General features: G+C 45.7%; 1 protein-coding gene and 1 non-coding gene across 6 annotated transcripts; both read left to right on the top strand.

Moving 5' to 3' along the window:
* Positions 1 to 18,195: 18,195 nt before the first annotated feature.
* Positions 18,196 to 18,333, top strand: LOC114807055. Its single transcript, XR_003755108.1, has one exon. It is a non-coding gene; the product is annotated as a small nucleolar RNA SNORA7 (small nucleolar RNA).
* A 5,852-nt stretch (positions 18,334 to 24,185) lies between these two features.
* On the top strand, positions 24,186 to 50,349 carry TRNT1 (tRNA nucleotidyl transferase 1). Of its 5 annotated transcripts, none has more exons than XR_005659505.1 (9): positions 24,186 to 24,266; positions 30,405 to 30,552; positions 33,138 to 33,331; positions 34,632 to 34,770; positions 36,598 to 36,724; positions 37,990 to 38,183; positions 38,703 to 38,956; positions 41,898 to 41,974; positions 49,035 to 50,349. XR_005659505.1 is itself a non-coding variant. In XM_029051864.2 (8 exons), the coding sequence occupies exons 2-8, from the start codon at positions 30,405 to 30,407 to the stop codon at positions 39,576 to 39,578; spliced, it is 1,302 nt and encodes a 433-aa protein (XP_028907697.1). In that variant the 5' UTR covers positions 24,186 to 24,266; the 3' UTR covers positions 39,579 to 40,129. The 5 variants fall into 5 exon arrangements, 3 of the variants coding, with proteins under 3 accessions (XP_028907697.1, XP_028907698.1, XP_028907696.1); XR_005659504.1 differs by lacking the exon at positions 49,035 to 50,349 and adding an exon at positions 47,540 to 47,904; XM_029051864.2 differs by lacking the exons at positions 41,898 to 41,974; positions 49,035 to 50,349 and adding an exon at positions 39,333 to 40,129.
* Positions 50,350 to 51,230: the final 881 nt, after the last annotated feature.

Below are 51,230 nucleotides of genomic sequence, written 5' to 3'. Positions count from 1 at the left end.
TAACTTCTCTGTGCCTCAGTTACCTCATCTGTAAAATGGGGATTAAGACTGTGAGCCTCACGTGGGACAACCTGATTACCCTGTATCTACCCCAGCCCTTAGAACAGTGCTCTGCACATAATAAGCGCTTAACAAATACCAACATTATTATTATTATTATTATTATTAATCCCCATTTTCCAGAAGAGGGAACTGAGGCCCAGATAAGTGAAGTGACTTGCCAAAGGTCACACAGCAGACAAGCGGCAGAGCTGGGATTAGAACCCAGGTCCTTCTGTCTCCCAGGCCCAGGCTCTCTCCACGAGGCCACTCTGGCTCTTAAGAGGTCCACCTGTCCAGTCCCAAGGCAGTACCACCACCCAGTAAGAACCCCAGATGCAAACTGGAGTGGTATTCGGTGACAGTGACAGCAGCGTGGAGCCAGGGCCCAGACCTACCCTACCCCGAAGCAAAGACAACATCATGGGAGTTATAACATCACGGCTCCGGCCTTCGCCGAGAGCTCCAGCTGGCTTTGATTGTTAGATTTCCCACGATTGGCTCTCATTATTTAATGCCCGGCAAGTATATGGCACTGAAGTCCTCACTCGATTAGAAACATTAAGTAACATGAGGGAGTATTCTCATTGTCAAAGCACATTCCACTTACTCCAAATTAATGAATAAAGTTTGATTTGGCTTTCAGGAATGCACTCACTGGTCTATGAAGTTTAGAAATTTGCTGTGGCTTTCCCCAGTATTACCTGAGAAATGTCGAAGTTCCACCGAACTTCAAAATTATTAAAATAATAGAAAAAACAACCTTTTTGTAAACTAATTTTTCTGTTGGGGGAATTCTTTTTTAAACCAGTCCTGCTTTCTGAGCCATTCTGAGTCAGATGTGGTCACATCTGATTCCAAACTCAACCTCACTGAGCCATACGTACAATTGAAATTGAAAATCCGCTTGCAGGATCTATGCTCTAACGAGTCCTTCAACCTCCACTTAAATCAATAGAACTTCACAATTCTTAGAGGTAAACAGTTCATTGAGGAAGGATAACTTCCTCTTTTTCTGCATTTTTATGAGTATTAGCAAGAAGATACCATCTCTTTCAAAATAACAACTGAACAAAATTATAAAATGTAAAATAAGCATTTGATAAATAAACTGACACCACCTTCTCCTCCCCAGGTCTATATAAGTAATCAACAAAGAAATGTTTTCATCCTGTATTATATGGAAACACACGCCAAGTGCGTATATATCATCACTATCTTTGGACTTTTGGTTAATTTCCTAAAACTATCAAAAATGTAGCTAAAGCATATAAAATGTTACTTATGGGATAAAGAGCTCTTTGCCTCTCACCAATTTGAAACTCAGCCCAGATGCTGCCATTTCACAACTGTTTGGCAGATGGATTCTACAGATATACAAACGCTAGTCCCCCAACCCACCCGAACCAGTACTCAATGCTATATTTAAAATTTTTCCTTCAACACAATGCACTCTATGCCATGCTGATTGGCACTCCCTGCAGAGACTAAGAAATAAGAGCAGAGAAATAAATATTCTGTAAAACATTCTGAAGTTACTGTTTTAGGACAGAGGTGAAGCATTTTGGCAAGAGTAAAAGGATATTTCCTCTGCGCTGCTTATGCCCTTGAGTGATGTGGCTAGGATTTAAACCTAGAAATGTTCACGAGCAGTAATACACTTATTTTAAAGAGTTAGTCTACTCTGCTTCAGGAGTCATTAGGTTTTGAAACAGATACCTATAAACAGGACTACATTTTAAGTCTAGATGGAAGAGAGACTTCTTTATACTGAATTTTTTAAAAAAATATTGTTAGGAAAATTTAGATCAAGTTATTAAAAAAGGTAGTAATTTTGGATGTGTGTATATCTTTCTATTTATCCCCAAAAGCAAAGTCATTTTTAATGTGTTGACAAATTTCAGGTTCAGGGGGAACTGTTTGTGATATTCTGCTTTTTCATTTTCTTGGTTTCGTCCCTTTTCTTGTATTTGCATTTGGAGGATTTTTTTGGTCTTTGCTTTGGGTAAATAATTCATTAAACTAATTAACAGAAAAAAAAATAAGTGAGGCAGGTTCTTTTTCTTTTGTTTTGTTATCTATAAAAACAAAATAAACTTGGACAACAAAAATCCCAGGAGAAATCAAAGGTGCAATAAATCTTTGGGGATATGAAACTTAATCTTCTTCTATAATACTTTTTACAAGTCATAAGCACATTCTTATCTTAAGAATTTAAGTTTAATTTCTGCCTCCTACTAGGATTATTTCTTAATTAACTCTGTAATTGCCTAACCGAGACATTTCATTGTACCCCAACATCCCCTTTGCCAGCATAAGTTGTCCAAAAAAATCTTGATTGCCAGGGAAAGTCTACAGCTTTTTTAAAAATTTTAATCCAACAGAGCATTTAGGGACAATAATAAATAAAATGCTTTGAACAAGCATTAATACATATTAAAACTTTGCTGCATATTTGTAATCCGGCATATCTCCCCAGATGTGCTGAAATTACTGAAGCAGACGATAAAGAATTCTCAAACAAATACCACAGGAGCTAAACAAGTTGATCAAACAGATGAGGCAAATCAAGCAACTTAACCCTACTTACGGAGAAGTTCAGTTCAGAGGCGGAGACCAGAGGCAGCTAAGGCATTAAAGATGGACTTTATCTGTTGCCCTTTTTTACATAAAGGCGGTTCTTTATTGTTGCATCACAGCTGCAATAGTAAAGACTGTGAAAACATGTTTACTTATTTGGGAATACACCTCCTTCAGCAAATAGGGAGCAAAATTTTGACAGATTGATCAAAAGAGGTCTAGTGGAAAACATGTATGGCTTTCTTCCACGTTAACAGTTAGATTAAAGAATTTCTGTTAAGCTAATACAAGCCATCTGGCTTAACCTGAATACTCTAGATTTAGCAAAGTTCTTTACTCACGATTTTATATCATGGCTGCCCTTTCCATAGAATTTACCCATTTTTCAGATTGGGTTAAATGATATTTAGAATTTTACTGCTGTTCGAAAGTTGTCCGATATCCACCATGTGACCCTCAGACCTAGGAATATGAATGAAATCCACATTTTACCATAAATGCTCTGGCAGCAACCTGGAAAGGAATATACAGCAGCTGGGCTCCTACCAGCCCTGGGGGGAAAGGGAGAGCGTGAAAACAAAATCTCACTGCACTGCCTGGATGTGTGTGTGCATGTGTGTCTACACAAAGTAGTTGGAGCATATTTGCATCACTATGTGTGTTTTGTTGGTTCAGATTTTTCCATTTTCCATGAGCATATTCAGGCTTGGCAGACTAGGCTGAAGATGATGTGCTTTTGCTATATATAGCTATAGGTATGTAGCTATATATAGCTAGATCTATGATCTATTTTGACTTTTTGTTCACGAATTGATATAGTACCACCTCGGTTACAGAGAACGTCCAATTAAAGCCTATTTTCATAAATGATCACATATTGATAGGCCCAACGCTGATCCTTTGAGTTTCTAAAACAACTTTTATTCTACGATGCATCTGTCTACCTGCAGGATGCATGTCTGTAGTGTAGGTCATAGTCACAAGCGGATTCATTCAGGATCAGATGGTTCTTTTTTCAACACAGCATGCATAACAGGTGTTACATATTCTTTGGAGCTTGAAACGTCTTATCAGCCTGAGTACCCTCCTCTTAGGGATGAGTAAGCCACACTGAAGACCAGTTTATGGGCTGCCTAGAAGACCCATAAAAAAAAATAGCTTTTACAGTGGGCCAGTAAAGTATGAGTCAGTAAGCCATACCAGCCCTTCTATTAATATTCCCCACCTGCTCTGAATCCAGAGTTGCCAAAAAGACAGAGGTTGCTGGATTCCAATTCTAAATCTTTAGGGAAATCAGGGGAAGTTTCCTTCTAGCCCACCCTGGGATAGATATGAAACTCAGGCTTCCCCAGTTTTCCCCACAGTCCTGGATTCGTGGTAGATGGGAGACCAAAATAATCTCCTTCAAGTCTTACTTTGACCCTGCAATAAAATGCAAGGTGGGGAAAAATTCTGCACCAGCCCATGCCAAAGTCAGAAAGAGCAGCTAGGGGGAACAAGTTGAAAATATTCCCTTTTTGTCTGAAATCAGACACTGCAGTGGAGTCGGGGAGCACTTGAATCCCATTCTGACCCTGGTTTGGGATTCAGGAGGGTCCTTCTTAAAGCCCACCCAGAGTTTTAATGTTTAAATTGAACCTTTTTTTCCTGAAGAGAGAAGCCCCAAAATATCCCAGCACAAGGATGTTAGATTTTAGAAAAGTAAGCTATAATCAAGTGGACCCCTTTGTTGGGAAAAAAACTACATGGAATATTTCATGAGGCTATTACAAAAAAAACACAGCAGTAGAAGAGGTCCAGGTAAAATATGTGACACAGAACAAAGAAAAAAACAACAGCATAAACTCTGCATGGCTAATTTCCAAGATAAAAGATATCACTCTAAGCTCTTCGGGGCCAAGGACCATGTCAGTTACTCATAATGCCATAATGTATACTCCCATGTGCTTGGCTCAGTGTTCTCCGCACCACAAATTCTCAAGAAATACTGATGACTGGGTAAAAATCATCAGCGGGAAAGAGAGTGATTCTTCAAAGCATGGAAAGCTTACTCAAGAGAGGAGAACAGAAAAGCTCATTGAGAGAGGAAAGTAAGGTACAAGTAGGAAATTGGGCAGTCTAGAAAGGAATTTGACTAGTACCTTGAAGAGACAGCAAGGAAAATAATGAAAGTTTTGTCAGATGAATTGAAAGCTGTAAAACAGCTTAGGGAGTCCATGGGACCATTTGGTGATCAATGCATCAGAGGTGCGCTGAATGATGAAAAGAAGATAGCCTTGAACGTTCAAGACTTAACTGTCAGCCCCACGTGGGACAGGGACTATGTCCAACCTGATTAACTGGTTTCAACCCCAGAGTTTAGAGCAGTGCTTAACAAGTGCTTATTATTACTATTACTACTAATAAAATAATAGAGGCTAAGTGAATTATTTAGTTGGATCTCTACCCCCACCAACTCTGAAATGCCTCTCTCCAACCACAACCTCCTCAACTGCCTTCTCTCCTACCCCACCCTCCACAAATCCGTCCTGTTCCCCCTCAAAGACCTCCGATCTTTTGACCCTATCCAATTTTCTCAAGTCACCATGCCCCATTTAGTCTCCATACCTAAACTACCATTGTTATTATTATTATTAAGTGCCGTCGAGTCATTTCCGATACATAGCGACTCCATGGATATACTTTCTCCAGAATGTCCGTCCTCTGCCATAATCCGCAATTTAACAGTCCTTCTGTTATCGCGCTTATGGTCTCTATCCATCCAGCTGCCGGTCTGCCTCTTCCACATTTTCCCTGGACTCTTCCTAGTATTAGTGTCTTTTCCAGAGAATTAGTCCTCCTGATGATGTGTCCAGAATATGCTAATCTAAGTCGAGTCATTTGGCCTTCCAAAGACCACTTTGGCTTAATTTGCTCCAAAATCCATTTATTTGTCTTTCGGGCAGTCCATGGTATTTGCAAAAGCCTTCTCCAACACCACATTTCAAAAGAATCGATGTTCTTTCTATCCTGTTTTTTCACCGTCTAGCTTTCAGATCCATACGTTGTCACTGGAAACATGACGGAATTGACAATTTGTATTTTTGTGGCAAACCCACACTACCTTCCTTGATAACCAAACTGACGGCCTCAACACCACCCTCTCTACTGAACTCAACTCACGCACTCCCCTATTCCTTTGTCGATCTTGTACCACTAACTCACAGCCCTGGATCCCCGCCACAGTCTCTTCCCTTCACTCCTATGCATGAGCCACAGAGCACTGCTGGCAGATATCCAGATATCAGGCCAACCTTGTCTAAAACTCATCCTTGCCTGCTTTAGCTCTGCCCTCTCTTCTGTCCAGCAAAATTATATCTCCATCAATCAATCAGATTAACTGAGCACTTACTGTGTGCAGAACCCTGTACAAAGCACTTGGGAGAGTACAATATAATAGAGTAGACATGTTCCCTGCCCATGACAAGCTTATATTCTCTTTATTGATTCCTATGCCCATGGCCCTCAACAATTGTTTCAGACATTTAACTCTCCTCTTACCCCCTGTCCTCCCCCCACCAATCTCTTGCCTCTAATGACCTGGCCACATGCTTTATTGAGAAAATTGAGCCCATCAGGTATGATCGCTCTAAAATATCTCTGACTCCTCTCCAGTCCCTCCCTCCTCCTGCCCCTTGGTCTCTCCCATCTTGCTCAGTGGTATCTCAAGAGGAGATCTCCCACCTCCCTTCAAAATCCATACCCTCCACCTATGCCTCCAACCCCATCCCTTCTCACCTTATCAAAATGCTTGCCTCCTCCCTTCTTCCTTCTCTGACCTCCATCTTCAACTGTTCATTCTCGAATGGTTTCTTCCCCACTGCTTTCAAACATGTTCATATATCCCCTATCCAAAAAAACCCCTCTCTTGACCCCACAACTCCCTCGACTTATCGCCCATCGTCTCGTCATCTCATCATCTCTAGCCACTGCACAATCTCTACCCTCATCAACTCTGAAATCCCTCTATCTGACGATAACCTCCTCACTTGTCTTCTCTCCCACATACCTCCTCCTCATAAATCTGTACTGTTTCCCCTCAGAGACCTCCAATTATTTGACCCCCCTCCGATTTTCTCAACGCCCCATGCCCCATGTAGCCTCCATACCCAAACTACCTTCCCTTGATGACCGAATTGACACTCTCAACACCACCCTTTCTACTGAACTCAACTCACTCGCTCCCCTATCTCTTCATTGATCTTGTACCATTAACCCACTGCCCTGGATCAGCTCCACAGTCTGCCCCCTTCGCTCTCCTGCACGAGCCGCAGAGCCCTGCTGGTAGAAATCTAGATAGCAGGCTAACTTCCTTTACTTCAAGTATATCCTTGCGTGCTTTGACTCTGACCTCTCCTCTCCCTGGCACCCTTCTCCACCCTTATTGACACCCATGCCCATCTCCCTCGCCAGTTGTTCCAGACATTTAACACCCTCCTCAAACCCTCTGTCACCCCCACCTCCCTCATCCCTTGCCTGCAATGACCTAGCCATCTACTTTATTAAGAAAATGGACACTATCAGTTGTGATCTCCCTAAAATCTCTCCTGCCCATTCCCAGTCCCATTCTGCTCCTGCTCCAAGTAGCTACTTGGAGATCCTCCCGTCAACTCAAACTTAACTGTCCAAAACTGAGCTCCTTATCTTCCCACCCAAACCCTGTCCTCTCCCTGGCTTTCCCATCACCGTAGATGGCACCGCCATCTTTCCCGTCTCACAAGCCCATAACATTGGCATTATTCTTGACTCCTCTCTCTCATTCAACCCACATATTCAATCCATCACCAGATCCTGTCGATCCCACCTTCACCACATCGCTAAAATCCACCCTATCCTCTCCATTCAAACTGCTACCATGTTAATCCAATCACTCATCCTATCCCATCTAGATTACTGCATCAACCTCCTTGCTGACCTCCCAACCTCCTTTCTCTCCCCACTCCAGTCCATACTTAACTCTACTGCCCAGATTATCTTTCTACAAAAATGTTCAGGGCATGTCACCTCCCTCCTCAAAAATCTCCAATGGTTGCCCATCCACCTCCATATCAAACAAAAACTCCTCACCAATGGCTTTAAAGCACTCCATCACCTTGCTCCCTCCTACCTCACCTCGTTTCTCTCCTTCTACAACCCAGCCTTCACACTTCACTCCTCTGGTGATAACCTTCTCACTGTGCCTCGATCTAGCCTGTCTCGTCACCGACCCCTGGCCTCTGCCCTGGAATGCTTTCCCTCCTCAAATATGATGGACACTTACTCTCCCCCACTTCAAAGCCTTATTGAAGGCACATCTCCGCCAAGAGGCCTTCCCAGACTAAGCCCCACTTTTCCTCATCTCCTTCTCCCTTCTGCGTCACCCTGACTTGCACCCTTTGCTCTTCCCCCGGCCTCCCAGACCCACAGCACTTACGTATATATCTGTAATTCTATTTATTTGTATCGATGTCTGTTGCTTTTTTTGCATTCTCCCAGGTGCTTAGTAATAATTTCTAATTATTTTTTTAAATAATTATATTTGTTAAACCATTCCTATATGTCAAGCACTGTTCTTAGTGCTGGGAGAAATACAATTAATCAGGTTGGACACAGTCCCTGTCCCACATGGGGGTGCAGAGTCAAAGTAGGAAGAACAGGTACTGAATCCCCATTTTACAAGTGAGGTAACTGAGGGAGATGGAAGTGAAGTGACTTGCCCAAGGCCACTCATCAGGTAAGTGGCAGAGCTGGGATTAGAACCCAAGTCTTCTGACTCCCAGGCCTGTAATAGGCCACACTGCTCCTCAGTGTTCTATGCAGTAGAACAAAAGGGCTCTCGATAAATTGGAGACTTCACCGTGAAATCCCTCTGTTAGGTAATTTAAGAAGATGTTAAACAAAACTGGTGTTAGCGGAGACTCCAAGGAGACCTTCTCTATTTCAACTTCTTCAAGCAAAAAAGTCTTTGTTATCTATTTTTTGACAGATTTCTAAACATGACAGAGCACCCCACGAATAGTCAACCACATATTTAAAAAAATGGGAAATGGAAGGTAGGGATAAATGATCACCTTTTGGAATGGCAGGGGGCAAATAGTAGATGGAGTCCCTCAGTGACTGGTGCTCAGATCAATTTTATTTAACATCGTCATAGAAGATCTGGTAGAGGAATGGCATCGTGAAGCCTCCAAGTATGCAGATGACACTGAATGATGAAATGTTACTCAGGGATAAATCGAAGGAAGACCTCATAGAGCTAAGTGGACAGAAAAGTGGCATGTGAGCTTTAATGAGCAAGGCGATGTATCCAGGGAAAAATAATCCAAACTTACAATTGCATGATGTTGGGTTTGGAGCTATCTGTCAGAAAAGAGATCTTGAAGTTATTATTGATTGCTCTAAAGGAAAAGCCGCATGGCTTAGTGGAAAGAGCCCGGGCTTGGGAGTCAGAGGTCGTGGGTTCTAATCCCGGCTCCGCTACTTGTCAGCTGTGTGACTTTGGGCAAGTCACTTCACTTCTCTGGGCCTCAGTTACCTCATCTGTAAAATGGGGATTAAGACTGGGAGCCCCACACGGGAAACCTGATTACCTTGTATCTACCCCAGTGCTTAGAACAGTGCTCGGCACATAGTAGGTGCTTAACAAATACCATCATTATTATTATTATCACTATTAATATGAGGAAGCTGCCAGAAGGGCTGACAAAATGCTAGGCACCATCAAGAAAAGGACAGAAAACCAAAAGACAGAGATTTACCAATATTGCATTCAATTCTGGTCATTGCAGCTAAGAAAGGACAAAGCCTATCTTGTTGCCGACCCCTTTCCCACATCCTCCCTCTGGCCTGGAACTCCGAGACCACCACTCTCCCCACCTTCAAAGCCTTCCTAAAATCACATCTCCTCCAGGGAAGTCTTCTCTGACTTAACTCTCAATTCCCCTACTCCCTCTACTTCTGTATCATCTATGCACGTGGATCTGTACCCTTTAAGCACTTGATATTCTCCCCACAACACTTAAATACACTCTATCCTAATCCTCCTTGACCTCTCACCTGCCTTTGACACTGTAGACCATCCCCTTCTCCTCCACACCTTATCTCACCTTGGTTTCACGGACTCCGTCCTCTCCTGGTTCTCCTCTCATCTTTCTGGCCGTTCATTCTCGGTCTCCTTCGCGGGCTCCTCCTCCCCCTCCCATGCTCTAACTGTAGGAGTTCCTCAAGGGTCAGTTCTTGGCCCTCTTCTGTTCTCCATCTACACTCACTCCCTTGGTAAACTCATTCGCTCTCACGGCTTCAACTATCATCTCTATGCAGATGACACACAAATCTACATCTCTGCCCCTGTCCTCTCCCCCTCCCTTCAGGCTCGTATCTCCTCCTGCCTCCAGGACGTCTCTACCTGGATGTCTGCCCGCCACCTAAAACTCGATATGTCCAAAACTGAGCTCCTATCTTCCCTCTCAAGCCCTGTCCTCTTCCTGACTTCCCTATCACAGTGGATGGTACAACCATCCTTCCCATCTCTCAAGCCCGCAACCTAGGTGTCATCCTTGACTTAGCTCTCTCATTCACCCCACACATCCAATCCGTCCCCAAAACCTGCTGGTCTCACCTTTATAATATTGCCAAGATCCGCCCTTTCCTCTCCACCCAAAGGACTATCTTACTGGTACAGGCTCTCATAATATCCCAGCTGGATTATTGTGTCAGCGTTTCTCTGATCTCCCGTCCTCCTGTCTCTCCCCACTCCAGTCTATTCTTCATTCCGCTGCCTGGCTCATCTTCCTGCAGAAACGCTCTGGGCACGTCACTCCCCTTCTTAAAAACCTCCAGTGGTTGCTTATCAATCTCCACATGAAACAAAAACTTCTCACTCTAGGCTTCAAGGCTCTCCATCACCTTGCCCCCTCCTACCTCTCCTTCTTTCTCTCTTTCTACTGCCCACCCCGCACGCTCCGCTCCTCTGCCGCCCACCTCCTCACTGTCCCCCATTCTCGCCTATCCCGCCGTCGACCCCTGGCCCATGTCCTCCTGCTGTCCTGGAACGCCCTCCCTCCTCACCTCCGCCAAACTAATTCTCTTCCCCTCTTCAAAGCCATACTGAGAGCTCACCTCCTCCAAGAGGCCTTCCCAGACTGAGCTTCCCCTTTTCCCTCTGCTCCCTCTGCTGCCTCTCTGCACCCCCTTCACCTCCCCTCAGCTAAGCCCCCTTTCCCCCCCCTTTCCCTCTGCTCCTCCCCCTCTCCCTTCCCCTCCTCTCAGCACTGTGCTCGTCCCCTCATTTGTAAATATTTTTATTACCCTATTTATTTTTGTTAATGAGATGTACATCCCCTTGATTCTATTTATTGCTATTGTTTTTGTCTGTCTCCCCCGATTAGACTGTAAGCCCATCAATGGGTAGGGATTGTCTCTATCTGTTGTCAAATTGTACATTCCACGCACTTAGTACAGTGCTCTCCACATAGCAAGCGCTCAATAAATACTATTGAATGAATGAATGAAATACATATCCACAATATATTTTAATCTCTGTCTCCCCCTCTAGATCACAAGCTCCTTGTGGACAGGAAACATGTCTGCCAACTCTATTGTATTCCCCCAAGTGCTTAGTACAGTGCTTTGCATGGAGTAAGTATTCAGTAAATACCATTGATTGATTGATTTTTTTTTTTTACTACAGAAAGTTGTGCTTGCCAAAAATATCAATAGGTTCAAGAGGCGTTTGGATATATTCATGGAAGAGAGATTCACAGTGAGTTAGGCAAGAAAATGTTAGGGATGTTAGGTGATGTATTTTAACCATTAGGATGGATGTAAGGAGGGCAGCTGACAGAAATAGAATATTCAACTAATTGAGATCACATCTACCAACTGTTATATTGCACTTTTCCAACCACTTAGTATGTGCTCTGCACACAGTAAGTGCTCAGTAAATGCCAATGGACTATTGGTCTAACCTTGCCTAGGATTGCTTATAGCTTTAGGTTCTTAGTGGAAAGAGCACAGGTTTGGGAGTCAGAGTTCATGGGTTCTAATCCCGGCTCCGCCAATTGTCAGCTGTGTGACTTTGGGCAAGTCACTTCACTTCTCTGGGCCTCAGTTACCTTATCTGTAAAATGGGGATTAAGACTGTGAGTCCCACGCGGGACAACCCGATTACCCCCAGAGCTTAGAACAGTGCTCAGCACATAGTAAGCGCTTAACAAATACCATAATCATCATTATTATTATTATCTACCATTTCAGCAATTCCATGGCACCTAAGCATATAACTGCTCACAACCCTCCAAGGCACTTAAGTATATCTATCTATACTCTATTTCTTCCTCCCATCTGTAAGGTTTTTAAGTGTCTGTCTCCCTCTATAGTGTAAACTCCTTGAGGGCAGTGATCAGGTCTGCTGATTCCACACTTAGTAGAGTTCGGCAGACAGTAGATGCCCAATAAATACTATTGATGATGTTGGTATTTGTTAAGTGCTTACTATGTGCAGAGCACTGTTCTAAGCACTGGGGTAGACACAGGGGAATCAGGTTGTCCCACGTGGGGCTCCCTCCCTCCCCAGATTCAGTGAGAGAGACAGGGGGCATCTAGAACCCATTTTCAACCCAGGGGTAGAGTACAGGATTCCAAGGTATAGAAACAATATCTAGGCAAACCTCTGCTCCTCTCTGTAGCTCCAGATTATGGGTTCAAGATTTATTTTTTTTAAGTGGGGATTGGAGGGAAGGATTCCATTCTGGGGCTTATAGTGCAGTACTAGAAATTACACATAAACACCCTGGCTGTTCAGCATGTCAGGCAGAATACTGAACCACAGATAACCTAGCAAAGGGATGCTTTCTTCCACAGAGGTTCCCAGGAGCTCAGCCTCTTAGGGTCTTTACTAGTATGCAAAGTTTCCTCGACCAAAACAAAGCAGAGGTAATTATCTGAATAAATTAAGCCAAAATTACCCTTATTTTGGCCTCGATTATCCAATTAATTACCTTAACTCTGCACTTTAATTTCATTGCAGACATAGAGCCCGAGTTTGTTAAAAATTGGCAACTACCCCAGTGTAGAACGGAGGATTTTGAGCCCATGTGTAATGGTAATAATTCTGAAATGCATCATCGTGGCTTCAAGGAGACAGACTTTCAGATTTGGTGAGTAAGGTTCCTTCATCTGGTATTCAGGAGAAGTGGACGGGGGGAGAGTAGGTACTGGGAAGGGAGGGAGAGAAACGCTACATCCCTTATTGAGATTGTTTTGTATAGATCGTGGTGTCAAAAGTGGCCTCGTGACAATTAGCCGCCAGGAATTGGAGTTGCATAAACCATTATTGGACAGTTTACAAAAGTGAGAAATGGGAACCTGACCCCCTCAGGTTTGTATGGGTCGGGAGTGGGCTGGAGCAGGTGAGGTGATGAGCGCACTGAGGGAAAGCCAGCAGGGGAAGCAGAAAAAGTCGCCAGCTCGCTCCCAGATCTGTGTACACCTCATAGGTATCTGGAAGTTAATTTGTGGCAAGGACACGTGAACATTTTAAAAAGCAGGAAGGATGATCATTAAAAGAGAAAATGGAAATTACACAGAAACAGATTTGGGACAGTCTTAGCGAATTCACTGTTCGTCAGCTGGGCTCAGTTGGCCGGTTCAGCTGGTTCTGAGAAGCAATAACTATAAAGGCAACATGACTAAAGTGGCAGCAGAGATTACCATTGCAAGCAGGGGGCCATGAGGCCATCAAACCTGAATAGGTCTGTGCCAAACTGGAAGTGGCCAGAAAGTTGCTTCCCTCAGGTGTGAACCTTGTGAATCGCTGCATTACACAGGGTGTCAGACCAGACCAGACCAGGCCAGGCCAGGCCAAGACGGGCATGCATTCATTCATTCAATCATATTTATTGAGCGCTTACTGTGTGCAAACCACCGTACTAAGCATTTGGAGGAGTACAATATAACAACAACAGACACATTCCCTGCCCATGGTGAGCAACGATCAGGTTGGTCACCAGGCAGGAGCATGGCCGGGCTAAGCCGGGGATTTCTGAGCAGGCAAACTTCTGTGATGTGTGGGGCTGAGGGGCCTGACTGCTGGGCGCCTCTTTTTCCTTACCCGGTTAGAGCCATCACAGCAATCGTGGCCAACTCTTTCTAAATCCCCCAAGAAAGAAAGGGTGGCTCAGGCCAGGGCTCTGCTCTGAAGAAATCCAGCATGCCAGATGACACTTCTGTCATTTCTCTGGCGGACTCTTTTTAATGTGTCTGATGCGGCTGGCTGAGGAGTCAGTGGGCTGTGGTAGCCTCAGTGGCCTCTCTGGCAGACCCACTCCTTGAGAGGCCCCGCTTGGGCCCAAGGCAATTTCTTAAAAAAGAGGAGCAGCATGACCTGGTGGATAGAGCACGAGCCTGGAAGTCAGAAGGACCTGGGGTCTAATTCTGCCTCTGCCATTGGCTGCTGTGTGACCTTGGGCAAGTCACTTCATGTCTCTGTGCCTCAGTTACCTTATCTGCAAAATGGGAATTAAAACTGGGAGCCCTGTGTGAGACAGGGACTATTTCCAACCCAAATTGCCTGTACCCACCCCAGCGCTTAGTATAGTGCCTGGCACATAGTAAGCACTTAGCAAATACTGCTGTTATCATTATTATTATTATTATTGGTTCCTTTCCCTTACCTCCCACCAGGACAGGGTATTCAGAAAAGATAGAGTTGCTATTTGAGGGTAGGCGGAAAGGGAGAATAATTCTGGTTCAGTGTGATAAGGCAATAGTAATATTTGGTGGCTTGCTTGTATGTTTCTATTTAATCTTAGTCATCTAAATTGGCAATTGGAAGTCCCACTCCCTGAAGCCCTTAGCTACTTCTTTATATCCCTCTCCCTTCCCTGACCACAAAGACTGCCCCCTAAGTGGCCTGTTGTCCTGACCATTTGCCCCGCCTGGCCCTAAGGGGTACACAACCCTTCCTGTACTTAAGAACGTTTAAAGTGATCAATCTCAAAATCTTTTTACCTTCAGGCTTCTTTGCATGTAGCTATTAGCAAAGCCCCATTCTTTAAAAGTTAATGATCCCACATGAAATTTCAAAAGAGCTTTCACAGAGTTAAAATTGATTTGTCTATTTGCTTCTTTAAATGTAAAATAAAATTGCTTTTCTGTATAAAATCCCCCAGCACCAATGAAAGTGAAATTCTGCATTTGCTGAGAAAGATCTTTATTTGTCCTCTGAGAGACCTTAAACTTTAGTCTGCCTCAATAAAATCTTCATGAGAACAGTACTTGTGAATGACTTTTCCCAAAATAGGGTTTATAGGGGGCTTTGGTTGTTTTAACGAAAGCACATATCCTGTAGCCACGGGAATTTATGGTCTAAATATGCCGTTTAGCTTGGCTATCTTTCGTGAATATATTACAGTGTGAACATAATTATTCTTTCCAAGACTATCAGCGCTACCTTTCTAGTGCACAAACGAAACATAAATGCTAACTGCAATCAGTCCAATTAAAGTCCAGTTATTAGTCCCGTTAAAAAGTGGGGAGAACAGCACATGAAAAACACGCCCAATCAAGCCATTTCAGGATAGCAGGTTTTAGAAACCTACCAAGCAGAAAGAAAATAATACATCACGGAACACTAAGCAGGGGGAGAGCAGCAAGGAGAATGGCATCTGTTACAAGAGAGGTAGCCAGTTATGGAATCAATATGGTATTAGAGAGCAAAACAAGAGTTCCTGATAAAAGACAGCTTACAGTTTACAGAAGAGAGGTGCCAGAGACTGCTAGCAGGTATAAGCTTTACGACCGATTGCTGGTTTCAAACCTTCTGCCTGTCCGGTTTCAAAGGGGAGCGCAGGGTCATCGGACGTGTTCCCACAGTCTCTGATGAGTCCCCTCCACCATCGTCATTGAGGAAGAGAAGAATGTTGAAGGATTTAGGTAGACAAACCTCAGCAGTATCAATAGTTGATAAACTGATGACCGTGGGCATTGTCGACACAACTGTAGACAGTGGTGCTGAAACATGGAGAAAAATCACAGACAATCGGAGAATTCAACAGCTCGGTGAAGATGCTGACGAGCAGTTTGTAGTCACCAACAGAATGGCCAGCTTCCCCCTGAAACCAAAGACATCTCGGAGGCTCCCAAGATCTTAACAGTGGCACGTTATTATTCTATTAATCAATCAATAACATTTTTAAGCACTTAGGATGTGGAATGTATTGTACTAAGCATTCAGAAGACTACAGGGACGGCAACCTAAGCGGGGGAGAGGAAGAGCTAACAATTTAAATGATCTGATGGCGAGGTCTGAAGGACACTCATACTATTGTCAAGTGTTTGACAGTGAGTTCAAGTTTGACCGTCACTTGATACGCTCCAGTCACCAGTGCTAAACCAATGTGTTATAAAATGGCATGCAAAGCCATCCACGCAGCTGAACCTCAGACTCCTGGAGAATAAAAAAAAGATCTGCAAGAAACTCAGGAATTTTCAAAGCAGTCCTGCCTAGTAAGAAAAACCTTTCTGCTATTCCCAGTGAGGGCAAGTTACCGTACAGTCTAGTGGGCAGCCAGACGAGGGGCACTGTTAGCAGTCAACACTAGGACTGGATTGAAGAGATCAGAAATCAAGGGCAAAAAGTTACTTGTAGAAATGCAACCACTGCATTGTCAATCCTCTTCGGATCATCATTCCTCTAAAAAGGGGTTGATAATAATAATTACGGTACTTGTTACGCTCTTACTATGTGCAAGCACTGTTCTAAGCACTAGGGTAGATACAAGTTAATCAAGTTGGACACAGTCCCTGTCCCGCACGGGGCTCACATTCTTAATCCCCTTTTTTTACAGATGAGGCCCAGAGAAGTGAAGCGACTTGCCCAAGATCACCCAGCAGTCATGTGGCAGAGCCAAGATTAGAACCCAAGTCCTTCTTGACTCCCAGGCCCGTGCTCTATCCACTAAGCAATGTTGGGTTGCTCAGGGAAGCCTAGATGGTGAAAAATGAAGAGATTATGACAGAAGAGGGTCAGGTCAGGGACCAATGGTGCCTCAGATAATAATAGTAATAATAATAATAATGATGATGGCATTTGTTAAACGTTTACTATGTGAAAAGCACTGTTCTAAGTGCTGGGAGGGATACAAGGTGATCTGGTTGTCCCATGTGGGGCTCACAGTCTTAATCCCCATTTTACAGATGAGGTAACTGAGGCACAGAGATCTGCATTCCTGCACAGCTAAGGAACACTGTAAGAAGCTCGACACCTTAGGTTGACCAGGGAAGATGGGCACATGTCCAGGGAGCTAAATGTACCTATTGGCCAAGGAGACTGTCATTTGAGAACTGGTTTTTGATCATTCATTCATTCAATCATTTTTATTAAATGCTGTGTGCAGAGCACTGTACTAAACGCTTGGGAAAGTACAATACAACAATAAACAGTGCCAATCCCTGCCCACAACGAGCTCACAGTCTAGAGAGGGGGGTGACAGATAATGCATATATCAATAATTGCATTTATTTGCACTAAGTGCTGTGGGGCTATAAGGGTTGGGGGGAGAAGAAAGGGAGCAAGTCAGGGAGAGGCAGAAGGGAGCAGGAGATGAGGAAAAGTGGGGCTTAGTCTGGGAAGGCCTCTCGGAAGAGATGTACCTTCGATAAGGCTTTGAAGGAAGAGTAATTACCTGGCAGATTTGAAGAGGGAGGGCATTCCAGGCCAGAGGCAGGACATGGGCCAAGGGTAAGCGGCAAGACAGGTGAGATGGCGGCACAGTGAGAAGGTCAGCACCAGAGGAGCGAAGTATGTGGGCCATGTTGTAGAAGGAGAGAAGCAAGGTGAGATAGGACAGGGCAAGGTGATGGAGTGGTTTAAAGCCAATTCTTTTAAGAGAGGGATGAGAGAGGGATCAGAGCAATCTAGACGGTGAACTCTAAGCTGTAAGAGCTTGAATGTTAGCTCGTTACAGGCAGGGAAGTGCCTGCTGATTCTGTTGTATTGTACTTTCCCATGCGCTTAGTACAATGCTCTGCACATACTAAGCATGCAATAAATACCATTGATTGATTGAATCGGAGTCGAGGGAGGACTACTTGAAACCTGGAGAGTTGGGCAGTTGTGTTGTGGAAGCACAGTGGTCTAGGTCTTGCATTAGCCCCTTCTCATCCAACCGTTCCCTCTGAGCCTTTTCGTCTCTAGGCCTGTTTGATTGTCTCCTAACCACCTTGTTGAAGTGAACAAGAGTAACTCTGGTGACTAAAGATCCTAGGAGTGGTAGAATACCAAGGGATGGAATGTGATGGGCCTTTAGGCCTGGATTCCATTTTGTCTTTCTAAGCCGCCATTTATTAGAAGCGGTTACATCAGGTGTCCCCCTCTCTCCTTTGTTTCCTCCTGTCTTGGTGTTTGCCTTATCAGAAAGTTTGGTATGTCAAGGTCTTGAGACAGGATGAAGCCAGGTCAGGATTCCTAACCTGCCTATCAGTAGTGTTTGCCCACCAGATCTCTAGAATGGAGAGATCTAGGCAGAGCCTAGAATTTACCCCAAGTAGAATTTATTCCCCCTCTCGGGGTCGCACCTGGAGAGTTTCCAGTGCTCTATCAGTCTCGAATACGGGAGGGAGAGTCAAGCAGAGGCAAGTCCCTTCCATTCCTAGCTTGGGCGGTGGCTAGCGAGTGGAAGGCGATCTGCTGCAAAACTCCCCTGTGCTGGGCAACAGTGGCATGGGAGGGAGTCGAGGGTGGAGACTCAAGTTTACTGCACGGAAGGAGGCGATGGTAAACCACTTTCGGATTTTTACTGAGAAAACTCTACAGATCCACTACCAGCAAAATTGCAGATGGAGGTGGGGCATTCTGAGAGAGATGTGTCCATGGCGTCGCAATGGGTCAGAGACGACTCGACGGCACGAGGCAAGACAAGAATTTACTGCTGCTTGTCTTAAGGTATATACAATGTATTGTGTTCTTCGTGCAAAGCTAGGAGGCTGCACCAACTGCATATAAAGAAACTCTGTATTGCTTGAAGTTGAGCTGGCCTTGACTAGTAGAAAAAGCTACTCTGCCTGTCAACCACAGCTCCCTACTAGATAGAGCTAGCAGAAATAAACTTGTCTCTGACACAACCTTCCAAACACTCTGTAGAGTCAGTGAAGTTTTCCTCGACAGTGTCCCTCTGATGCAGCTCAGGTATCTGGGATTTTGATGCCCAAGGGGAACCTTTGAGGTCAGAGGAACACTATCTTTGTCATCTGCATCAAAAATGATTTGAACGTTTACACTGTGCAGAGTATTGTACAAGAACACATGTGGTCCAGACTGGGGCAGCACCAAAGTATGGCATTATCTTGAAAAGACTCAATGCAGACCATTACACCTGTGCCCCCTTCTAGACCGTGAGCCCGTTGTTGGGTAGGGATTGCCTCTATTTGTTGCTGAATTATACTTTCCAAGCGCTTAGTACAGTGCTCTGCCCACAGTAAGCGCTCAATCAATATGATTGAATGAATGAATGAACCAACTGAGAGGCAGGATAATCACAAAAGCCACTGAAATTTGAAAAAGACAGCAGATGGATCCAACGCTATACCAGTAGCACTCACATTGGGCCAATCCCTTTCAAATGGCTCAATGAAGACACTAAAAGAAGCAGATGTCAGGTGAAGTTGGATTTATTAAAAATAAATTTCTTAAAATAAAATAAATAAATTTATTAAAAACTAGCTTCAATTGGGTGTCATCCTCAAAGATATCACAAGCGCGGCTCAGTGGAAAGAGCATGGGCTTGGGAGTCGGAGGTCCTGGGTTCTGATGGCGGCTCCGCCATTTGTCAGCTGTGTGACTGTGGGCAAGTCACTTAACTTCTCTGTGCCTCAGTTACCTCATCTGTAAAATGGGGATAGAGACTGTGAGCCTCACATGAGACAACCTGATTACCCAGTGTCTACCCCAGCAGTGCTCTGCACATAGTAAGCGCTTAACAAATACCAACATTATTATTATTATTATTACTGCCCATACTCTTTCCACTAAACCACGCTGGCAGCAGACAAGTATTTGCAGTCGAACAGGGGAAACATCAAATGCAAAGGACAAGATTAACAACTTTACCTCCCTGATTTCCTACTACAACCCAGGCTGCACACTTTTCTTCTCGAACGCCAAACTGCTCACTATACCTCTATCTCATCTGTCTCAATGCCGACCTTTCACCCTTTTCCTCTCCCTGGTATGGAACTCCCTCCCCCTTCATATAATACAGACCACCACTTTCCCCACCTTCATAGCCTTAGCTCCTCCAAGAAGCCTCCTCTGACTAAACTCTCATTTCCCCTACTCCCTCTCCCCTCTGTGTCACCCTTGCGCTTGGATCCATAGCCTTCATTCACCCCATCCTCAGCTCCACGGCATTTATGTGCCTATCTGTAATTTATTTTGTCTGTCTCCCCATCTAGACTGTAAACTCATCGTGTGCAGGGACTATGTCTACCAACTCTGTTATATTCAACTCTCCCAAGAGGTTAGTACAGTGCTCTGCAAAAATGATTGAGTGATTGATTTTGTCTATAGTGACAGCTGCCACATTTTAACTCAGGTTAAAGTTTCCACCAGTCCCAACTGTGGAACTTCATTAATTTGAAATGCCTGTGAAAGAGAAAAAGCGGGCTTTGATTTTGCACTATTTTGAACTATTCACTATTTTTAGTTAAAAATAACTGGCTATCTAGATGACTAGTTGCTCTTCACTATTTAGAATAAATCAGTACTAGATTTATGAAGACTTGGCAAACTCCTCGTCACCTATTATGGTATTTTTAAAACCCAGGGATCACGGGCTCCCCGTGCTGTTGCCGGGGTGCCACACCCAAATAGCCTTGAAGGAAAAGGCAGATGTGCAAAGGGAACGTTCCCAAAAAAGCTCATACCTATGGGAAACTTTCATCCATGTTGTCCTGGAAGGTGGCAGAGCAAGGACCCTGAAATTACTGCTGCTGTCATGGAAGGAGTTGGAGGTCAGGGACACAGACCGACAGGTAAAATGGGGTTAAATGGGGATTACCGTGCTCTGCGCTCCTTAGGATGTGAAGCCTCACGTGGGACAGACACTGTCCGACTTGATGATCTTGTATCTAGCCCAGCGCTTAGCAGAGTCCTTGGCACGTAGGTCACAACACCGTTATTATTATTACACACGCAACCAACGGATGAAGGTTGGGAACTCCTGAGCCGCTGCTTCCAGTTGCCATCTTGGGTGGGCCTAGGCCTGGGGGAAGTTCCCCCCCGTAGGGATCCCTGAGCCACAGTATCCAACGCTGTTACTGCCATCCAACACACCAGGATGCTAAGGGGGAGGGGACACCTTGCCACAAAGAAAGGCAAGAGCAGAAAAGAGGACTGCCATCCGGAGATTCTCAGGTGGGATGCTGCCTGCCCAGGCCCCAAAAGGAAACTAACCAGAATCCAAAAAAACAGCAGGAAAATGTCAGAAGTCAGACACAAGCAAATCAGCAGCAACCAGAGCACTAGAATACGGCAGTTGCCGGGTCCTTGGGCCTGGGAGTCGGAGGACCTGGCCTCTAATCCCAGTGCTGCCACGTGTTGGCTGTGTGACCTTGGGCAAGTCACTTCACTTCCCTGTGCCTCAGTTACCTTATCTGTAAAAAGGGGATGAGCCCCACGTGGGACATGAACTGTGTCCGACCTGATTAGCTTGTATCTACCCCAGCGCTTAGTACAGTGCTTGGTGCATGGTAACCAATACCATTAATAAAAGAGTTGCCAACCCGGCCTCAACGCTCAAAACTGAAATTCACATATCCATCATCAGTGGTATTTATTGGGCTCTTACTGTGTGCAGAGCTAAAATCCGCCCTTTCCTCTCCATCCAGACTCCTACCACATTAATCCAATCACTCATCCTATCTCACCTGGATTACTGCATCAGCCTCCTTGCTGACCTCTCAGCCCCCTGTCTCTCCCCACTCCAGTCCATACTTCACTCTGCTGCCCTGATTGTTTTACTACAAAAATGTTAAGGACAGGTCACCCTGCTCCTCAAAACACTCCGGTGGCTGCCCATCCACCTCCGCATCAAATAAAAACTCCCCACCATTGGCTTCAAAGCACTCCTCCACCTAATAATAATAATAATGTTGGTATTTGTTAAGCGCTTACTCTGTGCAAAGCAGTTCTAAGCACTGGGGGGATACAAGGTGATCAGGTTATTCCACGTGGGGCTCACAGTCTTCATCCCCATTTTACAGATGAGGGAACTGAGGCCCAGAGAAGTTAAGTGACTTGCCCAAAGTCACACAGCTGACAAGCGGCAGAGCCAGGTCTAGAACCCATGACCTCTGACTCCCAAGCCCGTGTTCTTTCCACTGAGCCACCTACCTCACCTTACTGCTCTCTTTCTACAATCCAGCCAGGCACACTGGCTCCTCTATTGCTAACCTTCTCGCTGAGCCTCCATGTCACCAGTCTCGCCACCGACCCCTGGCCCATGTCCTGCCTCTGGCCTGGAACGCCCTCCCTCCTCAAATCTGACAATTACTCTTCCCCTGTCAAAGCCTTATCGAAGGCACATCTTCTCCACTAGGCCTTCCCAGACTAAGCGCCCCACTTTTCCTCATCTCCCACTGCCTTCTGCCTTGCCCCCTTTCCTCTTCCCCCCTCCCGGCCCCACGGCACTTTTGTACATATCTGTCATTTTATTTATTTGTATTGATGCTGTCTCCCTCCTTTTAGACTGTAAGCTCGTTGTGGGCAGGGAATGTGTCTATTCGTTGTTGTGTTGTATTCTCCCAAGCACTTAGTACAGTGCTCTGCACACGGTGAATGAATGAAGCACTAAATTAAGCACTTGGGAGAGTACAACACAGCAGAGTTTAGTAGAAACGTTCCCTGCCCACAAAGGGGCTTGCACTCCTGAGGGGGAGACAGGCATTGATATCAGCAGGAAAATAGCCACCATCCCCACCAAAATCCAAGAACAAAGATATCTTTGTCAAGTGACATCCTTACCAATAGTGGCAGAAATATGCACACGAGAAATGACAATAATGTTGGTATTTGTTAAGCACTTACGGAGTGCTAAGCACTGTTCTAAGCGCCGAGGGGGGGAGAAATACAAGGATATCAGGTTGCCCCACGGTTTTAATCCCCGTTTTACGGATGAGGTAACTGAGGCCCAGAGAAGGGAAGTGACTTGCCCAAAGTCCCACAGCTGACGAGTGGCAGAGCTGCCATTAGAACCAGGACCTCTGACTCCCAAGCCCGGGCTCTTGCTACCGAGCCACGCTGCCAAGAAGTTGCGGAGTGGGGGAGTGGGAAGTTAAGAAATAAATAATAATAATAATTATGGTATTTGTTAAGAGCTATGCACCAAGCACTGTTCGGGATACAAGGTGATCAGGTTGTCCCACGTGGGGTTCACAGTCTTCATCCCCATTTTCCAGATGAGGTCACTGAGGCACAGAGAAGTGAAGTGACTTGCCCAAAGTCACACAGCTGACAAGTGACGGAGGCGGGATTAGAACTCACGACCTCTGACTCCCAAGCCCGGGCTCTTTCCACTGAGCCACGCTGTTTCTCATAAATAAAGCATCTGGGAACTCTTCACGGATCATAAACTATAACCTAGCGAGACAGGTTATAGTTTACGACACCCCCCCCCCCCGCCACCAAAAGCTCCCAGTTTGGGAGGCAGTGAGAGACGGAAGCCGAACTGGTTTATTGACAGTAATGACCATAATGACCGCGGTGTTGTTCAGCGCTTACTCCGCGCCAGGCGCTGGACTGAGCGCCGGGGTGGAAACAAGCAAAGCGGGTGGGACGCCCCGCTCACGGTCTTAATCCCCATTTGACAGATGAGGGAACTGAGGCCCGGAGGAGTGAAGTGACTGGCCCAAGGCCGCACAGCAGACACGTGGTGGCGGCAGGATTAGAACCCAGGTCCTGCTGACTCTCAGGCCCGGGTTTTAGAGATGGGGAACGAGTGGTCATGATGATCATTACTATCAATAAACCAGTGGAGACTGTGGGCCCCACGTGGGACAACCTGATGACCTCGTATCTCCCCCGGCGCTCGGAGCATAGTAAGCGGCCGGAAACCCCAGCTCTTAGGTGCTCGTTCTGTAGCAGCGGGGCTCAGTGCCAAGAGCCCGGGCTTGGGAGTCAGAGTTCATGGGTTTGAATCCCGGCCCCGCCCCGCCACCTGTCAGCTGTGTGACTGTGGGCAAGTCACTTCACTTCTCGGTGCCTCAGTTCCCTCATCTGTCAAATGGGGATGAAGCCTGGGAGCCCCTCCACCCCCCCGCCTTGGGACAACCTGATCACTTTGTATCTTCCTCAGCGCTTAGAATAGTGGTCGCCGGCCTTGGAGGGGGGGGGAGGGGGGGAACTGCGACGCAGTGATGGGGGGCGGGGGTAGGCCGCGCGCCGGAGGTCCGTCAGAGCAGCCGGAAGCGCTCCGGAATGATGGACGTGGCCAGCGGCTAATCGCCGGCGAGCCTCCAAGAGGCCGCCTTGGCCGGTCCCGCCCCCTTCCGCGCGCTCCGCCCTCGCGCCGCTGTTCTCTGCCCAGTCGCGCGCCGCACTTCCCTTTCTCCGCCGGGCGCCGTGGTGGGAGTCGGTGAGGAGAGGCGGTGGGAGCTTTTGGCTTTTCTCCGCGGGGAGGCTGAGGCGGTGGGATCGGCGGAAGAGGGCGAAGGAGGAAAGAAGACGGAGGCGGGGGGGCAGGGGAGCCGGGGCCTGGAGGTAGGCGATGGAGGGACGTTTGGGGAGGGCAGTGGGGCACGTTTTCGAGAATGCCCCCCTGTTAGAAAGAAAGGGCTTTATAATAATAATAATAATAGCGTTAGGATTTGTTAAGCGCTTACTAATAATAATAATGTTGGTATTTGTTAAGCGCTTACTATGTGCAGAGCACTCTTCTAAGCGCTGGGGTAGACACAAGGTAATCAGGTTGTCTCACGTGGGGCTCACAGTCTTAATCCCCATTTTACAGATGAGGTTACTGAGGCACAGAGAAGTGAAGTGACATGCCCAAAGTCACATAGCTGACAAGTGGTGGAGCCGGGATTCGAACCCATGACCTCTGACTCCAAAGCCCGTGCTCTTTCCACTGAGCCACGCTGCTTCTCTAGGTGCAGAGCACTGTTCTAAGCGCTGGGCAGATACAGAGTGATCAGGTTGTCCCACGTGGGGCCCACAGTCTTCATCCCCATTTTACAGATGAAGGAAGTGACTCCCCCACAGTCACACAGCTAAGTGGCGGGGCTCGAATTGGAACCCACGACCTCCGACTCCTAAGCCCGGGCTCTTACCCCTGAGCCACGCTGCTTCTCCGTGGCTCCGTGCAGTGGAAGCACCTGTTAATAATAATAATAATAATAATGATGTTGGTATTTGTTAAGCGCTTACTATGTGCACAGCACTGTTCTAAGCGCGGGGGTAGATACAGGGTAATTAATTCATTCAATAGTATTTATTGAGCGCTTACTATGTGCAGAGCACTGTACTAAGCGCTTGGAATATACAAATCAGCAACAGATAGAGACAGTCCCTGCCCATTGAACGGGCTTACAGGATAATCAGGTTGTCCCACGGGAGGCTCACAGTCTTAATCCCCATTTTCCAGATGAGGGAACTGAGGCCCAGAGAAGTGAAGTGACTTTCATTCATTCATTCATTCAATAGTATTTATTGAGCGCATACTATGTGCAGAGCACTGTACTAAGCACTTGGAATGAACAAATCGGCAACAGATACAGTCCCTGCCGTTTGACGGGCTTACGATCTAATCGGGGGAGACGGACAGACAAGAACAATGGCAATAAATAGAGTCAAGGGGAAGAACATCTCGTAAAAACAATGGCAACTAAATAGAATCAAGGCGATGTACATTTCATTAACAAAATAAATAGGGTAATGAAAATATATACAGTTGAGCAGACGAGTACAGTGCTGAGGGGATGGGAAGGGAGAGGGGGAGGAGCAGAGGGAAATGGGGAGCTGTGGAGAGGTGAAGGGGGGCAGTAGAGGGAGTAGAGGGAGAAGGGGAGCTGAGTCTGGGAAGGCCTCTTGGAGGAGGTGAGTTTTCAGTAGGGTTTTGAAGAGGGGAAGAGAATCAGTTTGGCGGAGGTGAGGAGGGAGGGCGTTCTAGGAACGCGGGAGGACGTGGTCCAGGGGTCGATGGCGGGATAGGCGAGACCGAGGGATGGTGAGGAGGTGGGCGGCAGAGGAGCGGAGCGTGCGGGGTGGGCGGTAGAAAGAGAGAAGGGAGGAGAGGTAGGAAGGGGCAAGGTGATGGAGAGCCTCGAAGCCTAGAGTGAGGAGTTTTTGTTTGGAGCGGAGGTTGATAGGTAACCACTGGAGGTGTTTAAGAAGGGGAGTGACCTGCCCAGATCGTTTCTGCAGGAAGATGAGCCGGGCAGCAGAGTGAAGAATAGACTGGAGCGGGGAGAGAGAGGAGGAAGGGAGGTCAGAGAGAAGGCTGACACAGTAGTCTAGCCGGGATATAACGAGAGCCCATAGCAGTAAGGTAGCCGTTTGGGTGGAGAGGAAAGGGCGGATCTTGACTTGCCCATAGTCACACAGCTGACAAGGGGCAGAGCCAGGATTCAAACCCATGACCTCTGACTCCCAAGCCTGGGCTCTTTCCACAGAGAGACTGTTGACTGATGGGCATCTCTGAGAGATAATAATAATGTTGGTATTTGTTAAGCACTTACTGTGTGCAGAGTACTGTTCTAAGCCCTGGGGTAGATACAGGATAATCAGGTTGTCCCACACGAGGCTCACAGTCTTAATCCCCATTTTACAGATGAGGCAACTGAGGCCCAGAGAAATGAAGTGATTTGCCCAAAGTCACCCAGCTGACAAGGGGCAGAGCCAGGATTCAGACCCGTGACCTCTGACTCCCAAGCCCAGGCTCTTTCCACTGAGCCACGCTACTTCTCAATGAGAGATGTCCTTCAGCCCCCCAGCCCAAACAGGCGAGTGAGTCGGTGCCGAAGACCTAGCACTTCTTGCGAGGGGAAATGTTCTGCTTTCAAAGAAACCATAGCAGGCAAAAGACAAGTTGATTCCCTCCCTACCCCTCTCCTTCCTTTAGCTGCGTGGCTCACCATCGCTAAAACAAAACAAACCGCTAAAATCCACCTTTCCTCTCTATCCAAACTGCAACCACGCAGATCCAAGACATCCTATCCGGCCTTGATGACTCTCTCAGCCTCCCAGTCTTCTGTCCCTCCCCACTCCAGTCCATTCTTCATTCTGCTGCCCCGATCATTTTTTCCCCATTCAGTCCACATTTCCCCACTCCTCAAGAACCTCCAGTGGCACTTAGTTCAGTGCTTTGCATATAGTAAGTGCTTAATAAATACTTTTTTTTAAATGGCACTTGTGAAGCAGTGCATCCGACACTGTTCCGAGCGCTGGGGTTAATGAAGCGGGATGCAGTCCATGTCCCACATGGGGCTCTCAAGTCTTAATCCCCATTTTACAGATGAGGTAACTGAGGCACAGCGAAGTCGAATGACTCGCCCAAGCTCACACAGCAGACAAGTGGCGGAGCCGCAATGAGAACCCAGTCCCTTCGAGGCTCACGCTCTATCCCCTAGGCCATGAGAAAAGCTACGTTTTGGAAATATTTTTTTCAGGAGAGAAGCAGCATAGCCTAGTGGAGTGGAAAGAGCACAGGCCTGGAAGTCAGAGACCTTGGGTTCTAATCCCAGCTCTGCCACTTGCCTGCTGTGTGACCTTGGGCAAGTCGCTTAACTTCTCCGTGCTTCAGTTCCTTTATCTCCAAAACGGGGATTAAGACCGGGAGCCCCATCTGGAACACGGACTGTATCCAACCTGATTGTCTTGTATAGTGCCTCTTACATAGTAAGTACATAATAAACACCACAAAAAGTAGTGAAATGATTCATTTCAATATTTCAATCCAGGCAGCTACCCCGAAGAGTACAATTTCACAGACACTATAGAGTGTGAGTCCCTCAATGGACAAGGTCCCTGTCTAATTCCCAATTGCGTACTCTATTCCAGGGTGTAGTACAGTGTTCTGCACAAAACAAGTGCATAATAAATACTATTACAGGTACTAATGCGACAACAGAATGTGTAGCAAATGGTACTGCTTGAATCAAATTCTGGAATTCTAGGGCTGAAAGGGACCTTGGTGTTAGGTGAATAATTAACAATGATGATGAAAACTGTGGTATTGAGCATTTACTATGTGCCAGTTACTACTAAGCGCTTGGTAGATACAGGCTAATCAGGTTGGGCACAGTCCCTGTCTCACATGGAGCTCACAGTCTTAATCCCCATTTTACAGATTAGCTAACTGAGACACAGAGAAGTTAAGTGACATGCCCAAGGGCACACAGCAGGCAAGTGGCAGAGCTGAAATTAGAACCCGGGTCCTTCCGACTCCTAGGCCTGTGCTCTATCCAACAGACCATGCTGCTTCTCCGTAATTAATAATTAATCTCTCCATAATAATTAAAGCTATAATAATTGTAGTTAAGTGCTTACTCTGTGCCAAGCATTGTATTAAGTAGGCACTGGGGTAGATGTAAGATAATTAGGTTGGAGACAGTTTCCGTTTCACATGGGGCTCACAGTCTAAGGTGGGGAGCGAGGGAGAACAAATACTTCATTCCCATTTCACAGATGAGAAGCAGCGTGGCTCAGTGCAAAGAGCACGGCCTGAGGAGTCAGAGGTCACAGGTTCTGATCCCAGCTCTGCCACTTGTCAGCTGTGTGACTTTGGGCAAATCACTTAACTTCTCTGGGCCTCAGTTACCTCATCTGTAAAATGGGGATGAAGACTGTGAGCCTCATGTGGGACAACCTTGACTCGTCCCTCTCGTTCACCCCACACATCCTATCCGTTACCAAGACCTGCCGGTTTCACCTCTACAATATCGCTAAGATCCGCCCTTTCCTCTCCACCCAAACGGCTACCTTACTATTACGGGCTCTCGTTATATCCCGGCTAGACTACTGTGTCAGCCTTCTCTCTGACCTCCCTTCCTCCTCTCTCGCCCCGCTCCGGTCTATTCACTCCGCCGCCTGGCTCATCTTCCTGCAGAAACGATCTGGGCATGTCACTCCCCTTCTTAAACAACTCCAGTGGTTGCCTATCGACCTCCGCTCCAAACAAAAACTCCTCACTCTAGGCTTCAAGGCTCTCCATCACCTTGCCCCTTCCTACCTCTCCTCCCTTCTCTCTTTCTACCGCCCACCCCGCACGCTCCGCTCCTCTGCCGCCCACCTCCTCACCATCCCTCGGTCTCACCTATCCCGCCGTCGACCCCTGGGTCACGTCCTCCCGCGGTCCTGGAACGCCCTCCCTCCTCACCTCCGCCAAACCGATTCTCTTTCCCTCTTCAAAACCTTACTTAAAAATCACCTCCTCCAAGAGGTGTTCCCAGACTGAGCTCCTCGTCCCCCTCTACTCCCTCTGCCATCCCCCCTTTACCTCTCCGCAGCTAAAGCCTCATTTTCCCCTTTTCCCTCTGCTCCTCCACCTCTTCCTTCCCATCCCCACAGCACTGTACTTGTCCGCTCAACTGTATATATTTTCGTTACCCTATTTATTTTGTTCATGAATTGTACATCGCCTTGATTCTATTTAGTTGCCATTGTTTTTACGAGATGTTCTTCCCCTTGACGCTGTTTAGTGCCATTGTTCTCGTCTGTCCGTCTCCCCCGATTAGACTGTAAGCCTGTCAAACGGCAGGGACCGTCTCTATCTGTTGCCGACTTGTTCATCCCAAGCGCTTAGTACAGTGCTCTGCACATAGCGCTCAATAAATACTATTGAATGAATGAATGAATGAACAACCTGATTACCTTGTATCTACCCCAGCGCTTAGAACAGTGCTTGGCACATAGTAAGTGCTTAACAAATACCAACATTATTATTATGATTATGAGGAAACTGAGGCACAGAAAAGTTAAAAAGTGACTTGCCCAAGAAACAGCAGGCCTGTGGTGGAGCCAAGATTAGAAAGAACTCAGATCCCTTGACTTCCAGGCCTGTGCTCTTTCCACTAGACAACACTGCTTCTCTGATGGTTTAGTCTTTTCTCTGTAAAGACTCCATGTTCCTAGCCTGGTATTTTATCACCCTGATAGTGAAGGTTGAGTAGAGGTGGCAAAGCAGAGTTATAAGGGAAGAAAAAAAATCAAAAAGAGAAAAAATAGGCAAATTCAAATTAGGAAGATTCAAAAGAGAGTAGAGGATGTTACTAGAAATGTCTGCTGGGTCATCAGAGTTCTTTCTCTGGGGAGGTGACACTCTAGCAGCTTTTCCACAAAGGAACCCGGCCTCAAGAGGCCTAGTTAGAAGAACCCAAGCGTGGCTCATTGGAAAGAGCACGGGCTTTGGAGTCAGGGCTCATGAGTTCGAATCCCAGCTCTGCCACTTGTCAGCTGTGTGACTGTGGGCAAGTCACTTAACTTCTCTGTGCCTCAGTTCCCTCATCTGTAAAATGGGGATTAAGACTGTGAGCCCCATGTGGGACAACCTGATTCCCCTGTGTCTACCCCAGCGCTTAGAACAGTGCTCGGCACATAGTAAGCGCTTAACAAATACCAACATTAACTAGAAGAGAGGAGAAGCAAGATAATCTCCCTTCCAGTTTAAATACTGCAATTCCAAAACAAATGTCATTTATTTGCAAGGGATTCTAGAATTGGGAATGCCTTGAGATATTTGGTTGAGGATGGGTGGTAACTTGTTTTCTTCTTCTAGATGCTGAGGCACCTGTTCTGGGGACACAGAGTGGTGTTCCACTCATGCTTCTCCACGGTCAAGCTTTTAAAGTGCTGTCTATTTACAATGCAACTGCAGTCACCGGAGTTCCAGGCACTGTTCACCCAAGGACTGAAGAGTGTGGCAGGTGAGCCATCTGAATCTTGCCACTGACCCCTTGCCCTCATCCTCCCTCTGGCCTGGCACTCACTCCCCCTTCCTGTACTTCAGACTACCACTCTCCCCACTTCTAAAGCCCCCTTCAAATCCCATCTCTTTCCCGAGGCCTTCTCCGACTAAGCCTTCATTTCCCCTACTCCCTCTCCCTTCAGCATTTGGATCGGTGTCATTTAGACTGTTACTCACCCCGCCCTCAGCCCCCCAGCTCTTACGGACAGATCTGTAATTTGTATTCACTTCGGTTTCCCCCGCTAGACTGCAAACTCTTCACTGGTATCATTATTATTGTACTTTTTAAGCACTTACTATGTGCCAAGTACCGTGCTAAGCACCAGGGTAGATTTAAGATAATTGGATTGGATGCAGTCCCCATCCCGCACAGGGCTCACAGTCTACGTAGGAGCAGGGAAACATGTCTACCAACTCTGTTGTATTGTAGTCTCCCAAGTACCTAGTACAGTCCTCCTCACACAGTATGTGTTCAATAAGTACCATTGATTGATGGGTCTTTGGGAGGTAGCTGGAGTAAGCTGTTAAATGTTCCACTTCCAACACTCAGTTATTCAGGATACTCAAAATAAGGCCTGACCCAGTTCATGATAAGAGTATTTAATGAGCACTTGCTTTCTGAACAGGAATGTTCCAAGTACTTGGAAGAGTTTGACTATCTTTTATCTATTCCGGTGCTTGGCACATACCGCAATTATTACTCCAGAATCTGTAGACTTATCCTTGCCCTCAAGGAATCTACAGTTTAGCAGGAGATGGACACTAAATTGCCAACGGGAGCAAACAGTAGAGTATAAAGCTATATACTTAAGTGCCATCTTGGGGCGAGTGAGTCTTTGGGTGATACGGAAGTGTTGAAGCGGCAGTTAGGGAGTTTATAGGGTGGGAAGATGAGACATGAATCGGGGAAGGCCCCCTGGATGAGATGTGACAGTGGTCTACTGGATGGTAAGGAAGGGGGTGTTCCAGGCGGTGGAGGCTCTGTAGTTTATTTTAATGTTTGTCTCTCCTTCTAGACTGTAAGCTCCTTGTGGGCAGGGACTGGGTCTATCAAGATTGTTGTATATTCACAAGTGGCCTGCAGTACACTGCTCTGAAAACCTTAAGTTCTGGATAGATACCACTGATGGATCGATTGAACAAGAGGCGGGGACCGGGGACTCAGTGGACAAGGGCCAGAGCAGATTCTGGCTGAAAAGCAAGAGTGCAGCTCTATGGGATGCCCGCTACCTCAGTTGGTCTGGAGCTTCAGCATTCATCTGGTCCCCTGTGGATCCCCCAAGCTACCTGGGCAGAGGGAGTGGTGTCCCGAGGTGGGTGGGCTCCTTCCCCTCCTCCCCTGTCCTCCTTCCGGCAACCAGAAAAACAGCAGTGGTGGCCTCTCCTTCCTCTCCCTGCAGGAGAGAAGGCGAGACATGGAGCTCAGGTCTCTTTCTGATTCCTAGGGGTGGGGGGGATTAGGTCTGGCTTCCCACCTTGCCAAAGTTACACCCAGAAAGCCATCAGCTTTGCTTTTACTTCCCTCCCGTCCATAGAGTTGGCATTTATGGTCTGGCAGTGGCATTTTTACCACCTGCTATATCTTAAACATAGGAGGTGGTCAAAATGAAGGCACAAATTTAGCCCAGCCAAGGCATAATTAATGGCCTTAAAAGGTAACTGAGAGTGGTGAGGAACCAGTGCAAACATGAACATTGGTGGCAAGCAGCATGGTCTAGTGGATAGAGCAGTGTTCCCTCTCCCCCACCCTCCCCACCCCCAATTTATACTGGCAGCTCCAGGTGGGACAGGGACTGTGTCCAACTCAATAACTGTATCTTTAGTGCTTGGCACACAGTAAGCGCTTAACAAATACCATGAAAAGGAAAAAAAAAAAAGACATGGCCTGTGATGTCCCCAGGCCACAGAAAGACCTCAGCGAACTTCTCAGATGTGGTGAGTTTATCGGAAGAGAGCGTCCAAGCTACTCAAATGGCCTAGTGGACAGAGCACGGGCCTGGGAGTCAGAAGGTTGTGGATTCTAATCCCTGCTCCGCCACCTGTCTGGTCTGTGACCTTGGACAAATCACTACACTTCTCCGTGCCTCAGTTCCTTCATCCGTAAAATGGGGATTAAGACTGAGAGCCCTACCTGGGACAGGGACCGTGTCCAAGCAGCGTGGCTCAGTGGAAAGAGCACGGGCTTTGGAGTCAGAGGTCATGAGTTCGAATCCCGGCTCGGCCACTTGTCAGCTGTGTGACTGTGGGCAAGTCACTTAACTTCTCTGGGCCTCAGTTACCTCATCTGTAAAATGGGGATTAAGACTGTGAGCCCCATGTGGGACAACCTGATTCCCTTGTGTCTACCCCAGCGCTTAGAACAGTGCTCGGCACATAGTAAGCGCTTAACAAATACCAACATTATTATTATTATTAACCTGATCATCTTGTATCTTCCCCAGTGCTTAGAACAGTGCCTGGCACATAGTAAGCACTTAACAAAAACCACAATAATAATTATTATTATTTTTATAACAATAGTACTGCTCTTTTCTCTCATCTCAGAGATATTTGTTAAAGAAAATCATGAAATAAGAATAGCCGGAGGAGCTGTACGGGATTTGTTAAGCGGAACGCCACCACATGATGTGGACTTTGCCACTACTGCGACCCCTGATCAAATGAAGATGATGTTCAAGGCTGCTGGTGTTCGGTTGATCAATCACAAAGGAGAAAATCACGGTACCATTACTGCCAGAGTGAGTTCCAACTTCTTATTGATGGTTCACTGCTTATCTGTATCATATTCTTTCTATTGTCTTGTGTGCACTTTGAAAAGAAAGTCTTCATAGAATATTCCAGCTTTCTACTCATCACCGATTTCTCTCCTGAAAATGCACTCGTTGCCAACATTTTCCCATGCGCTAGGTTGGGTGAAACTTTGAAATTATTGCTCTGAAGATTGATGTCACAACTAGAAGAGCATGCAAAAGTAGAACACACAACTGAGTGACAGGTCCTGAGTACAGAGCTCTCACCGTGAGCACTTACGTGCTTAGTTAACTTAAGAATAAAATACTACAACACAGCCATGCAAGTAAACTACCGGGTGCCGGTGGCTGCATATTTCACAGTTTGATGGTCCGTAAGTTTGCTGCAGAACAGAAATTCGGTTTATAACAGGATGTTGATAATACTTTGTTCATATTGAGATGAATTTCAAGTGCTCTTTCTAAGAATTCAATCAATCAGTGGCATTTACTGAATGTTGACTACATGCAGACCACTGTACTGAGTGCTTGGGGAAAGTACAACAGAGTTAGCAGACATGATCCCTGGCCCCAATGAGTTTACCGTCCAGCGGATGGGTTTGACATTTGAAACAAGCCTTCATAGTTGGTTGTCCCACCCATTTGGTCTGACGAATAATCATTAGGCAGTAACATTTAGTGAGCACTATTAAGAAGTGACAAGATTGTGGACATCAATTCGACTATAGCCCCCAATACCCAATCTAAGGAAAGGGGAAATGGGTTAAGACCCACAGGGAAGCATCAACATTTGAAGTGGGCGGGAACAGGTGAAAAACGTTACATTGAATATTTTTAAGCATAAAAGCAGAGCACTTTATTGCTTCTCAGTCCCGGGTTTATGAGATCACAGCGCACTGCCCCAACATTATATACGTTGGGAAGGATGGCTTCTCACCATCCTTTGCTTCTGCAGGGGTGGGGTACCATGCTGACAGTGCAGGTGGTGAAGAAGGAGGCTGCCATATTACCAGGTATGTGGTCGTTTTGCTTTCAATGGCTAAGGGCCTAGATCGGCAAACCTTGAGCCCAGCTTGCTGTTTTCAGGCCTGATGCCATTTACTTTTTGGTGTGAACAATTAAAAAATTTTTTTTTTCCATTTGCAAAGTAAATCCAACATACTTGTTACAGAAAGCAAGCACACACCAGATTGTCGAGGTACACTGAACTTTCACTGCTCTATTGAAGAAAAATGAAAACAATTTTTTCTTCCACTCGAGGGAAATAAGCTGGCTCTCTGTATTGCAGCTTCATGAAGAAAACTTTGAAATTACTACTCTTAGGATTGATGTCATGACCGATGGAAGACATGCAGAAGTAGAGTTCACGACTGACTGGGAAAAAGATGCTGGACGCAGAGATCTCACCATAAACTCTATGTTTTTAGGTAATTTAATCATAAAATGCTATCATCCAGCAGGGCCAAGCAAGTACAAGGTGCTAAAGATTAAACAAGGACACCTCCCCAGATTGCAAAATTAATGAAATGAACAAGATTGCCGTAATGTCATCCCAGGATAGTGGGACTTAAACAACTTGGACTCCACCTACTTAGGTCTTCAGGTTCTTCAGACTGATTTTTCCAGACATTGGATATAAATTGAAAATAACAATCCAGTGTCCCACCTACCCACTGAGGTGTCAAACACGTGGTAGTATGTTGAAGAGGGTCAGTGGGACAGGTTTCAGGGTTCCAGCTGGGACCCTCTCAGTGGATGGACGTTTTCATCCTGACCTCACCCTAAGAGCAGAGAGCTTAGTGGAAAAAGCAAGGACTTGGGATTCAGAGGTCATGGGTTCTAATCCCAGCTCTGCCACTTGTCAGCTGTGTGACTTTGGGCAAGTCACTTCACTTCTCTGTGCCTCAGTTACCTCATCTGGAAAATGTGAGCCCCACATAATAATGATGTTGGTATTTGTTAAGCACTTATTATGTGCAGAGCACTGTACTAAGTGCTGGGGGAGATACAAGGTAATCAGGTTTTCCCACGTGAGGCTCACAGTTAATCCCCATTTTACAGATGACGTAACTGAGGCACAGAGAAGTTAAGTGACTTGCCCACAGTCACACAGCTGACAAGTGGCAGAGTCGGGATTCGAACCCATGACTTCTGACTCCCGAGCCCCAGCTCTTTCCACTGAGCCACGCTACTTCTCCATGGGACAACCTGATTACCTTGTATCTCCCCCAGTGCTTAGAACAGTGCTTGGCACATAGTAAGCGCTTAACAAATATCATCATTATTATTATCATTATTACCGCCTTTCATCCACTTCCCAGCCTGCTCTGATGATCTCTCCCCTCACTTCCCCAGGCCTGCCCACTATAGTCCTTGAATCAGTCGTATCTATTGAGCTCTTACTTTGCTCAGAGTACTGCACTAAGTGCTCGGGAAGGTACAGTAGAACAGAGGTGAGAAACATTCCCTGCCCACAATAAGCTTAGAGTCTACAGGGGCCCAGATACATAAGAGATGAAACAAAACACTTGCTAACCTTAGGAATGCACAGGAGTTGCAGCCAAGTGGAAGTAGCGTTGGCCCAGATAAAAAAAGATTTGGGATATGTTATTTCTTCCGTTTGAATTTTCAAAACTGGAGATTGGTTCTCTAAGTCTTACAGCTCAGAAACAGTGGAAATAAGGAGAAGTAAAAAGCTCGGTCAGCCTTCATTTTTTCTGGACAGGAGCGCTGCTAGAAGTACAATATAGGAGTGTTGCCTAGTGGATAGAACGCAGAACTGGGAGTCGGAAGAACCTACTCCCAGCTCCGCCACTTGTCTGCTGTGACATCTTGGGCGAGTCACTTCTGTGCCTCATCTATAAGATGGTGATTAAAGGCTGGGTTAAGCGCTTACTGTGTGCCAGGCAGTGTACTAAAAGCTGGCATAGATGCAAGCTAAATCAGGTTGGACACAGTCCTTGTCCCACACTGGGTCAACAAATGCCATTAAAAAAAACAAAGTAGGCCAGACATTTTCCAGACCAATGTAGGGCCACAAGGAGGGTGTGGTGGACCTGATTTGGGGGCCACAGGACCACATGGTGAATTCTGCCATGGGAACTGCCTCGTCATCCATTCACTTCCTTGGAAGCAGTATTGGGTGCTCTGGGCAAAAGGGTCAGGGGTCTTTGTATTTCTACAGTAGTCAGTGTTCATGTATCCATGCTAAATAAACTAAAATTTTACAATGTTATATTACATTGCTGCTACAGGCTTTGATGGTACCCTGTATGACTACTTCAATGGTTATGAAGACTTAAAAAATAAGAAAGTTAGATTTGTTGGACTCCCAAACAAGAGAATTCAGGAAGATTATCTACGGATTTTGAGATATTTCAGGTAAGAAAAGAATCTTTTGATTGGTGTTTTGTGGAATTTGTTTCCCCCTCACTGTGCCAGAGACCAAGCAACCCTTCCCAAGTAAAATATACAACTATAATTCTCTTAAGTAAAATGTTTGGATAGGCTAAAATGGTGAAAACAGGCAAAGAGAAGAGCAGTTGTAGAGGATGGATCACTGCCAAAAATAAGTCTGTGGATACAGATATTTCTGCTAAATTCTTACCACTAAACTATGCTCAGTCATTATTAGGAACCAGCTACTTGTAATTTTCATTTGCTAAGGAGATTAATAGTTACTTGACGTGACTAGCTTTCAGGTTTTGTGATTTGGAGAAACCTCGTACTTGCTCACGGCCTCCCTCCTGCTTGGAGCTTGCTCACCTTCACATCTGGCAGGCCATTGTTCTCCCCATCTTCAAAGCCCTTCTAAAATTGCATCTCCTCCAGGAGGCCTTCCCTGATTAATCTCACATTTCCCCTCTTCCCCCACCCCATTACCACTTCCAACCCTGTAACACTTAGGTACACATTTAGCTTCACACTCTGTTGCTTCGCCAGCTTCGTGAGGTCATGGAGTGTGTCTACTAACTCTATTTGTACTTCTCCCAAGTGCTCAAGTACAGTGCTCTACACACAGTAAGCCCTCGGATACTATTGACTGACTTAGAGAAAGGAAAATAATGCAACAAAAACAATTTTCAAAGTGCTGCAGAGATTGTGAGCGCAAAGTAGGTAGAGCATGGGCCTGGGAGTCGGAAGGACCTGGGTTCTAATTCCAGCTCTGCCGCTTGCCTGCTGTGTGATCTTGGACAAGTCACTTAACTTCTCTGGGCCTCAGTTACCTCATCTGTAAAATGGGGGTTGAGGCTGTGAGCCCCATGTGGGACAGAGATTTTGTCTGATTATCTCGTATCTACCCCAGTGCTTAGAACAGACAGACACCATTAAAAAAAAAAAAATCTTCCTTTCCAAGAATATGTAAACTTAAGTCTTAGTGCAAGGGGTGAAGTTGCATTGAACACATAGCACTATAGTGTGATCTGTGGCTCCTGCAGCTTCAGGTACTACAAGCCCTTCAAAGTCAAGGAACAACTGAAGTCGTAGTCATCATCAATGGTATTCATTGAGCGCTTACCACATGCAGAGCATTCATCAGTTTCATAGTTCAGAGCACACAGTAAGCACCGCTCAATAAATACCATCGACTGATATCAAGGCTCTCCTTAATTGGGTTTTTGTATTTTCACATTCTGTTCGTTTAGGTTCTTTGGAAAAATAGCAGAAAATCCCGATGACCACGATCCTGACACGTTAAAAGCCATTAAGGGAAATGCAAAAGGATTGGCTGGAATATCAGGAGAGAGGATTTGGGTGGAGCTGAAAAAAATTCTTGTTGGTAATCATGTAGAACACTTGGTTCGACTTATGTATGAGCTTGACGTGGCTTATTATATAGGTAAGAATTGAAGAAGTGATATGCCATTTGTGCGTTGAATTTTGAGTTCAAATATGCCCTGTTGTTGAATAGTATCCGTTAGAATGATGTGCACCCAGTTCTGGCAGAATGTGTGGTGTTCACAACGCATCTTGACCAGACAGGTGTTAGGGAGTACGGAACAGTTCGTCCGACAGTTGTGCCGATACCAGGTGCCGTGCTGTTTGGGCACAGCTTGTGCCCATGCACTCAACATCAAGCCCCATGAGTATACCACAGAACAAATTTTCTGTAACTCTGGGTCTTGAGAGCACAACCCCCACATTTCATAACTATGAGTTGGTCTACTGAAGTGTTCAAGAAATCGATCAATGGTATTTATTGAACACTTACTGTGTGCTGAGCACTGTACTGAGCACTTGGGGGAGAGTACAGTATAACGGAATCAGAGGACATGTTCCCTGCCCATAAGGAGCTTACAGCCTAGAGGGATCCATTAGATTTTTCTTGATTTAAAAAAAATAATAATTGTTTTCACAGGGTTGCCTACTGATGTGAATTTAGAAGAACTTGACAAAGTCTATAAAAACACTCGGAATCTTTCTGCGAGTCCAATAACCTTTTTGACTTCATTATTCAGAGATCAGGATGATGTCACAAAACTTGATTTCAGGTTGAAGATTTCCAAACAAGAAAAAAATCTGGCCCTGTTTCTGTTGAAGCACAGGAAAGATTTAATTAAAGCTGCTGACAGTTCTGAACCACTCAAACCATTTCAGGATTTCATTTTAGATGTAAGTATATGTGAATATTCAGCTCAGGATCGCTTTGCCTTAATCAAGTCTATGTGTTGATTTTGATGGGGACAACAAGATTTTGTAAAGCTTGGGTGGTTGAATTATTAATATCTTTAGGAAATTCTTTGCAGTCTGTTATCTTTATGGTCTAAGCAATTGTATTTATCGAGCACCTACTGTGATCCCTTACCAGTCTACTAGAGCAGGAGACAAGTTTAGAAGACTTCTTCTTTAATGAAAAAGGTTATGGCATTTAACCTATCGATTAATTCAGAAGTAAATGAGGTAAAAAAACAAAACAGTAATTTAAGTTATATCAATTATATTGTTAGTTCTATTGACTTTTTTTGTTGGTTTTGTTTTCCGCATTTAGTCGAGAGACCCTGGTACAACCGATAGAATTTATGAACTTCTGAAATATCAAGGAGAGGGGGCTCTTCTAAAGGAGATGCAGAACTGGTCTATCCCTCTATTTCCAGTAACTGGCCATGATATTAGAAAAATGGGAATTTCTTCAGGAAAAGAAATTGGTACAGTAATACAGCAGTTGAGAGAACAGTGGAAGAAGAGCGGATACCAAATGGACAAAGATGAGCTTTTGTGTTTGATCAAGGACTGAAATTGAGATCTAGTAAACAGAGCAGATACCCCTATTTGGCGGGGGTTGTTTGGGCTTTTTTTTTTTCATTTTTCTTACAGTGAGATTGAGGAAATTTAATATGTGTCCATTATGTAAAGAGTAAAGGTGAGTCACGTCACTTCTGACAAGTAGAATTCTGTAGTATGCTCCCACCAGGTGATTTAATTCTATTTCCAGCCACAGAAAAAAAGTACCTCCTCTTCTTTCATATGTCAATGTAAATGTTAATTGTGTACTGTTTAACTTTGAATAATTCCCAACCTAAGTTGTGTTTGAATAGAACAAGACATTTAAAAAAAAATGTAGTTCTCCGGTGGTTATAATTGGCTACACATTTAATTTAAAATTCTTGTGGCATTTTATCCTTGCCTGCTTAAATAATTTACTCCCCAAAGAGTAATGTGAAATTGGTAAACTTGCATAGGCAAAAAGATATATATGTTGAAATGTTTACTTTGTCTGCATTACCTTTTGGAGTTGTAGCAATCCTTCATCTTAATTCCAAAATAAACTTGGGCTTGAAAAGAAAAGGTTATTTGCTAAGTCCTTACTACCGAGCACTGTCCTAAGCGCATCAGGTTGAGCACAGTCCGTGTCCCACGTGGGGCTCACAGTCGTAGTAGAAGAGAGGAGAGGTATTTCATCCCCATTTTCCAGTTGAGGAAACCGAGGGACAGAGAGAAGCGATTTGCCCAAGTCACACAGCAGGCAAATGATGGAGCCAGAATTAGAACCTAGGTCCTCAGACTCCCAGGCCCATGCTGCTTCCTAGTATGTTATATGGGCATAATATGTGCCAAGGAACTGTAACTAATCACAGTGGAAATACGAGATAATCAGGTTGGACAAGGTCCACATGCCACATGAAGCTCACATTGTAAGTAGGAGGGAGAACAGGGATTGAATCCCCATTTTACAGATGAGGAAACTGAAGTACAGAGAAATTAACTGATATGCCCAAGGTTATACAGCAGGCAAGCGACAAAGCTGGGATTAGACCACAGGTCCTCTGCCTCCCCGGCCCGTGCCCTTTCCCCTAGACCGTGCTGCTGCTTCTCCCTTGTCTTGAGACCTAAAAACCAAAAGGAATTAGCTGCATGATCATTTCAGTGTTCATCGGGTATACGTGGAGAGGTGTACCTGGTTCTGGTCCCAGCTCAGCCCTTAGCCTGGTGCTTAACATTGGGCAAGTTGCTTACACAGCTCCGCCACTTGGCAGCTGTGTGACTGTGGGCAAGTCACTTCACTTCTTTGTGTCTCAGTTCCCTCATCTGTAAAATGGGGATGAAGACTGTGAGACAACTTAATTACCCTGTATCTCCCCCAGCACTTAGAACAGTGCTCTGCACATAGTAAGCGCTTTACAAATAACATTTATTATCATTACACTCTCTGGGCAACTGTTTTCCCTTCCAAAAATGCAAAGTGTTTCCTTCCCCCACCCACCGCCAACCACAGAGACCTCCTAGCTCTCAGTTCCACCCTCCAGTTATCTCAAGTCATGCCCCACTTGATCTCCAGTCCCCATTTACCTCCTCTTGATGTACAACCCCACGTCCTCAAACACCACCCTCTCCACTGAACTCAATCCGCTCCCCTTTGTTCCTCCGTTGATCTTGTACCACCAACCCACAGCCCTCGATGTTGTGCATGAGCTGCGGCACGCTGCTAACAGAAATCCAGACATCAGACTGGCCCTGCCCATCGAAACTCATCCTCAGGTGAGGATGAGGTTGAGATGTGTGGAAACACAGTGGTCAAGGCCCTGCATTTGTCCCCCTTTCTCTCTGACACCTTCCCCCCACTCCCTGCCCTAGGCTTGCTTGGCCACTCTGGGTATGCCCGATGACTCGATCGACTGAAGTCAAGCCTGGCTATTTGACTCAAATAGCTCGATGACTTGATTGACTCAAATCAAGCAGCCAAGCTCGATTTGAGAGAAGATGAAACTATTCCCTTGAGTAATCAAGACCCATGGCCCTGCTTATCAGTAGTAGCAGATCACCTAGAACGAAGCAGGTCCAGGACTGAACGGAAAATGCCCGCGGGACTTACTGCTTTCTATCCTGAAGTATTTCTCTAGTATTGTATCCTTCTGATCATTATGACTGCTTTACCAGTGGTCTATAAAGAAACTCTGCATTGCTTGAAGTTGAGTTGGCCTCGACTAGCAGGGGAATCTCTGCCGCTCAATGGCTCTCCCTACTAGCGCTGGAAGAAGCATTAGCGGAGATAAACTTGTCTCTGACATACCCTTTTTAAACACAACACAGAGTTCGTGAAATTTTTCTTCCACAGTAATTTGGTGCCGTGACTTGCCTGACAACGGTGTGGAGCAGTCTGTCTCTCAGTGATCCCCAGGCACGACAAAAGCGGTAAGAGATCATTTGAAATACCTACTGGGGCTCAGAGAGGGGGACTGTGGCCGTCTGACCCAGTGAGTTTGTCATTCGACCGTTAGATACAGGTGAGCAAATTTGGTCCATTTTATAAGTAGGATTTGGATTTATTTGTTCTCCCACCAGCAGGGCTTGGAAATAGTACAAGGCTCAGGACTAATGCAAAATTAAGTGTGACTGATTGTATGAACGTCGCTTGATTAAATGCTTATGAATTGCTGCACCAGTTCTGAGACTTAAACCAGATAGATCTAAGCACACCATATGGTAGCCGGTGGGCTTGGTGCAACCCCATAAACCCAGCAGTTGAAAGCTTCCCCTTGTGCGTGTCTTTCCATTTCTACATCCCTTCCGTATCTTCCCTGACAGAGCATAAGGCATAGCTTTGAGTGAATGCAAAACGCTTTCGGGGCCCAGGGTGTAAGACTGCAGTTAAATAAGATGCAGGACGTGGTGGTGGCACAGGGTACTGGGAGTCATTAGTCCTCAGGAAAATGGGAAAAGGACAATCGAAAGAGGTACCTCTCCTGCCGAAGGCAACTCTGGCTTATTAGGTATATTCATTATGGACCTAAAACTTATATCCCAGCCCACACACTCCTCTGGTGCTAACCTTCTCACCGTGCCTCGTTCTCGCCTGTCCCGCCATCGACCCCTGGCCCTCATCCTATCGGGAAGCAGCGTGGTTCAGTGGAAAGAGCACGGGCTTGGGAGTCAGAGGTCATGGGTTCTAATCCCAGCTTCGCCGCTTGTCCGCTGAGTTTGGGCAATAATAATAATAATAATGTTGGTATTTGTTAAGTGCTTACTATGTGCCGAGCACTGTTCTAAGTGCTGGGGTAGACATAGGGGAATCAGGTTGTCCCACGTGGGGCTCACAGTCTTAATCCCCATTTTACAGATGAGGGAACTGAGGCACAGAGAAGTTAAGTGACTTGCCCACAGTCACACAGCCAACAAGTGGCAGAGCTGGGATTTGAACTCATGAGCCCTGACTCCAAAGCCCGTGCTCTTTCCACTGAGCCACGCTGCTTCCCGATAGGCAAGTCACTTAACTTCTCTGGGCCTCAGTTACCTCATCTGTAAAATGGGGATGAAGACTGTGAGCCCTACGTGGGATGACCTGATCACCTTGTATCCCCTCCAGTGCTTAGAACAGTGCTTTGCACATAGTAAGCACTTAATAAATGCCATCATCATCATCTCTGGCCTGAAACACCCTCCTCAAATCAGCCAGTCACTCTTCCCCCCCCTTCAAAGCCCTACTGAAGGCTCACCTCCTCCAAGAGGCCTTCCCAGACTAAGCCCCCCTTTTCCTCAGCAATTGTGTATATGTACACATCTATAATTCTATTTCTTTATATTGATGACTATTTACTTGTTTTGATGTGTATCTATAACTTTATTGATGCCCATTTACTTGTTTGGATGTCTGTCTCCCCCCTTCTAGACTGTAAGGCCGGTGTGGGCAGGGATTGTCTCTCTCTAGTGGTGAGTTGTACTTTCCAAGCGCTTAGTATGGTGTTCTGCACACAGTAAGTGCTCAGTAAATGATTGAATGAAAGTTCTTAGATAAATGGAATTTTTATATCCTGGATAACCCTACTAAACAGATGGAACTGTGATCTAGATAAAATAGTTCATCATCCACGCACTGGAGTCCAAAGGAAGTAAGATTGAGCAGGGTCACTGGGATTTAGGAAAATATTCATGTCATTTCTCTGTCTTGTCTACTTTTCTATCTTTCTCCTGATTGGCAGGTCACCTCAGGCACCCTAACATCCATTTCGGTTGGCCGCGCGCAGTACCTTCCGTGTCCAAACTGCAAAAAACTTTGGATGGTGTATTCTATTTGCATATCTGACCCTGCTCTACACTTCTTCCTCTGAAAGAAACTCAGTGCTCAACACCATTATCAGCTGGTTTAGTTCAGTGCTAGGTGTCAGAGAGAAAGGGATCTAATAAAAATTCTGAGCAAAAAACAACCAAACTCCCTAGGGTGTCTTCTGCCGCGAGCCCCCATGGTTCATACCAGCCAGGACCTTTCTGGACTTGGGAGCCTCAGTGACACATAGTGTAGTCAAACCACACCACTGATCACCAAGAGTACTATAGAAAGTTTTTTTTACTTAGTTTTTATCAACGTGCAAGGGATTGACTCACTCTCACTCACTCCACCAAGGGTCCAGTACTAGTCTGCTGGTCAAGGAAGCCCGTTCTGCTGATGCTTCTTCTTTGGGCTTCCAAGTGCTGTTGCTTTCTGCTGCTCTCAGTGTGCTTCCTTCTTGCTTCTCCTCTGCACGCCTCTGCTCTAGGTGCCGCCTTCTCAATGCTCGCCCCTCCTCTGCATGCTTCTTGCCCTCTGTGTGCCTCTTCACCATTCAAAACGACCACCTTTTATCTGCCTTAGGTGTCGCTGCTGTGGCCCCACGTAGCAGTCATTGATTGGTCCAGGCCCATTACCCGGTGGGACAGGGAGAGAAGGCCACAGCTCCCTCCATGCTCCGCCCCCTCAGGCCCGCCATCACCTGCCCTCAAGTGAAGCCCATCAGTGCCTTCACCATTCTCTTCCTTCTTGTTCGCGGGATCACAAACAGTCATTCATTCGTATTTATTGAGCACTTAATAATGTTGGTATTTAAGTGCTTACTATGTGCAGAGCACTGTTCTAAGCGCTGGGGTAGATACAGGGTAATCAGGTTGTCCCACGTGAGGCTCACAGTTAATCCCCATTTTACAGATGAGTTAACTGAGGCACAGAGAAGTTGTGACTTACTGTGTGCAGAGCATTTTACTAAGCGCTTGGAACGTACAATTAGGCAGCAGAGACAATCCCTATTCAACAATGGGCTCACAGTTCAGAAGGGGGGAGACAGACAACGAAAGAAAACTAGTAGACAGGCATCAGTAGCATCAAATAGATAAATAAAATTATAGATGTATACACACTAATAAACTAAATGGAATAATAAATATGTACAAATATACACAAGTGCTGTAGGGCGGAGATGGGGTAGAGCAGCAGAGGAAAAGGGGGGCTCAGTCTGGGAAGGCCTCCTGGAGGAGGTGAGCTTTCAGTAGGGCTTTGAAGTGGGGAAGAGAGCTAGTTTGGCAGATGTGAGGAGGGAGAGCATTCCAGGCCAGAGGTAGAACGTGGGCCAGGGGTCGACGGCGGGGCGGACGAGAACGAGGCCCAGTGTGGAGGTGAGCGGCAGAGGAGAGGAGTGTGCGGGCTGGGCTGTAGAAGGAGAGAAGGGAGGTGAAGTAGGAGGGGGCGAGGGCATGGAGAGCTTTGAAGCCAATAGTGAGGAGTTTCTGCTTCATAAGAAGGTTGATAAGGCAACCACTGGAGATAAGGCAGCTTGTTGTGGGCTCATGACAGTCCTCCTTTGTATCTAACCCTCCCACACTCCTGCCCTCCCAGAGTCCAAGCAATGAAAGTTGTAAAAATGGGAGTCCAGTGCTCTCCTTGGATTTAAAGTATATGTTTAAAATCACTAACCAAATTTAAACTGCAGGCACCCAAACAGCCTCATATGAAAAGATCCGTTTTCAGTTTGAAAGAACGCTTTGGTGCTGTAGCCTGAAACTTACATCCCTGATAAAGGAAAGTTCCTGATGATGACCTGAAAACATCTACGTTCTGTTTTAGGTGTGAATGTGTTGATCTTGGGTGCACCTTCATGTTTGTGAAAGTGTATAGAATGTTCTGCTTTAAGAGTTGAAAAGATTGCGGGAACATGTTGGGATTAAGGTTACCCTCTTGTCTGTGTGCTAGAATGGTTTTGGAGGATGTTTTGGGAACTCCAAGGAGTTCATTCATTCAATAGTATTTTTTGAGTGCTTCCTATGTACAGAGCTCTGAGATTTGAGGTGATGCCAATAGAGATATTATGGCTTGAAGAAAAAGAGTGAAAGGCCTAAAAGATAATGGGGGCGTGAACATAGAGAGGAATCCATATTTCCAGGAATTTGTTCTGGGGGAATGGAAATTAAATGATAATAGGAGAGATTGGCTGCACTCAGTGTGAATGCGTAAAAAGAGTTATGTGGAATGAACTGGCCAGTGTTGTGAAGTGTTGGGAAAATGTGTATTTTTCATTGTGAAGAGAAATTCCTAACTGAATTCGGATGGGTAGCTCCAAAGGTCGAGTCATCTTAATGGTTTTCCATTTTCAGCTGTTTCCCCTCTCTCCTCAGCAAGTGGTGAAATCACCTAGTTAGTTGCAGGAAATCTGCAACAAAGGCATGGGGGTAGGAATAAGAAAACCTCTAGGGAGCTGGATCTATCAGTTTAGAAGATCAAAAAGGAATTTGTTGGAGAGAAGGCACCTCCCTCTAGCAGAGGGCTACCTCCCTCTAGCAAAGGGTTGGCTTCCTCAATGAAAAGGCGCCTCCCTCAATCAAATAGTTAAGTGTGAAACTACAAAGGAGGTGATTGGGTGAGAATTTGAAATTGCTTTCCTGGCTAGAAATGCCTGTATGGGGTGGTGATTTAATCACTGTTTCTGAAATTCTACTGCATTAGATTTTGCTAAATTAGTAAAAAGATATTCGAGCAAGTTGAATGAAAGCTTTCACCTTTATATCCAACTGGTATAAAAATGATAGATTGAGTAAAGAAACTTCCCTTGATGTGTTCCCTATGGAACTAACCATGTGTAGTGAAAAGAAAAAGAGAGTCTAAAGAAAATATATGTTCCTTATATAATTTTGGATAAATGGGAATAAAAATTTGGAGTGAAAATTGAATTTGGGTTTGTTTTTCGTGAATGGGGATTAAAGGAGAACCTAAGGAATTTGTTAGATGCCGGGAGGCCTATCGGGTCCCACAAAGTTCTTGGGGAAAGGACCCAGCAAGGGGACATCTCCTTATTTGAGAAAGGGACTCTAAGTCCACCTAAAACCCCAACTCTCAAAATGGCTCATAAGAGTCAGAATTAGGCTGAGAAACTTTTATCAGCCATGAATCTTTAAAGGTCTGATAAGGGGACCACAGCACAGAAGGGAGAGATTTAATTGCAGAGTATGACGAATTAAATGCATTAAAAATGGCTATTTATTCATTTTTGCATGTTACATTGATCTTTTGGGTTCAAATTGTCTGTAGTATAAAATTTTCATTATGTTAAGGGTTAAAACAATGCAGTCCTGCATGTTGTGTCTACTGTAGCCTGGCTAACGGGGCAAGAAGCAGATGAATGTCTGTCACTCTTATACATATGTGAAAGAAAACACCTGAATGTTTACTTTGTCCTCGCAATTGTCTTTCCTTTTAAAGGACTGAGGAAGGTTTAGGCATCATCCTAAGGATTTGGAGAGTAACAAAAGGATAATAAATGGAAATAATTGTTAAACTGTTAAGAATGTTTTTAAAGAATAATTAAGAATAATTTAAGATTAATTGTTGAATAAGAATAATTGTTAAATATTTTGGGAAAGAGCTGTTCTTTCAAATTTTATTAATTGTATCTGGCTATATGACGCTGCTGGTCACTTACCTGCCTAACACTGCTATGGTTAAGATTGCACCTTCCCTAGGTTTTAATCCAAGAGGACACATTGGCTTCCAGAACAAGGTCCGGCAAAGGGACCACCGGTCAGCTGCCTTCTAGAATCCGGTTGTAAAACATCGGGGAAAGGAATATGCTCCCACCAGACCAGCTGGTCCAGAGACTTTGGCATCAGCCATCATCTGGATAAAATATGGGGCTCCAGGACCATAAGAACATTTTTCTTTGTGTTAGATTATTATTGTCGTTATTGATAGTTGTGAACAAAAAGCAACCCCGAAGTGGTTTTGGTTGCCCTGCAGGTCCCCCTGCTTATCATGATACTGTTATGTTTACCATATGCGCCATAAGATCTGAATTCTTCCCCACAGTTATGCCTTTCTGCACACTGGGACTCATACCTCTGGCCTATAAGTTTAAACCATGCAGAAAAGGGTAAGAGTGATTGGGGAAGCAGCATGGCGTAGTGGATAGAGCACAGGCCTGGGAGGCAGGAGGTCATGGGCTCTAATCCCGCCTCCGCCACTTGTCTGCTGTGTGGCCTTGGGCAAGTGACTTCCCTTCTCTGGGCTTCAGTTACCTCATTTGTAAAATGGGGATCGAGACTGTGAGTCCTACTTGGGACAGGGACCATATTGTGTCCAACTCGATCTGCTTGTATCCACCTCAACGCTTAGTACAGTGACTGGCACATAGCGCTTAATGGATACCATAATAATAATTATTATTATATTTTGCTAAAGGTAAATGTGAGGTCCCCAGAAAATAGAGAGTGATATGCCGTCATCCTGGTTTGGGGTGGTTTGAGAGGTAGTCCGTTTGGGATTACTTTAAAGGAAGCGTGTTTGTGGGGGTTGAATGAAAACCCATGGATACAACCGGTGTCTCCTTTTTAGTTTCACCAGCTGCTAGAAGTTGGGTTCCATGCTGATCAGGGTGCTCATTGCTAATTGCGTTCTCATGCGCTAAGACAAATGCTTGATCCATAATTAATTTTAAAACACCTCTTAAAGGCAGAAGCAGCGTGTCCTAGTGGCAGAGCCAGGATTAGAATTGGGATTATTGTTCCCACTATATACTTGTGTGCTGGAAATATAAAGTGTACCCTCTCTAATGTTTATTTCACTCTTCCTAAGATCTGTGACTTGGAGAGGGGTCAAACGTCAGAACCTCCTCTTCAAGGACTGTTCACTGTTTATCTCCCAGGGCCGTTAGTTATTGATCCTGATATATTTAAATGCTTCCATGGCCTATGGTTTGTTACCTATGCTTTATTTCTCTTTCCTGTCTGACTAAACAAAATGCTCAGCACATGGTAAGCACTTAAATACCAGGATAATTTTTATTATTATTAATGGCTGTTAGATTATTGTAGATCACTAAATGCATTTGGATCTAAATCCAGGAGTTCCCAGAGGAACTCGACTCACCCTGCCAGTCTCCACCACCAGGAGATTGGGGAAAAAATCAAGGTCCACAAACGAAATGGTGCTCCAGTAACTAGGTGGACCTGACTGTTTCAGATCCTCCTGACCCCTAACACCACTGTCAAGTGCCAGAACCTGAACTCCTGAATCCACACCTCTCACCGTCAGAAGTCTGCTGCCCCTCCTGAAACTGAAACCAAAAGAAACCCAACTAGTTGATCACGCCTGTTGAAATGACACCAGCGTGTGGCAGGACCTGAACACCTACTGGAACCTGAAGGGACTCCTGAAGTTTGACTTGTTGGTCTAATCTGTATTTTCTTATTTTAGCTAGAAAAATGGAATGGTTTAACCTTTGATTTCGAATTTGTACTATAGGATTCCCCCGATCCTTATTAGGCCGACAGATTCCTCTATACTTTGATTCAGTTGACCTTAATATATAATTGTTGGGTATGTGCTCAGGTGCTTCTCATAGCCCAGGAGGAATACCCAACCTTTAGTCCCTTGCAATCTGGCTGATTATGACTCTGAGGGCTGGAACATAGGGGTCAGAATTTTATGGCTTGTTGATGATATTGGTTTCCTTGACTGCTGTCTTCTATGCTCTTCAAATTGCTGTTACAGCTGCACAGAGAGCAAACAATGAGAAAGTTCCAACTGGCCTATAGCAGGGAACTTGGGGAGGGAGAGAGCTCAGAGAGGAAGGGGATGTTTGGGATATGATGAGGTTCAGACCATAAGACTTCCCACCCCGACATCAGGAGGGCTTTCTGCAGACAGTTGCCCAGGCCTCAAAGTCTGACTGCCAAAAAGGCTCCCACCATGAGCAGCAGCCAGACGGGTGTAGGGTATCCAGAGTAGTATGAGTCCTGGAGACATGGCTCCTTGACTCTGCCTTGTGCTAAAAGCACACGAGACGGGGGGATGTGGAAGCACAGTGGTCAAGGCCTTGCATTTGTCCCCCTTTCTCTCTGACCTTCCCCTCTGACCTAGGCTTGCTTGACCATGCTGGGTGTGCCCGATGACTTGTCGACTCAAGCCAAGCCTGGCTCTTTGAGTCAAATAGCTCGATGACTGGATTGACTCAAATTGAGCAGCCAGGCCCGATTTGAGAGAAGATGAAACTATTCCCTTGAGTTAATCCAGTAGAATGGAGCAGGTCCAGGCCTGAACGGAAAATGCCTGAGGGACTTACTGCTTTCTATCCTAAAGTATTTCTCTGGTATTGTATCCTTCTGATCATTATGACTGCTTTACCAATGGACTATAAAGAAATTCCGCATTGCTTGAAGTTGAGCTGGCCCTGACTAGCAGGAGAATCTCTGCCGCTCCATGCCTCTCCCGACTAGTGCCGGAAGAAACGCAAGTGGTAATAAACTTGTCTCTGACATACCCTTTTTAAACACAACACAGAGTCTGTGAAGTTTTTCTTCCACAGATGGATGAGGTCAGCCCGGTGTCTAGATTGCTGCTGGCAGTGCTCCGCCGATTAAGCACCGGAGCAGAGGGAGCGGACTGTGGGAGGAATCTTGGGCTGAGGTTTTTTGTTTTATGGTAGTTACGAGTTTACTGTGTGTCAAACACTGTTAATAATAATAATAATAACGTTGGTATTTGTTAAGCGCTTACTATGTGCCGAGCACTGTTCTAAGCGCTAGGGTAGACACAGGGGAATCAGGTTGTCCCACGTGGGGCTCACAGTCTTAATCCCCATTTTACAGATGAGGGAACTGAGGCACAGAGAAGTTAAGTGACTTGCCCACAGTCACACAGCTGACAAGTGGCAGAGCTGGGATTCAAACTCATGAGCCCTGACTCCAAAGCCCGTGCTCTTTCCACTGAGCCACGCTGCTTCTCCAGCATTCTCCAGTGTTCTCAGCACTAGGGTAGATACGAGTTAATTAGGTCAGACAGCCCCTGTGCCACATGGGGCTCACAGTCTTAAGAGAGAGAAAAGGTATTGACTCCCCATTTTACAGTTGAGGAAACTGAGGCACAGAAGTGAAGTGACTTGCCCAAGTCACAAGTGGCAGAGCTAGGATTAGAAGCCAGGTCCTCTGACATGCAGACCTGTACTCCATCCACTAGGCCATGCTGCTTCCCTGGTTGATGGTTGGCGGTATGCGATCGATGAAAGGACAAGAGAGTGAGGGAGTTGAGCTCAGCGGAGAGGGCGTGGACTTGTGCAACAAGAGATAGTAAGTTGGCTTGTGACAATTGGAAGGGGTCAAGAGATCAGTGGTACGAGACGGTTTTATGGGGAGGGGGATTTGGGAGAGAGAAGGCAGG

The sequence above is a fragment of the Ornithorhynchus anatinus genome, chromosome X1 (assembly GCF_004115215.2).
Source record: "Ornithorhynchus anatinus isolate Pmale09 chromosome X1, mOrnAna1.pri.v4, whole genome shotgun sequence".
Lineage (NCBI taxonomy): Eukaryota > Metazoa > Chordata > Mammalia > Monotremata > Ornithorhynchidae > Ornithorhynchus > Ornithorhynchus anatinus.
The sequence above is the reverse complement of the archived record's forward strand: the minus strand, read 5'-3'. Positions and strand labels throughout refer to the sequence as shown.

Excerpts from the sequence above, each read along its gene's own strand:
- TRNT1 (XM_029051864.2), top strand. The coding sequence starts at position 30,405 with ATGCTGAGGCACCTGTTCTGGGGACACAGAGTGGTGTTCCACTCATGC. Across the intron at positions 36,725-37,989 it reads CGGATTTTGAGATATTTCAG|GTTCTTTGGAAAAATAGCAG; the intron begins GTAAGAAAAGAA and ends CTGTTCGTTTAG. Across the intron at positions 38,184-38,702 it reads TGACGTGGCTTATTATATAG|GGTTGCCTACTGATGTGAAT; the intron begins GTAAGAATTGAA and ends TTGTTTTCACAG.